Genomic DNA, 70,236 nt, shown 5'->3' with positions numbered 1-70,236 from the left:
TAAAAAAAAAAACCCAATAAAGTTATCTAAATAGCAGCCTCCATTCCAGCAAGGTGATCCTCCATAGCAGAGAGAGAATTGGGGCTCCTCGAGTTACATCCATTAGTCACCATTCAAGGTTACCATGGCACTAAAAAAGTGACTATATGACCATTTTTCACACTTATGACCGTTGCAGCATCGCCATGGCCACGTGATCAGAATTCAGATGCTTGGCAACTGATTTGTTGTTTTTAATGTTTTCATTGGCTGAGTCTTAGCAGATTAATCTGATTATCTTTTATTTTTTGATTGGGTAACACCCAGAGTTCATTGAAAGATGAGGCAGGTTATATAAATATTTTAAATAAATAAAATGAGACAAAGCAGCCTGAAGGTTAAGACTCCCCAAATACAGGTAGCCCTTGATTTACAATAATTCATTTAGGGACCATTTGAAGTTACAACAGTAGTGAAAAAAGGAACTTATGACCGTTTTTCACACTTACGACCATTGCAGCATCCCCATGGTCTTGTAATCCAAATTCAGGCGCTTGGCAACTGACTCATTCTTACGACAGTTGCTGTGTCCGTGATCTCCTTTTGCGACCTTCTGACAAGCAAAGTCAACGGGGAAGCCAGATTCGCTTAACAACCGTGTGACTCACTTAACAACTGCAATGATTTGCTTAATGACCGTGGCAAGAAAGGTTGTAAAATCAGGCACGACTGACTTAACAACTGTCTCGCTTAGCAACAGAAATTCTGGGCTCCACTGTTCTCGTAATTTGAGGACTATCTATAGTTAGATTAAATGATGTGGAGATACATAGCTGGTCCTCACTAAACGACCACAATTAGGGGCTGTAACGTGAGGACTACCTGTATTGAGAAAGTTTGGTACAGTTTTCCTTGATTGTGGACTTAATTTTTGATGATCACCTGCCAAGGATCTAATAAAATTCAACTCTTCTAAGATTTGGACGATCACCAAGGTCCTCGCCAAGTTATAGGTGCTCCATCACGCGAGGATTTTAAGAAGAGATGGGACAGCCATTTGTCCGGAATGATCTGGGACTCCTGCATGAGCAGGGGGTTGGACTAGAAGACCTCCAAGGTCCCTCCCAGCTCTGTCATTGCATGATTCTGTAAACGTGTCCTGCTCGAGCAGAGGGCTGGACTAGATGACCTCCAGGTTCCCTTCCAATTCTGTTAGACTAAATTCCTCATTTGTCCTTCCACAGACAGCGAAAACTTAGCCCTTCTTTTTTAATCATGGTGTCCCACCCACCAAAAAGCTTGAGGATCAATCAAGGTGAAGAGACCTCCGTGGACCCATCTCAAAACAATGTCCGAGTTTCTCTAAATGGGGAATGCAAAATGTTTCCCAGAAGTTTGGAACTGTAGTATCTTCCCTGCCCTTCGGAAAGGGCACTGGGTCATCCTGATATCGATCAGAGTAAAGTGGCCACCTATTTGTAAAGGCTAAGTAAGGATAATCTCTGTTCCCAGGAGGCTCCACAGTGGTGAAGTCATTAATTTCTATAGGCAAGGACCTTCCTTCCTTCCTTCCTTCCTTCCTTCCTTCCTTCCTTCCTTCCTTCTCTCTCCTTCCTTTCACTCTTCTTTTCCTCCTTCCTTTTTCCTCCTTTTTCTTCCTTCCTTCCCTTTTTCTTCCTTCCTTTTCTTTCCTTCCTTCCTTTTCTCCTTTTTCTCTTTCCTTGTTTTTTCTTTTCTTTCTCCTCCCTCCCTCCCTCCTTCCCTCCCCTCCCTTCTTTCTCTTCTTCCTTGCTTCTTTTTCTCCTTCCTTCCCTCCTGTCCTCCCTCCTCCCTTCTGCTCGTTCCTTCCTTCTTTTTCTTTTGCTCCTTCCCACCTTCCTTCCCTTTTCTCTCCTTTCTCCTTCCCTCCTTCCTTCCCTCCTTCCCACTTTCTCTTCCTCCTTGCTTTTTTTCCTCTTAGCTCCCTCTTTTTCTTCTTCCCTTGTTCCCTGCCCTCCCCTCTCCTTCCTTCCCTCCTTTCCTCCCTTCCTTTCTCCTTTATTTAGAATTTACCCCCGTTTTCAAACAGACTTCTTTGGCCAGACAATTCGATAATATTATTCCTCTTCGTTATTCCTAGGTCACGCAACAGTATTATTACTCATACGCAAGTGAGCGGTGCAAAGAGTCCCAGGGCACGGCTGCCCAATTTAAGTATTAAAGAAATAAGATAAAAGGAATAAAGTAAATCAGCCCCATAGCTGCCTCCCACACAAGCCCACACAGACCCAGCCAAAACAACCGAAGCGTTTGGCACTTCTTTCCTCTCCCCCACTTCAGTTTGAAGCTTCAATTTCAACACATTCCTTGGCCTTATCTCTGGCCACCTCCCTTGCCTTGGCAACCTTGAGGTCCCTCGGACTACAACCCCCATGGGCCACAACCTCAGTAGAGCAACAGTGCCAGGAAGGCCGGCCGAGGCGAACGCACTGCCCCAAACAGACGACAAGTGAAGATGAAAGGATGGGTCTCCTTGCAGAGATCCTGCTCAATTAAAAAAACAACATTTTTTTCCCCTTAATAAACCTGCACTTTGCAAGATTTCCAACCCAAATTCCCCTGAAAGCTGCGGTTCTTTATTTTTTGGGATGCGGGGGGGTAAGGTTGTCTCCTCCGTTGTACCCTCCAACCTGGTATGATTTTGGAAAAGGTTCTTGCAAACACTGCTCAACCTCTGTTTCTTTTTGCAACCTTTGGCAAACAAGAACTGGGAGGGGGGATTGGAGAGGCTGACACACAGGCGGAGAGGTGGGGGGGGGAAGGAGCTAGGGAATTCATTGGCGGAGGCATCAAACCCCCCCCCCCAGCTTTCAAAGGATTTTGCAGGAAGGAGGAAAAAGGGAAAAAAGAGAATTGACCCAGCTCTTTATCTCTGGAGAGAGAGAGAGAAAGAAAGAGAGAGAGGGAGGGAGGGAGAGAAACAGAAAGAAATGAGAGAAGGAGAAGGAAGGAAGGAAAATAAAAGGAGAGAAAGACAAGAGAGGAAAAGAGAAAAAGAAAGAAAGAAGGAAGGCAAGAAAAGATTCAGAGAAAGAAAGAAAAAAATAAAAGGAGAAAGAAAGAAAGAGGAGAGAGGAAAAGAAAAAGAGAAAAAGAAAGAAGGAAGAAAGGAAAGAAAAGATTCAGAGAAAGAAAGGAAAAAGGAAATAAAAGGAGAAAGAAAGAAAGAGGAGACAGGAAAAGAGAAAGAGAAAAAGAAAGAAAGGAGGAAGAAAGGAAAGAAAAGATTCAGAGAAAGAAAGGAAAAAGGAAAAAGAAAATAAAAGGAGAAAGAAAGATAGAGGAGAGAGGAAAAGAGAGGCAGAGTGACAGAGATAGGAATAAAAAAGTGAAAGTGAGAGAAAGAGAGGGAAGAAAGATAGCTGGGGAGAGAGGGAGAAAGGAATGGCAGAGGTAGGAAAAGAAAAGGAGTGAAAAGATAAAGAGTAAAAGAGAGACAGAAAGAAAAAAGTGAGAGAGGAGAGACAGAGAGAGAGGAAGGGAGGAAGGAAGGAAGGGACAGTGAGAAAGGGAGAGAGAGAGAGAGAGAGAGAGAGAGAAGGAGAAGAAAGGCACCCAGCTCTCTTTCATTTGCAAAACAAACTGTAAATATCCTGAAATCACGGAAGTGAGCTGAAGGTCATAAAAAAAAAAAATACCCGCCCTCATTTCCTTCACAATCAGCACACATTCAGGATCAAAAATTCAGTATATTATATACAGGTTTTCTGGGTATATTCTCCTGCCCTTTTGCTCTGGAGGGGAAAAAAAAAAGAAAACACATACAATGCTCATTTTTACCACTTCCCCTCTCCCACCCCCCCAAAAAAACCCCACAGCACCAGGTAGACACAGGTGGGGGAGAGGATGAGGCTCCCAAAAATCATACATTATTTTCCCCCTCCGTCCCCCCAGCTTTTTAGCTTTTGGTCTCAGCCTCCTGCAGAAAGTAGTTTCTAGCCCCCCCTCCCCCAAGAAACTAACAAACTCGCATGAAAAGACAAGGTGGGAAGTGCGAAGACACAATAATAGTGCGATTGTCAACACAATAAACGATTCCTCCCTCTGCTTTGCTCATTTTTTTTTTTATTTTTTTGCCAGGAAAGAAAGCAGATAGGAGGGAAATAAAGAAAGGATTTTTAAGAAGGTGGTGGTGAGGGGGGGGGGAACAGGCCCAAGATGTAGCCAGGGAATTTCCCCTCCCCCAACCCATTTGACTCCCTTTAATAGAATAGCATAGCATCAAAGGGCCGGAAGGAACCCTAGAGGTCCTCTAGTCCAACCCTGTGCCCTTCCCTTGATATGTTGCGGAGTGCTATACCCTACTCCTTCCACTTTCTGAACCAACCCTGGTGGGGGGGGGGCAGGCGAGAGATCTTGCAAAAAGGAGAGGGAAGGACGAGATGACAACAGACCCCATCGTCCCCAGCCATCCTGGGGAAGAATGGGAATTGGAGTCCAGGCCCCAAAGCAAGGGGAAGGTTTTGATCAGCTCAAGTGTGGAGGCTTGCAAGCGATTGTGAGGATGGAGGGAGGGAGGGAGGGACAATCTGTGTTTATTATTTATTAGATATTTATCAGGGTTTACAGCTGCCTGCGGTCTCTAATAAATGCCTGAGGAAGGGAATTAGAGAAAGGAGGAGAAGATTAAAGAAGGCAGAGAAGATAGGGAAGAATATCAAAGGGGTTTTTTAGGGGGGGAAGCAAGGAGGGGAGGAGATGGGGGGGGGAGTCCCAGGACCCCAGAAGGGAAGAGGGGGGAGAGCAGAGAGGCACAGGGGTGTCACAGAAATCCTGGTTTCAATTCAAGCTCTCTTTTGGGAATGGGAAAGGGTGATTCAGGGCAGGCCAAGCCTACGTTACAGGGTTGGTGTATGGGGGGGGAAGGGGTCACGTTAAGAGAGACCCCCCCCAATGTCACGTGAGTGGAGGAAAGACAGGCAGCCTCTTGTGAAGGAGAGAAAGGGGGAGAGAGGGAGGGAGGGAGGGAGAGGAAGAAAAGGGGCAAGTTTGGAAAGGACTACAAAGCTCCTCAGCCTCAGCCTGATAGGAAGGGGAGGCTCTGGGCCACCTGGTGAGGGAGGGAAGGATGCAGGCAGGCTGGGAGGGAGGCAAGAGGGACCCCAGGGAGCAGGGCTGGGGGCAGGAAGAGGTGGAGCAGGTGGAAGAGGATGTGGAGCTCACCTGACAGGTGTGCCGGCTAAGTTATAAGAAATACCTGGTCCCCCCCTCCCAGAATAGACAGGTAACTGATATTCCCAGGTGGGGGGAGATAAGGAGGAGGGGGAGGAGGATGGAAGAAGGAGAGAAAGAAGAAGTAAAGAGGAAAGAAGGTGGGGGAGAAGGTGAGGAGGTGACAGAGAAGAAGGAAAAGAAGAGGAGGCAGAGGAGGATGGGGAAGTAGAAAGGAAGAGGAGAAGGAGGAAACAAAGGAGGAAGTGGAAGCAGAGGAGAAAGAAGAGGGAAGGAGAAAGAGGAAGAAGAGGAGGAAGGGGAAGAGGAGAAGAAGGAGGAAGAAAAAAAGGATGAAGAGGAGGCAGAGGAGAAGAAATGGGAAGTGAAGGAAGGAGGAAGAGGAAAGGGAAGAGGGGAGGAGGAAGAAAAGGAGGAAGGGGAAGAGGAAGGAAAAGGAAACAAAGGAGGAAGAGGAAGCAGAGGAGAAAGAAGAAGAAAGGGGAAGGAGAAAGAAGAGGGAAGGAGAAAGAGGAAGAAGAGAAGGGGAAGAAGGAAAAGGAGGAAAATAAGGAGGAAGTGGAGGCAGAGGAGAAGGAACGGGAAGAGTTGGAAGGAGGAAGAAAAGGAGGAAGAGGAAGGAGAAGGAAACGGAGGAGAAAGAGGAAGAAGAGGAGAAGAGGAAGGAGGAAAAGGAGGAAAATAAGGAGGAAGAGGAGGCAGAGGAGAAGGAACGGGAAGAGTAGGAAGGAGGAAGAAAAGGAGGAAGGGGAAGAGAAAGGAGGAAGAGAACCCAGCACCAAGTAAGGCAACCTCCACCACTCCCGATCCAAGCAACCGCAGAGGCGCGCCCTCCTCCCGTCTCCCCCACCGGACTCCCTTCCTTCCCACGATCCCTTTCCAACCCCGCGTGTCAGACCAACTCCCTCCCTCCCTCCCTCCCTCCCCCCCACGACCCCCTCCCCAATCCCAGCCCCTCCGCAGGTGAGGCTGCAGCAGGTGAGGCGAGGCCGAGAGCCGAGAGCTCACCTTGGCGAAGTAGAGCATCCACAGCTCGTAGAGCCGCTCCTTGGAAGCCATCGCGGACCGCGCTCTCCACGCAAGGCTCGGTCGCGCTCGGTCGCTCTAACCCCGGCCAGGCAGCGCTGCCGGCCGCCCTTCCTTCGCCATGCCACCGACGGCTCCACGATTCGGGCTGCGCTGCGCTGAGCTCCGGAGCTGCTGCTGCTGCCCAGCCTCGCTCGCTCGCTCCTCCTCCGACGCCGCCTGATTCGCAGCCCGGCCGGGCTCCGGGGAGGCGCAGCGGGCGGAGCGCAGGTGCGCCCCTCGGCCGACCCGCTGCTCCGCCCGCGTTCGCACGACCCTCCTCCGCCGGGGAGGCTGCCTCGCGCGCAGGTGCCTTTGTTTCCCCGGGAGGACGCGTGACGAGAAGCCGCGGCGCGTTGTGTGCGAAGGGAGGCGCCTTCCGGGTTCCACCTGTTTGTGGGAATGCAATGATCCGGGGTGCGGGTTTGGGTGGGGTGAGGGGGGAGACTTGGGAAGAAAAGTATCCGCATTATGGAAATATTGCAATGTGATTTTGGTTTTTTTTATTAGGTTTTTTTTTTAGAGTTAGAGGTGCATAAGGTGTTGTGTGAAAGGATGAATCTCCCGGGTTCGGCTTGTTGTGTGAATGCAGCTCTCCAGGGTTAGGGGCGGCTATGAGGAGAGGGACTCCCATTATCCACACACTGTAACGTTCCAAGCTTGCAAAATTGTTTGAGAGGCATTGTGTGAAAGGATGAATCTCCTGGGTTCCACTCCTTGTGTGAATGCAACTCCCTGGATGGGTAGGTTTGGACTAGGAGGACAAAGAGACCCCCATTATGGAAATACTGTAAAGTTTCAGGCTTGCAAATGCAACCTTTTAACCATTTAAGGGCTAGATGAATCTTCTGAGTTCTGCTTGCTGTGTGAATGCAGCTCTCCAAGGCTGCAGGTTTGGGCTAAGAGGAGACCCATTCCCCATTATCAAAATACTGTCATGTTTTAGGCTTGCAAACACAAAGTGATTTATTGTTTAAGGGTTAGGGACGTGGGGTTTTGTGTAAAAAAAAAAAAAAGCCTCTTCCAGGTTCCACCTGTTGTGTGAATGCAACTCTCTCTGGGTGTGCAAGTTTGGGCTGGGTGAAGAGGGACCCCCTTTATTGAAATAATGTTAAGATTTCAGGCTTGCATTTTTTTTTTCAGATTAACAGAGTTGGAAGGGACCTTGTAGGTCATCTAGTCTAACCCCCCCCATCCTGCTGCTTAGCTTTCTCCGTGCGAGATGGTCTCAGATTGACCTGGTTTCTCCCACTGAGATACGAGCCATAAAACGAACCTTTGTCTTCACCAATTTGTGTCTGCGGTCATTTGTCATTTAAGGGTTAAGGGCGCAGGGCATTGTGGGAAAGGATGCATTTTTCTGGGTTCCATTTGTTGTGTGAATGCAACTAGGAAGGGATGCAGGTAGGAAGGACCCTGAATTCTCAGCAGCGCCTGGCAGGGTTTCAGGCTTGGAAATGCAGCCATTAATCTTTGAAGGGTTGGGGGGGTTACACCTGTTGGATCCCACTTTGTTCACACAACTTTCCTCTCCGAGGGAACTTCACAAGATTCTTTGTGAGTCCATTGTCCATTCCACAAGACCCTCTAGGTGAGAAATGCCCCTCTCTGGCTCAGGTGTCTTTGTTGTCCCTCTCTGGCCGGGAGACCCCAGTACCGAAAGACATAGAGCGTTGTGCGAAGGGACCCATCTTCCAGGTTCCTCCTGTTGGGTGAATGCGACTTACCTGGGGGTGCAGGTTTGGGCTAGGAAGACAGGTGCTCCCATTATGGAAATAATATAAAGTTTCAAAGTTTGCAAACATAACCTTTAATCTTTTAAGGTTAGGGTTAGGGTGCACCAGCCGGATCCCACTTTGTCCGTTCATACGATCCAAAAGATGGGTGTTTCTGCTGAGGTGCCTTTGTTTTCCTGGCTAAGTGAATGCACAACATAGGTCATTGTGTGAATCGTGGAATCATAGGTCTGGAAGGGGCCTCGGAGGTCCTCTAGTCCAGCCCCCTGCTTGAGCAGGAGACCTTATAACCGTGATGGCACACGGAACCATATCTCTGGGCACGCGAGTGTTGCCCTAGCTCAGCTCCAACGCACATGTGCACACCAACCAGCTGATTTTCAGGCCTCCCAGGCCCACCGGAAGTCAGGAAATGGGCTGTTTTCGTCCTCCCCAGGCTCCAAGAAAGCATCTGGTGCCTGGGGAGGGCCACAGGTGGCACACGGAACCATATCTCTGGGCACGCGAGTGTTGCCCTAGCTCAGCTCCAACGCACATGTGCACACCAACCAGCTGATTTTCAGGCCTCCCAGGCCCACCGGAAGTCAGGAAATGGGCTGTTTTCGTCCTCCACAGGCTCCAAGAAAGCATCTGGCGCCTGGGGAGGGCAAAAAACAAGCCTACTGGGCTCACCAGTAACTTTTTTGCTGTTGCGTGCCAAAAGCGGGGGAGCGCAGGGGAGTCATGCACACATGCGTGCAGGGCATTGAATTATGGGTGTGGCCACGCACGCACGCGACCCCCCTGCACTTCCCCCGCTTTGGGTACGTGACGGCAAAAAGGTTAGCCATCACTGCCTTATAACATCCTGGTCAATTAGTTGTCCAATTTTTTCTTGAAAACCTTCAGCGATGGATCACCCACAATTCCATGGATTAATTGCATCTTCTGGGTGCCGTCTGTTGTGTGAATGCAACTATTCGAGGGTTCAGGGTTGGGCTAGGAGGAGAGGGACCCCAATATTTCAGCACCCGGAAGGGTTGGGGTGGAAGCCGGGGTGTCCTCCAAGCTTTCCTGAGATGGGAATTGAAACATCAAGAAAGATATGTAGAAATACAGATGTTTTCAACTTACGGCCGCAATGGAGCCCAAAATTTCCATCGCTAAGGCCAAGACACTTGTTAACTGAGTTTTGCCCCATTTTATGACCTTCCTTACCACAGTTGTTAAGTGAATCACAACTGTTGTAAAGTTAATAACACAGTTGTGGCACGAATCTGGCTTCTTCGAACTAAATGCAGTTTGCATCATGAGGTGGGTTCAAGATTTAGCATGAATTTCACTTAGGACCACAATTGAAAGAGGAATTTCTGTTGCTAAGCGAGGCAGTTGCTAAATGAGTCACACCCAATATTTGGCCTTTTTTTTCCTTTTTTTGCCATGGTTGTTAAGCGGATAAGTCGGTTGTTAAGTGAATCTGGCTTTTCCATTGATTTTTGTTAGTCAGGTCACCAAAGGGGATTGCATGACCCCAGGACCTTGCAGGCATCATAAATATGAGCCAATTGCCAAGCCTCTCATTTTAATAATGTGGGGTTGCTGCAACGGTTGTGTGAAAAATGATCATAAGTCACTTTTTTCAGTGCCGATATAACTTTGAATGGTCACTAAACGAACTGTTGTAAGTCAAGGACTACCTGTACATGACATGGGAGTAGGGACAATCCTAATGTGTTCCTGTTAAAACAATTAGAGCAGGGTCTTTCAAATGGGTGGACTTCAACTCCCAGAATTCCCCAGCCAACAAGTTTGAAGATGGATGGACTTCAAGTCCCAGAATTCCCCAGCCAACAAGTTTGAAAATAGATGGACTTCAACTCCCAGAATTCCCTAGCCAACAAGTTTGAAGATGGATGGACTTCAACTCCCAGAATTCCCCCGCCAACAAGTTTGAAGATGGATGGACTTCAACTCCCAGAATTCCCCAGCCAACAAGTTTGAAGATGGATGGACTTCAACTCCCAGAATTCCCTAGCCAACAAGTTTGAAGATGGATGGACTTCAAGTCCCAGAATTCCCCAGCCAACAAGTTTGAAGATGGATGGACTTCAACTCCCAGAATTCCCCAGCCAACAAGTTTGAAGATGGATGGACTTCAAGTCCCAGAATTCCCTAGCCAACAAGTTTGAAGATGGATGGACTTCAAGTCCCAGAATTCCCCAGCCAACAAGTTTGAAGATGGATGGACTTCAACTCCCAGAATTCCCCAGCCAGCATGGCTGGCTGGGGAATTCTGGGAGTTGAAGTCCACCCATCTTAAACTGGCCAAGCTGGGGGAAAAAAAAACATAGGCTGAAGTCTCTGTTCCACAGCCATCACCCATTATACAGCCTTCCCGCACTCTGCCTATGCTCAGAGGACTCTGCCTCAGACCCATTCTGAACGTTTCCCTCCTCCCTGCAAACTTCCACGCCTCGAGCGATGCGCTCGGCGCTCGGCTGGCCGCCCCTGGCGTCATCGATCGGCGACTCTGATCTCGTTCGGCGCGGCCGGCACGCGCGTTACATCAACCCCTCCCGGCGCGCGTGCGCAGTAGGCCCGAAGATGGCGTCCGAAGGCGGCGGTTTGCAGGAAGAGGCGCTGCGGCGAAGGGAGCGGCTGAAGGCGCTGAGGGAACGCACCGGGGCGAGCAAGAAGGTAAGACGGGCCGGGAGCCGCCTCGAAGGGCCGGATGGCGGCTTTGGAGGCTCAGCCGGCCTGAGGGGGTGGGAGGGGGGAAAGTCCTGTGGCGGGAACATGCTCGGAGGTGACGTCACAGCGACGTCACTCGCGCATGCGTGTTACCAAACGGGGACTACAAAGCCCATCCCCGTGGCAGGCCCTCCGCCCCGTCTTCCTTGTGCTGTATCCGCCGTTTGCATCCTCTTCTTTGGGCCGGGAAAGCGATACCCGCCACCCCCCCCCGGGGTTAGGGACTACAAAGCCCATCGTCCCCTGGCCTACATGGCAGCGAGGTCTCCCTTTAGGTTGTGGTTTAGGTTTTTTAAAATAATCATTATTAGGTGTTTTTCACTTAACGGCTGCAGTGATTCGCTTAACAACCACGGCGGCGTGATTCGCTTAGCAACCGCCTTGCTTAGCGACAGGAACCCTGGTCCTAAGTGGAGGAATCCCTACAGCTGAGCTAAGCCAACAGCTTTTTTTTTAAACTTCGTCACCTTCAGATAGGTGGGGTTCAACTCCCAGAGTCCCCCAGCCACTTATTTTTGCAGTGATCTTCACGTTAAGCGAACACTGCCGTCGTTAAACAGATCCATGGTCTGCAATGATGTGGTCTTTTTGCCAGAAAATGGAAGTACAGATAGTCCTCGGCTTAACAACGGTTCATTCAGTGACCATTCAAAGCTACGACGCTGAAAGAAGTGACTTACGACCATTGCGGCCCGCCCCCCCGGGTCACATGATCAAAATTCAGATACTTGGCAATCGACTCGAATTTATGACGGCCTCACAGTGTCCCAAGGTCACGTGATCCCCTTTTGCAACCTTCTAACAAGCAAAGTATGTGGGGAAGCCAGATTAACAACCATGTTACTTCACAACTGCCATGATTTGCTTACCAAATGGGGTAAAAAAGATCGTAAAACAGGGCAAAATCTATTTAACAACTGTCTTAATTAGCACCAGAAAATTTTGGACTCAATTGTGATTTTAAAATCAAGGATTACCTTATTATTTCAACTCTGATATACTTTGTCTATTTTACAGGTAGTCCTCAGTTTACAATCCTTTGTTTAGTGACTGTTCGAAGTTACAGTGGCACTGAAAAAACCGACTTATGATTGTTCTTCACACTTACGACCGTTGCAGCATCCCCATGGTCACGGGATCAAAATTCACATGCTTGGCAACTGACTCATAGTTATGACGGTTGCAGAGTCCCGGGGTCATGAGTTCGACTTTTGCAACCTTCCGACAACAAAGTCAATGGAGAAACCGGATTAACAACCATGTTACTTAAACAACTGCAGTGATTCGCTTAACAGCTGTGGCAAGAACGGTCATAAAATGGAGCAAAATTCACTGTCTCACTTGGCAGTGGAAATTTTTGGGTTCATTTGTGGTTGTGACTTCGAATGATCATTAAGTGAGGACTACTAAATGATGCAAGCCCCTGTCTGTCTTTCTTTTTGTGACCGAATATCAGACCTAAAGGAATGTGGTTTGCTTTGGGTCGTTGCAAAACAATTTGTCAGTTGTCAAACCCTGACATCCGTGCCCTGAACAATCTACCTTCCCCGCTCTGTTTGTGTTTCCTGAAATCGATCCAAAACTTTACTAGGCAAACTGTTAAATAAACCATGAACGGGGGGGAAGGTGGTTTATCTCAACAGGTCAGCCCAACGGATCTGTTTACGCTTAACATGGATAATTCATAGCATCCCGGCTTCTGATGCGCACGGGAGTAAGGAACATGTTGGCTAATCCTTGAATCTTACCAACTTTCCTGAAGAGACAAACTAGATCGGTGCAGACAACAAACAACACCTGGGACATCTGAATTAGGCACGAATAAATTTTGAATTGTGTGGAATTTCCTTCCACATCTTTGAACAGAATGCAGTTTGGATCTTCAAGTGGGTTGAAGATTCGGCATGGATTTTAATTCAGGAAGTCCTTATCTTACGACCACAATTGAGACAAGAATTCCAGTTAAGTGAGGCAGTTGTTCAATGAGTCACATCCATTTTTTTTACTCCTTTTTTTTTTGCCATGGTGGTTAACCAAATGGCTGCGGTTAATAAATTGGTTGTTAAGTGAATCTGACTTCCCCCTTGACTTTGTTTGTCAGAAGGTCGCAAAAGAGGATCACGTGACCCCAGGACACTAAATATCAATCAGTTGCCAAATGTCTGGATTTTGATCACGTGACTACGGGAATGAAGCGATGGTTGTAAGTGTGAGGACTGATCATAAGTCACTTTTCTCAGTTCTGCTGTAACTTCAAATGGTCGCTAAGCAAATAGTTGTAGGTTGAGGACTACCTATAAAGACCCTCTCGAGGCAACTTGGATTCCTGATGATTAAACAGACATATCCGTTTTTCTTATTTTATTTATTTGTTTGTAACCAGCCTTCTTTATTTTTACAAATAATTCAAGGCAGGGAACATATCCAATATATTTTCCCCACAACAATCCTATGGGGTGGGGTGGGCTGAGAGAGAGGGAGTGACCCAAAGTCACCTAGCCAGGTTTCAGGTCTGAGCTGGGACTAGAACTCACCGTCTCCTGGTGATTGGCCTGGAGTCACCCAGCTAGCTTTGATGCATAAGACAGGACTAGAACTCACCATCTCCTCGTGATTGGCCTGGAGTCAGCCACCTATCTCATGCATAAAGCAGGACTAGAACTCACCGTCTCCTGGTGATTGGCCCAAAGTCACCCAGCTAGCTTTCATGCATAAGCTGGGACTAGAACTCACCGTCTCCTGGTGATTGGCCTGGAGTCGCCCAGCAGGTGTAAGACAGGACTAGAACTCACCGTCTCCTGGTGATTGGCCTGGAGTCGCCCAGCAGGTGTAAGTCGGGACCAGAACTCACCGTCTCCCACTTTCTAGCCTGCTGCCTTGCCTTAACCACTAGACCAGACTGCCTCCCTCTTTTTCTTCAACCACAGTTTGGAAGTCATTATTATCCTACTTAGGAAGTAGAATAATCTCCTTAATATTTTCCCGATCAGCAACGTCGTATTTTCCCTTTGCTGTGAAACGAAAGGGCCGCCTTTGTTTTAAACGGCCAGTTCTGGAGATCTTGTGATCTTGTGGAAGTGAGCTAAACTCGCGACAATCCCCAGCGTGGGTGCCTGAAGGTTTCTTCTTTTCACAGGAAGAGGCACGCAAGCAATCCCATGAAAGAGTGCGTGATTTTAGTTTTGTCTCAAGGCCGCACACGCCCCTTCCCACTCACCCCGGCACATGAAATCTGGTGTTGGTGTTTCAAGCAACGTTTTCAACCAATCTGAGCCACAAGAGGAATGTGTTTTACCCAGTTTTAAAGCCTTCCTTGCCTCAGGTTGCTAAGCGAATCCCTGAAGTCGTTAAATTAGTCACACGGTTGTGAAGCGAATCTGGCTTCCCCATTGACTTGGCTTGTCAGAAGGTCGCTAAAGGGGGTCATGGGGCCTCCCCTCCCCCCCCAGGGACACTGCAACTGTCATAAGTATGAGTCAGTTGCCAAGTGCCTGAATTTTGGCCATGCTGTAAGTGGGGAAAAAGCACTTTTCTGCATGCTGTTGTATGTCTGAACGGTCGCTAAATGAACTTGTTGCAAGTCAAGGACTGTCTGTAACCTCATTTTTCTCTGTTCCTTGATATTCTGCTTTGACCCTTGCTCTTTTAGCACCTTCTTCTTGCGGCTCAGATTGGCTGAAAACGTTGCTTGAAAGGAGGAATTGGAGCTTCTGGACTTTTTCGAAAAATATTAATACGTCTCTTAAAATAGCCCAGGCTATAAATATAACTAGACTGAAGTTGACATATTTTGGTGACCGGTTCCACAATCCAGGGCATTTCCTAGTCAAGTTTCGGTTCTGTCATTTTCAGAAAAGTGTATGCAGATGTTTGGATTTTACCTAGCAGAAAAAGCCGGTGGATAAACGTTTGCCAACCCATGAAAATAAACGTTTTCAAGATGGTATCCTCTGAATTCAGTGGCTGCTTCTGCTGAGTAAAACTCAGCCAGTTTGGTCTAGTGGTTAAGGCAGCAGGCTTAAATAGGAGAGGGTGAGTTCTAGTCCCATCTTCGGCATGAAAGCCAGCTGGGTGACTTTGAGCCAGTCACCAGGAGACTGGGAGTTGTAGTCCGCCAGGCTTACAGTGGCCAAAGTTGGGGACCCCTGAACTAAACAATTTCCAGAGGGGTGGGCCTGAGTTTCCCACACGGCTGAGGATTCTGGGAGTCAAGAGTCCCACATCTGGAATTGGTCCACGTTGGCAACTTTGGCTGCGAGATAACGATAAAAACTCTTTTGAAATCCGATTTTGTCTCATTGGATTAGATTAGATTAAAGCTAGGCTTTTATCCTCTTTTCAGCCATGTGACACAAACACAAACACTTTTTTTTTTTTTAATTTGATTTATATGCCGCCCTTCTCCGGAGACTCAGGGCGGCTTACAATGCGTTAAGCAATAGCCTTCATACTTTTGTATATTTATACAAAGTCAGCTTATTGCCCCCACAAACTGGGTCCTCATTTCACCTACCTTAGAAAGGATGGAAGTCTGAGTTGACCTTGAGCCTGGCGAGATTCGAACCTGCAGTAATTGCAGGCAGCTGGTGTTAATCACAATGCTATCAGTCTGCAGAGCCAACCAGGCCCCTGGTGACACACTGACACACCCACACACAGACGCTACATCACTTTTCCGCAGCCTGATACCTTCCATAGGTAGTCCTTGACTTACCAGGAGAATTGAGTGATTAAGTGAGCCGGTTGTTAAGTCACATTTGATAACCTTCATTGCCGTGATGGTTAAGTGACTCCCTGCAGTTCTTGAGTTAGTCACACAGTTGTGAAGTGAAGCTGGCTTCCCCATTGACTTGGCTTGTCAGAAGGTCGCAAAAGGGGATTGTGTGACGCACACAAACACAAACACACACACATGGGACACTGAAACCGTTGTAAATACGAGCCAGTTGCCAAGCGTCTGAATTTTGATCACCTGACCATGGGCGAGATGCTACAACGGTCGTGAGAAAAACGGTCCTAAGCCCCCTTTCCCCCCCCCGTGCTGTTGTAACTTCGAACGGTCACTAAACGAACCGTTGTAAGTCAAGGACTAATTGTACACGTTGTAAGGCCGCAGCCCCTACCGTTTCTCCTCCAGCGTGCTCTCGAATTTCTGGGAATTGTAGTTCTGCCGCCTTTAACCCATTTCCTCTGAGGAGGGCCAGCCAAAGAAATTTGCACGATTTTCACACTGGTGGGAAACTCCCATCGCAGTGGACTAAGCTTGTGTCCAAGTGTGCTTGTGGTTCATTTGTGCAGAGTCACAAAAAGCCCCTAGAAGCCCTCGTTTAGCCTAGCAAGTGACGCCCAGATATATTTGTCCCCAAAAATAACACCGAAGAGAGAAATCTAAACTTGATTTCAAATCTCATTTCAATCTATCCTTTTTCCCCCCCTGGTAGTTAACTGCCCGTGGCGGTCACTGTTTCCTACAATCAAAGGGTTGGAAGAGACCTTGGAGGTCATCTAGTCCAGCCCACTGCTGAAGCAGGAGACTTTATACCATTCCGGACAGATTCCAAACTCTTCTTGAAAACCTCCAGCAATGGTTTATCCCACCTTAATGTTTTTTTTTAGAAATAGCTCAAGGTGGAAAATACATCTAATATTCCTTCTTCCTCCAGTTTTCCCCATAACAAAAACCCTGTGAGTTGAGTTGGGCTGGGCTGAGAAGGGAGGAAAACCCAGTGATTTTCCTGCCTAAGGTGGGATTAGAACTCACTGTCTCCTGATGATTGGCCCAAAGTCACCCAGCCGCCTCTCATGCCGAAGGCAGGACTAGAACTCACAGTCCCCTAGTTTCTAGCCTAATGTCTTGCAGAAGCTAGGTTTCTGCTACGTATTTTGCAATCCATCAACCAGGACTCCTGTCTCCTCCTGATTCAAAAACTTCGAAGTTCTTAAGTCTGCTAAAGAAAAACAAAAATGCAGCTTGGGGAAAAATAAATCCAGCAACGAAATGATTTATTTACAAAATATACCTCTGCACGGCCGAAGTGAGCCCAGAGGCACCTTAATTTCCATTCCTGGTTACTTGTGACAACAAAATATAACACACACACACACCCCAATGGATCTGCACACACTTTTCTTTCCAAGGTGACTTTCTAATTTTTCCACCTCCGGTCATCTAAGCGATCCAGCTTGGCCAGGATTAAGCCACCTCTGGTTTAACCGTTCCACTTCTTTCTTTTTCACTGCTCCGTTTCGCTCTCCAGCAAAAGGTGGGGAAAGGTTTTGGGTTTGGCCCAGGAGATCTGACAGGTCTTGAAAACTTGCAGTTGTATTTTTAAAACCAGTTGGCGCCAGCCGGGGCCTCGGTATAAATAACCAAGTGAAGGGAGGATTAATTGTGCATAAACCGGAGAGCAAAAAAAAAAAACCCCGGTAGCTTTAAACACGACAGTTTACAAGGGCTTGGAAAATTAATGGCACGCAGAACCACATTTCACCAGCCTAACAGTCGGTCTATTTCTGCCCCCTTAAAATTCAACCTCTTGGTTTTGTAAGTGGCCCCAGGTAGCAAATACAGGGGGGGAAAAAAACATTTTGTCCGAGAGAGAGGCGGGCAGGTAGTCCTTGGCTTACGACAGTTCATTTAGTGACCGTTCAAAGTTACAAAGAGCGACTCATGACCGTTTTCCACGCTTAGCAACTGTTGCAGCCTTCCCGTGGTCACTTGATCAAAATTCGGTCGCTTGGCAACTGACTCGTATTTACGACGGTTGCCATGTCCCGGGACTCCCATGATCCACTTTTGCGACCTTCCGACAAGCAAAATCAATGGGGGAAGCCCAGATTCACTTAACAACCGTGCGACGGACTGAACAGCTGCAGTGATTTGGTTAACAACGGTGGCAAGAATGATTGTAAAAAGGGTGCCAAACTCACCTCTAACACCTGTCTCGCTTAGCGACAGCGATTTTTGGCCTCCATTGCAATCGTAAGTCGAGCACTCCTTTGTATTGGAGATGTTTAAGTATAATTTTTTTAAAAGTTTGGAGCTGAGCAAGCAAACTCACCCCCCCTTGAAGAAAGTGGGTTAATGATCAACTGCAGGGGGAAAAAATAATCCATTTACGGGTCTGTCTTTGCACCCAAGCTGTAACATTTTAATTAATGCGTGCAAAAGCATGCCACATCGGCATGATGCGCCACGAAACAGACGTGTTCCATGCATGCCCCTGAGGTCTAGGCAGCTTTTGACGGTTAACACAACAGATCTGCAGGTGAATTTTGCCAGTCAAAAGTAGAATTTTGCCACTTTCCCTCCCCCCCCCCCCTGCCGTCTGCACAAAGTTGGTTGCTGTTAGGAATGGTTATTTATTTATTTATTTTTATTTTACGGACGGTGGAAGAGCCTAACAATTTGCACCATTCTGAGCTGAGTGAATGAGGCTTTTTTATGCTGGCAACAGGGGTGAAAATGCAGGAAATGGACGCTCAGCAAGAGGTTGTGCTTTTTAACACAAAAGTGATAGGAAGCCCTCGAATTTCCTCCGCGGTGAGCTGCGTCTTGGCCCGCGTAGGGGGAATTGTTCCTTTTGATATCCGTTTAGGTTGCCCTCGGAAAGTTTATATATATATATATATATATATATATATATATATTATATGTGCAAAATGAAGTGTAATTCAAAAGGTCCTTCCGACTTTTCGCAATGCTTGAAAATCAAGGAGTCTTGCGAAAAACCCTTGTTTTCCCTATCCGTACAGATGTCGTAAGCAGTCCTCGCCTTAACGACCACAGTTGAGCTCCAAATTTCCATGGCTAACCGAGACAGTTGTTAAATGAGTTCTGCCCCCATTTTGTCAAGTTTCGAGCCAGAGTCATTAAGTGAATCGCTGCAGTGGTTCAATTAGTCACCCAGTCGTTAAGTGAATCCGGCTTCTCCGTGGACTTTGCTCCTCAGAAGGTCGCAAAAGGGGACACTGCGACCGTCATAAGTAGGAGTCAGCCGCCAAGCCCCTGAATTTTTTGATCACAGGGATGCTGCAACGGCCGTAAGTGTGAAACCTGGGCATGCCAGTTTTGCCACGATAACATCTGTCACTAAACGAAACGGTTGCAAATCAAGGACTCCAGGCGCAATTGCTTGGACGGTGGGGACTGGTGGGGGTGGATGGAACAAGTGGCTTTTCTCAACCTCCCTCTTCTCTTCAGCCCTGCTTACCCCCCACCCCCAATCCCTCAAAGTGAGGGGCGACCCTCCCAGTGACCTGTCCAGGCGGGCGTTTTCCCCGTCCTTATCTCTGACCCTGAAAGTGGCAGCCTGGCTTTCATCTCGGGAAGAAAGGATGGGATGGCAGGGGGTTTTATGGGTGTGCAGAAGAGGCCCCTCTTATGGGGGTGGAGGGGGGCCTTTTGGTGGAGAGGCCTGGTCAGGGGAGGGGAGCGGTGGATGGGAGGAAGTAAGAGAAGATGAAGGGAGGAGGGAGCAAGGAAAGGGAGGGAGGGAGGGAGAGGAAGGAAGGAAGGAAGGACAGGATGGAAGGAAGGAAGGAAAAGGAAGGGAGATAGGGAGGAAGAGAAAAAGGAAGGAAAGATAGGATGGAAAGGGAAGGAAGGAAGGAAGAAGGGGCAGAAAGAAAAGGAAGGAATGATAGGAATGAAAGAGGATGGAAAGACAGGAAGGAAGGAAAAAGAAGTGAAGGTGGAAGGCGTGGAAGAGAAAGAAGGAAAGACAAAAAAGGGGATAGATAGATGATCAGGGGGTTGGATTAGATGATCTCCAAGATTCATTCTAACTCTGTCACAGGTATTTATGAGAGTTGCAGTGTCCCGGGGGTCACAGGATCCGCTTTTGCGCCCTTCTGGGAAGGATAGCCAACGGGGAAGCCAGCTTCACTTAATGACCATGTTACCAACTTAATGACTGCAGGGGTTCGCTTAACATCTGCAGCGAGAAAGGTCATCCAACGGGCCAAACATCCCTTACCCGCCATCTCCTCACTCCAGTGTGGTCGTAAATTGAGGACTACCCGTATCCTGTTAAATTCTCTTCCCTCTCTCTTTCTCTCTCTCCTTCCTTCCTTCCTTCCTTCCCTCCCCAGCAAAACGAGAGCGAGGCGCCGCAGGTGAAGCTGCTGAAAGGCAACAGACGGGAGGAGGAAGAGGAGGAGGAGGAAGACGCCCCCAAGCACAAGTGGGTCTCTGGTTATTCTCCCCGTCACCCGAAGGTGGGGGGGGTGGGGGGGGGCTTGGGGGAGGAAAAACAGATCAGGAAAGTTCAACTCCAGCAGGACATAGTTTTTAGAGATAAGCAACCTGGCAACCACCGTATCTTGGCCAAGTCTCTCTTTGCCTTTGAAAACACCCGGTTGAAATTTTTTTAAAAAAATGTTTTAAAGTCCTTTCCTACTCATGGATCCCCGTCCTGTATTTGGCAAGTCTCAGTTATGTTTAAAAAAACAGATTAAAAATTGTTTTTTTTAAAAAAATTTTTAAAAAATTGTCTTTAAAAAGTCCCTTCCTTCTTATTGAGTCAGGAGCACATTCCCTCCCTCCCTTTCTCCCTTCTTTCCTTACTCCCTCCTTTTTTTTTTCTTCTCCTATCCCTCCCTTCCCTTCCCTCCCTTCCCTTTCTCTCTTTCTTACTCTTCTTCCCATTCTCCATCCTTCTCCTTCCTTCCTTCCTTCCTTCCTTCCTGCCTTTCTTTCCTCCCTTCTTCCTTTCCTTCCTTCCTTCTTCCCTTTCTCCCTTCCATCCTTCCTTCTTTCCTTACTCCCTCCTTTTTTCCCTTCTCCTATCCCTCCTTCCACTTCCCTCCCTTCCCTCCCTCCCTCCCTTTCTCTCTTTCTTATTCTTCTTCCCATTCTCCATCCCTCTCCTTCCTTCCTTCCCTTCCTCCTTTCCTTCTTCCCTTTCTCCCTTCCATCCTTCCTTCTTTCCTTACTCCCTCCTTTTTTTCCTTCTCCTATCCCTCCCTCCCTCCCTTCCTTCCCTTCTCTCCCTCCCCTTTCTCTCTCTCTTTCTTACTCTTCCCATTCTCCATCCCTTTCTCTCCCTCCCTCCTTCCTTCCTTCCTTCCTTCCTTTCCTCCCTTCCTTCTTCCTTTCCTTCCTTCCTTCTTCTCTTTCTCCCTTCCTTCTTTCCTTACTCCCTCCTTTTTTCCCTTCTCCTATCCCTCCCTCCCCTCCCCTCCCTTCCCTTCTCTCCCTCCCTTTCTCTCTCTTTCTTACTCTTCTTCTGTTTCTTCTTCACATTCTCCAACCCTCTCCTTCCTTCCTTCCTTCCTTCCTTCCTTCCTTCCTTCCTTCCTTCCTTCCCCTGACCAACCTCTCCACCAAAGGCACCCCTCATCCGTGCCATTCCTGCCTACCTTCCTGGGAAATTTATGTATTTTATTTATTTTATTTGTAATATTGATTAGGCTCCTGCCATTTGTCTCCTTAAACCTGGGGTGGGCTATTAATTTAGGAGGGGAACCTTTGAGGACGGCTGAACCAAGAGGGCTGCGGAGATGCAAAGAGACACAGACACACACACATATATATATACACAAACGTACAGAGTGTACGTTGGAGAATAAAAAGATAGCAGTCCCCTTCAAAACAAAAGCTACACAGTCTTGGCTAACAAAAGGCTTTGAAGTTTAACACGGCTGTTGGCTTTGCCTGCTAACTCTATCGGCGTTTTCTTCTTCTTCTTCATATAGTAGATAGACGTCTGGTGGGTTCGGTAAACAGAGTTGCAGACAATCATAATCTGTGGGTCTGTTTTGCAAGGACAGGGAAACATTTTTTCTTCAAATATATTTATCGGAATAGAACAGACTAACAGAGTTGGAAGGGACCTCGGAGGTCTTCTAGTCCAACCCCCTGCTTCCTCATGAAGGAAACCCCACCCCATTTCAGACAAGGGGTTGTCCAATCTCTTCTTAAAAAGCCTCCAGTGTTGGAGCATTTACAAGTTCAGTATTGCGTGTGTGTCTTGTGTGTTGGTTTTTATTTTCTTGTTTTCTTTTTCCGTGCACAGTTGCTTACGTGTATTCCTCAACTTGCATTGTTCATTTAGTAACCGTTCAACATTACAGCGGTTGTTAAGTGAGCCGCGGCCCAATTTTGCAACCTTTTTGCCAGGGTCTCTAGCCAAAGACTACAGTGGCAGAGCGAATCCGGCTTCCCACGTCGCTGGTTGGAGACGGTGGCAGAAGGTGATCAGATACAGGTGGTCCTCAACATACGGTCCCAAATGGAGAGCAGAATTTCTGTTGCTAGACAGGGCGGTTGTTAAGTGAGCCGCACAGTCGTTAAACGAATCTGACTTTCCCCCCCATTGGCTTTGCCCGCTAGAAAGCTTGTCGGAAGCCTGGAGGTCACGTGACAATGGGAAGCTTCAATGCGTTCCACTGCCCCATTGATCACAGGACCAGGTCAGAATAAGAGCTGGAAGGGACCTTGGAGGTCATCTAGTCCGGCCCCCCTGCTCGAGCAGGAGACCCTTTACATGCTTCTTCATGAAGGAAACCCCACCCCATTTCAGACAAGTGGCTTCTCCAGTCTCTTCTTAAAAAGCCTCCAGTGTTGGAGCATTCACAGCTTCTGGTGGCGAGCTGTTCCACTGGTTAATTTTCCTCACTGTTAGGAAGTTTCTCCTTGGTTCTAAATTGCTTCTCTCCTTGATTATTTTCCATCTGTTGCGTCTTGTCCTGCCCTCAGGTGCTTTGGAGAATAGCTTGACTCCCTCTTCTTTGGGGCAGCCCCTCAAATTTTGGAAGACTTCTATCATGTCACCCCTAGTCCTTCTCTTCATTAAATTAGGCATACCCAAATCCTGCAACTGTTCTTCATATGTTTTAGTCTCTAGGCCTTTAATCATTTTAAAAGCTTCCTCCCTCACTCCCTCCCTTCCTTCCCTTCCCTCCCTCCCTCCTTCCTTCTCTCTTTCCTTCCCTCCCTCCTTCCTTCTTTTTCTCCCTCCCTCCTTCCTTCCTTCTTTCCGTCCTTCCCTCCCTCCCTCCTTCTTTTTCTCCTTCCCTTCCTTCCCTCCCTCCTTCCTTCTCTCTTTCCTTCCCTCCCTCCTTCCTTCCTTCCCTCCCTCCCTCCCCTTCCTTCCCTCCCTCCTTTCTTTCCTTCCTTCCTTCCTTCTTTCCTTCCTTCCTTCCTTCCTTCTCTCCCTTCTTTCCTTCCTTCCTTCCCTCCCTCCCTCCCTCCTTCTTTCTCTCCTCCCTCCCTCCTTCCTTCCTTCTCTCCCTTCTTTCCTTCCCTCCCTCCCTCCCTCCCTCCCTCCATCTTTTTTTATAATGTTGGTCACCAAAACTGGAGGCAGCATTCCAGGTGCGCCCTGACTAAGGCTTTATAAAGCGGTACTACTAATACTTCACCTGATGGTCATAAGTGTGGAAAGTGGTCACAAGTCCAGTTTTTCCCCCAGTGCCATTGTTAACTTTGAACGGTGGCTAAATGAACGATCGTAGGTCGAGGACTACCTCTGTCTGAGTCCTCCTCCATGGCTCTTTAGACATTTAATCCCATATTGACTTCTCTTTTTTTCCCCTGGAGCCGGGTGCTCCGTGAATAGATGGGCCCAGGGTGCCAGAAGAACCCCACGCGCCAGGTGAATTTAATGAGAGTGCCCTCTAGACACAGCTGGTCCTCGACTTAACAACCATTCACTTAGTGACCAAAGTTACAACAGCCCTGAAAAAGGGGATTTAGATCTCTTTTTCACACTTAACGACTGTTACAGCATCCCTGTGGTCACATGATCAAAATTCAGACACTTGGCAACTGGCTCATACTTATGACGGTTGTAGTGTCCCGGGGTCATGTCATCCCCCTTTGCGGCTTTCTGACAAAGTCAATGGGGGAAGCTGGATTCACTTAACGACCGTCTTACTAGCAAGTGCTGTGATTCACTTAACCACAGTGGCAAGAAAAGTTGGTAAAACACGGCAAAACTCACTTAACAACCATCTCACTTAGCAACAGAAAGTTGGGTCTCCCTGGTGGCCATAAATCAAGGATTAAGCTGTATCTGGTAGGCAGCTGTACTAAACTAAACCCTGGTTTAATCGCTGTTTGCATATCAGTTGAAGGAACTCTTCCCCAATCTGCTGCCCTCGATAGGTTTAAATTTACGGCATACAGTAAATTTAGAATTTGCGCATCCAAATTGTGGGTCTGTTGCAAGCTGCACGTGTGATTTTTGGCTGGGAATGATGCCCCCGTTTTTTTTTCCCCAGTCGCAAACAATAAATGTTTATAAATCTGCTTCTCGGATTGATTCCTACAGGTGGAGCAGCCTGTTTCCTTTTGATAATAATCTCTCGGATTTTGTCCCCAGTCTAGAGGTCATTGAGAGCCTTTGGAGAGGAAAATAAAATAAGTTTTTAAGGGTGGGTTCCATGACCGAATCTGTTTTAGGAATTACTCAAGTCTTTTAAATCCTCAATCTTTTCTCTTAAAATATACTCCACCCCCAGCTGAGAAAGACTACAGAAAATCCTCAGGTTACGACCAAAACGTGGTTTGTGTGAAGTAAGTTGTGTTCAGGGTTATGGCCTTTTTTGCCACAATTGTTAAGCAAATCATTGCAGTTTTTAAATTAAACAGCCTGACATCTTTTAATGTGTTCAGTAGTGGAGTTCCTATTTTTAAGGGATATAACGTTAAAATGTTAAGTTGAAATAAGAGAGCCAGTTTGGCATAGGGGTTAAGGTGCTGGCCTAGAAACCAGGAGACGTGAATTCTAGTCCCATTTTAGGCATGAAAGCTGGGTGACTTTGGGCCAATCACCAGGAGATGGGGAGTTCTAGTCCTGCTTTAGGCATGAAAACTGTCTGGGTGACTTTAGGCCAGTCCCTACCCAGCCCACCTCACAGGGTTATTTTTTGGGGGGAAATAGGATGAAGGAATATTAGCAAGAGCAATAGCGCTTAGACTTATATACCGCTTCACGGTGCTTTTACAGCCCTCTCTAAGCAGTTTATAGAATCAGCCTCTTGCCCCCAACAATCTGGGTCCTCATTTTACCCACCTCGGAAGGACGGAAGGACGAGTCAACCTTGAGCCGGATCAGGATTGAACTGCTGGCACTTGGCAGAGTCAGCCTGCAATACTGCATTCTAACCACTGCGCCACCATGGCTCTTAGCTCTTATTACCTACCTTCACTGCCTTGAGTTCCTTATAAAGTAATAAAGATGAGTTAAAAGTCTTACAAATAATAAGACTTATTATAATAATAAGCCTTGGTGGCGCAGCAGACTAAAGCACTGTTAAGTAGCACCAGCTGCCTGCAATTACTGCGAGTTCGAATCTCACCAGGTTCAAGGTTGACTCGTCCTTCCGTCCTTCCGAGGTAGGTAAAATGAGGACCCGGATTGTGGGGGCAATAAGCTGACTTTGTATAAAAAAAAGAACACCGCTTAGGGGGGCCCCCAAAAGCCCTACTAAGCAGGTATATACAAAAGTATGAAGGCTTTTGCTTAATGCATTGTAAGCCGCCCTGAGTCTCCGGAGAAGGGCGGCATATCAATCGAACCAATAAATAAATAAATAATAAATAATAAATAAATAAATAAATAAATAAATAAATAAATAAATAAATAAATAAATAAATAAATAAATAAATAAATAAATAATATGGTGACATGTCCTGTTGCTGGCTATTATTTTTTTGTTAAGCAGTGTTAACTAATACAGCCAACCACAGTTTAAACGTTTCAAAGACAGGAAAACCCCAACTTTTACCGTTTCTTCTAAGCCTTTCGGCATCGGCCGACTTTGAAAAAAATTGATTTTTATCCTATCTGAACTGTTCCTAGCTGAGTCTTCTTTCTCCTGGCCTGGGCTTGGGCCTCTTCAAATCCCGATTCCAAACGGAGATAATTTTATTTTTAGTTCTGTTTCTGTTTGTTGCTATTGGCTGCTTCACGTTCTCCTTAATGGGGGAAGGAAAAAAAAAAAAAGGTGAATAACCATTTTGCAAGAATAACATTCGCTCCAGACTCTGTTCTGCATTCCTCATCTTTGAAGGGCTGTTCCATGCTCTTTAAATTTAAAAAAAAAAAAATTAGTCCCAGAACAGGAAGCATTTGCAATCTGGAGAACATTCCAGTCCTTACCTCTCTTGGTCTCCAGATAAGGAAAAAAAATGAAGGACCAGAATTGTTCTAATTTTTCTAATTTCCTCGGCAAACGGGCTGCGTGCACAGGACGTCCCATTGCCTTGCCTTAAATGCTGTAAGTCTTGATGCAGAGACATTGGGAGAAGTGCAGAGAAGAGCAACTAAGAGGATTAAAGGCCTGGAGATTAAAACATACAAAGAACAGTTGCTGGAATTGGGTTTGGCTAGTCTAGAGAAAAGAAGGACTAGGGGGGACACGATAGCCGTCTTCCAGTATCTGAGGGGCCGCCACCAAGAGGAGGGAAGGGGTCAGTTTATTTTCCAAAGCACCAGAAGGCAGGAGAAGAAGCAATGGGTGGAAACCCATCAAAGAGAGAAGCAACCTGGAATTGAGGAGAAATTTCCTGACAGTGAAAACAATTAATCAGTGGAACAACTTGCCACCAGAAGTTGTGGGTGGCTCCATCACTGGAGATCGTCCCAAAGAAGCTTTTTTTTTTTTTCAAGAGGCAACTGGACTTTCTCATTTTCCTTTGAAGACGTTTCGCTTCCCATCCCAGAAGCTTCTTCAGCTCTGACTGGATGATGGGGAATGGAAGGATTTATAATACTCCTTGCAGACAAAGCTGGTCCTTTGCATCCTTTCAGAGGGCCGCTTGAAGGTGTGTCCGTGTCCTCGGTGTCACCTGAGTGGTGCAAACGGGTGTGGAGCCTTCTTGGAACTGCTGAAAGGACTGTATTGCCAGGGGTATAAATTCTTCCATTCTCCACCACTCAAGTCAGAGCTGAAGAAGCTTCTTGGATGAGAAGCGAAACGTCTTCATAGAAAAACCAGAAAGTCCAGTGGCCTCTTGGGCAAAAACGGCCTTCCCCGCTGCCCCGGAGGTCCTCTGGAGGCCGGAAACAGCCCCATTTCCCGACTTCCAGTGGGCCTGAAAGCCCGAAAATCAGCTGGCGCACCGGAGCTGAGCTAGGCCCACTGGAAGTCGGGAAATGGGGCTGTTTCCGGCCTCCAGAGGACCTCCGGGGCAGTGGGGAAGGCTGTTTTTGCCCTCCCCAGGCTCCAAGAACGCCTCTGGAGCCTGGGGAGGATGAAAAACGGGCCTACTGGGCCTACCATGCCATCGCGTGCCAAAAGTGGTGGGGGCTCGGGCACAGGGTGTGGGCTCATGCGCGTGTGACCCCCCCCATGCCTCCCCCCCACACTTTTGGCCCGCAATGTCAAAAGGTTAGCCATCACTGGTATAGGGGCTCCTGCCAGAGCAGGGGGTTGGACTGGATGACCTCCAAGGTCCCTCCCAGCTCTATTCCTAGTGAGAATTCTCCCCTAGTGGGTTGCAAGTCCCTCCGGGCAAAAGAGGGGCTGCTGGAAGCTGCAGAGGAGGTCAAGAAAAGGGCAACGTCTCCACCTAGTGTACAGCTTGAGGATTGCAACCTTTTGCAGATTTAACTCAGCCGGTTCTCCTCCTCCTCCTACAAGGATTCCTTCTGTGCATGGACCGAGCCGGTTTTTGCTCCCCTAGGAGTAAACTGTCTGGAGTTTCCATTTTTTTTAATCAGTTTTTTTTTTTTAAATTCAGAAGCTTGAAATGCAAAATTCCCAGAAAAAGTAAACAGAGACAAAACAGAACAGAGGACGATAAAACAACAAAAAAAAAGTGAATTAAAAAGAACAAAAGTCAAAAACTCATTTTATCCCCTCTAGTTGAACACTGACAAATCTATTGCAACGGTAATATAGATGGTTCTCGACTTTCAACCGATCGTTTAGGGACCATTCAAAGTTACAACGGTATAGAAAAAAAGGGATTTAGGACCGTTTGCAGAATCTCCACGGTCAAAATTTGGATGCTTGTCAACTGACTTGTATTTATGACAGTTTCAGTGTGCCAGTGTCGTGTAATCCCCTTTTACGACCTTCCGATAAGCAGTCAATGAAACCAGATTCATTTAACAACCATGTGACTAGCGTAACAGCTACAGGGATTCGCTTAAGATTAGGGGGGGGAGGGTTGTAAAATAGGGTAAAATTCACTTAACAAATATCTCACTTAGCAACTGAAATTTTGGACTCAATTGTCGTAAGTCGAGGACTACCACCTGTAGAGTTGGTGGCAAAGCAAGGACGGGGAGTCCTCGACTTACGGTGGCAATTGGGACCAGAACATCCATCACAAAGTGATGCGGTTGTAAAGCGCGACTGCGTTGTTTCGTGACTGAAATCCCTACAGCCTCAGTTGCCGTCACTAATTGAATCCCACAACCGAGTCATTGGGGAAGCCAGTGGGAAGCCGCAAGTCCTACTCCAACTGGGCACAATTGCTTCAAATACAGCAGTGCAGCTTCATTGGTGGAGGGAGCCTGCACTCTTTCATGATCGCCTTTCTTTTCTTCCTTCTCTTTTTAGGGAGCTGAAGTTGCGGAATTACAGCCCGGAAGACGTGGAGCTGAAGGAAAGAGTGGTGCCCAATGCCAAGCCAGCTTCAGGTAGCTCACCAGGAGGGGACCCAGGTGGTCAGTCTGCCTTGTCCAGGCCTGTCCGGAAATAGCCAAACCAGGAAGCTAGCAAGGAGGACGTTGTGTCATCTCCTGGTCCTTCACTTTCTTTTTCTCCTCCTCCTTTTCTCCTTGTCCATCTTCTCCTTCGAATAGAATAGAATAGAATAGAATAGAATAGAATAGAATAGAATAGAATAGAATAGAATAGAATAGAATAGAATAGAATAGAATGGACAGGACAGGACAGGACAGGACAGGACAGGACAGGAATTTTTTATTGGCCAATTGTGATTGGACACACAAGGAATTTGTCTTGGTGCATATGCTCTCAATGTACATAAAAGAAAAGATACGTTCATCAAGAATCATAAGGTGCAACACTTAATGATAGTCATAAAGTACAAAGAAGCAATCAGGAAACAATAGCAATATAAATCGTAAGGATACAAGCGACAAGGTTACAGTCATGCAGTCATGTGGGAGGAGATGGGTGGTGGGAACGATGAGAAGACTAATAGTACTAGTAATGCAGCCTCCTCCTCCTGTCCTCCTCCTTAACCTCCTCCTCCTGTATCTTATTCTCTTCTTTCTCCTCCTCCTTTTGCATCTTTATTTCTCCTTCTCCATCTCCTCCTTTTTCATCTCCTCTGCTTCTCCTTTCCCTCCTTTCCTCTCCTTCTCCATCTTCTTCATTTTCTCATCCATCTCCTCCCTTTCTCCTTCCTCCCCATCCCTCTCCTCCTCCTCCTCCTCCTCTTCCATCTTCCCCCTTCCTGTACCAGAAAAAAACAGACACCCTCTTTTCAGTCTTAAAGCCAAGACAGTTGACACCTGCGAGGCCAGGACCGTGAAGGGGCCCCTCAGACCCATTTTTCCTTCTGGGGGACAGGGGAGGCCTGTCTGATGTCCTACCTCCAACCTCGGTTGCTGTGCTTTTCCTTCCTGGCATCTGTTCTTCTGACGTTCTGTCTTCCCTTCCAATCTGGCGCCCCTCCCTCATGCTGAGCCCTCCGATTCCCAGGTCTGGAGGGCGCCCATTTGCAGATGGCTGCCTCGATACAGGCAGGTCTCTAGAGGAACAAGCCTTCTGCTGGGGACGTCCTCTTGGCACCCCAATGGACAGGGGGCGTCTAGCACTTTCACCCTCTTCCTTCCCCGTCCCTCATGACAGTTTCTTCCTCTCTCTAGTGGAAGACAAAGTGAAGGAACAACTGGAGGCAGCTAAGCCAGAGCTGATCATCGAAGAAGTGGTAAGGCCTTCTCGCATTAAGACCAGTAATGCCCTTTTACTGAAAAGCGGCTCTTAAGAAGGAGGAGCTTCCTCATTAACCCCTTGTCAGCACTTCAGGCTGCATTTACTCTAGTGCTGACATAAGAAGGAGAAGCGGAGGCGTCTGGAAAGGGACATTTGACTTTTCACCTACTTATTTTCCCTGGAGATAATATCCCCTAGGAGATGGGATGGGAGGGGGGAAATTCCTTTGAGCTGGAGCAGTAGATTAGGGGTAGAGTGACTTGGAAGATGGCCAATGAGTTCAGGGGAGTGGGGAACGGAAAGGGAGGGTTTGGGGCCTGGATGTCAGTGTTGGCTACGATGGAGTCGGAATTAGAATGTCGTGCTTAATAAATGGGAGTTTTTTTCATCAAAGACTTTGTTTGAAATGCAATTTATTTGAGATGACCTCGAAACCTGACACCTGACACCCCTCCTCTTTGTTTTCGTCCCATGTAGGACCTAGCAAATCTCGCCCCCAGGAAGCCTGACTGGTGAGTAGGAACATTTATCTCCACATTCTGCCAAAATTTGCTTTTTAAAGGCATTCCCAATTTCCTGAGTTCGCTGTGTGGCAGTTGTGCTCTTTGTGTGCATTTGAAGATTCAACTACATTGATTTATTGCTGAAAGACTATGCACAGGAATCTTCCAACTAAACGGATTTCATTGCTGAAGGCCTGTGCTCAGGAATTCTCTCAATTCCTCTATTCAGCACCTGCTAGGACAGAGATAAGAGCGGGGGCCTCCAAACTTGGCAACTTTAAGACTTGTGGACTTCAACTCCCAGAATTCCTCAGCCAGCTTTGCCCCCACCGGTTCTTCCCACTCTTCAATTAGAGGAGGAGAGCTGTGCTTAGGATGTAGCTCTGAGCTAAATTGTCATTTAAAGATTGGATAGCTGATAGGGAATACCAGAGTGGAAGGGAAACTTGGAGGTCTTCTAGTCCAACCCCCATTCCCACCCCCGGAGTTTTGATTTACTTCATTTCTTTCCTTCTCTCATTCCCCAGGGACCTGAAGCGGGATGTTGCCAAAAAACTGGAAAAATTGGAAAAACGGACCCAGAGGGCCATCGCCGAGCTGATCCGTGAGTCTGGTCTGTGGGGTAGAAACGTAGCAGTGCCCAAATCATTTGTCATTCCCCCCCCCCCAAAAAAAAAATCCTAAAGGCAACTGGACTTTCTGGTTTTTCTTTTGAAGACATTTCGCTTCTCATCCAAGAAGCTTCTTCAGCTCTGACTGGATGGTGGGGAATGGAAGGATTGAGACTCCTTGCAGGCAGCTGGTCATTCGCATCCTTTTAGAGGGTCGTTGAGGCCACCTGGAGGTCTATCTGTGTCCTCAGGATCACCTGAGCGGTGAAAAGTAGTGCAAATCTGTACATCGGGGAAACAAAACAACCACTTCACAAATGTGTGATGCAACATAGGAGAACAAACCCATCAAGCCGATCTTTTGAAGATAGCAAAGTCTACATTTTGGACAGATCCCGCTTCTGGGACGGGAAGCGAAATGTCTTCAAAGAAAAATGAGGAAGTCCAGTTGCCTCCTGAAAAAAGCACCTTTGGGACAACTATGACCTGAATGATTGAGAATCTTCACAAACATTTCCTTCCTCCCCCAAAAAAAGAGCCATTATGCAAATGCTCTTGAGTCCATTTGTTCAGGGACACACCCATGGCTCAAACTCTACGCCCAACAACCCCTCCTTCCCATCCAGCATTGGCACTCCTTCCTCCTTTACCCTTTTCCGAGCCTTTTCCGATATTTCTACCCTGTGATGCAGATAGTCCTCGACTTACGACTGTCATGGAGCCTGCCCATTACGGTGGTAAAGCAGGACACCAAGTCACCAGACCTGTTTTTTATGACCTTCTGTTGCAGCAAAGACTACTGTCATAACTCAAAACACCGCAGTATATTAACACGTGTTTTTGCCAAAATGCTGGTTTTTGGCGAAATCGTCATAAACCGAGATCACGTGACTCCAGGATGCTGCAAACAGCCACAAAGGCGGTTTCACTAACTGACGAAATTCACACGGGTAGGATGGGGAGGTGTAGCTATCAGAACTTCGGAACAGGATTGTAAATTCAGGAGGTCCTTGACTTATGACCACAATCGAACCCCAAATTTCCGTTGCTGAGCAAGACAGTTGTTAAGTGAGTTCCCCCCCTCCTCATTTTACGAACTTTCCACCATTTTTAAATGATTCAACTTAACTTGCTGCAGTTGGAGTCACCCGAGTCGTTAAGTGAATCATTCTTGACTTTGTTCGTCAGAAGGTCGCAAAAGGAGATCACGTGATCCCAGGACCGTCGTAAATACGAGCCATCTTGCCAAGCGTTTGAATTTTGACCCCGTGGACGCTGCAGTGGTCACAAGTATGAAAAAAACAGTCATAAGTCACTGTTTCCAGTGCCGTTGTAGCTTCAAACGGTCACTAAAATGAGCTGTTGTAAGTCAAGGACTGACTCTTTCAGGAAATTTGTGGCTGGTTGTCCGGTTCTTTTAATGGGGATGACCAGCAGTCACCAACTGATAGTCCATGGACCACGAGAAAATTTTGGTGGTCCGCAGAAAAATTATTTGCATTTTTTATATTACACTAAATCAGGGGTCCTCAAACTTCGGCCCCTGGGACTGATACGTGCAATGAACGTTTTCTGTTGCTGCAGTGAGTCTCCCCCTTCGGGGTCTTCTTGTGTGGGTCGGAGGGGGGCAGAAATTCCGATTTGGGGTCTGCTTCAGCCTCCTGGTGGGGGGCTTTGGGCGAAGGCTGGAGGGAAGCTCCGCTGGTGGCCAAGAGCCGGAGGACCTCGTTCCAGTGGGACAGCATCATGGCCTGGAACTGGCTGACCATCTCAGCCCACTGAGCCTCCAGGCACAGGTACCTGGCTTTGCACTCCTGCAGGTCTTCCCTCTGCTTGGAAAGCCTATGCTCCTAGTCCTCAGTGAGGTGCTTCTGCTGAGCCTCCTTCTCGGTCAGATCCAATTTGATCTGGGCTGTTTTGCCAACTCTTTCTCATGGTGGCTGCTTAGCTCCAACAAGTGCCTCCTGTTGGAGCCCAGGCGGGGAGGCGAGGAGTGGCTGGCAGGGGAGGGACGAGTAGAGGCTGTCGAGGCACACCCACCCAGTCACATGACCACCTAGCCATGCCCACCCAGCTGGTCACTAGGCAGATCATATTAGTGGTCCGTGGGATTTAAAATTATGAATTTAGTGGTCCCTGAGGTCCAAAAGGTTGGTGACTTCTGCTCTAGATGGAAAATCGGGGTTTCCTGGGTGCATTGAAGCCTCTCTCAAGGATGCTTCGGCTGCATCTCCAAGGTGGTCCCCAAGGCTTTGGCCGCCCTTTGACCTTCCATGTCCCCAGGAGGTCCATCCGCTTCTTTTTCTCTTCTTGCAGGAGAGCGGCTGAAAGGCCAGGAGGAAGAGTTGGCCTTGGCCGTCGATTCGGCCAAGCAGCAGGACAGTGACTCTGATTGAGGCGCTTTCCAGGAAGAGGTTCATCAAAAGAAGGATCTTCCCCCGGGGAATCCTGGAGACCTTCACGAGAACATCGCCTCGTGGCGGATCCGAGCTCCCCGAACCAACAGGGAGGCCCTTCATCCCCACAAAAATCACGTTCGTTCGTTGCAAAGAAAACCCCCAGGCTTCCTGCAGACACGCATCTCGCTCCCCAAAACTGGTGCCTTTCACACGGGGAGAAGAGACGAGATTCTCGAGTCTCTTGGCTACTACCTCTCCTTCCTCTTGGGACCTGAAGTGACTTTTCAAATGCCACAGGTCAGCTACAAACCCCTGGAAAACGTCCGCTTGGCAAGATGGGAATGATTTGCTCTGGACCGTGCATTGATTGCTCTTCGGTGTAACTTGCTAAGCGGGGTTTTCTTTTTTTTTTAGTTTTATTTTTTCAAATGTTTCGGGTTTTTTAATTATTTCCAAAGTTCAAATATAGATTAAAAGGGAGGAGAGGGGGAGCAACAAGCTAAGCACCACCAGGCAGAGAATAAAAAAAATAAATATTAAAAATAGAGGTACAACGAAAGAAAAATGTCAAATATATCAGTCACATGTTGAGGGGACCGACAGTTGTGTTGAATTTCTCTCTCTTTTTTTAAGTAGTATTTTTCAATCAAGGCCACTTTGAAGAGGTGAGGACTTCAACTTGAGTTGAAGTCCTCACCTCTTCAAAGTGAGTGAGGTTGAGAAACACTTTTTAAAAGAACAAGCGGCCAGATTTTTTTTGGCTTCGCCTCCAAAACCCCAACCTGCAATGTGTGATATGTGTGTGTGTGTGTCTCTGAAAAAGCCATGTTGTGTTTCAACCACATTTGTGATGGGATGATTGTTTTGAGAAACGATCCTACTTTTTATACTTTAAATAACTCCTACCTGCCATTCAGTTTTCCCACATATCAAATACAGAAGAAATCTTATTAAAAGTTGCGTGTGTCGTTCCCAGTTTACAGGAAAGAGATTATTTTACAAATTTCTAGGTTTTTCCTAGAGGTAGTTTGGTCTCTTTTTTTTTTTAATATTAAAATGTTCTCCAAGCTATTTGCAATGGTCTCATCTGAGCTGTCCAGTCTTGTCCCTTGAGTTTGGCTGAATCAGAAAATACAGAATTTGGGGTCTTTTTTCTAGTTTTTTTTTCTTCTTTCTTCTTGGCTGCATGAATGGTTCACAATTGACCTGTGAAGTCATCCGTCTTTTACAGATCGTCCTTGACTTTCAACCACAACCGAACCCCAAGTTCCTGTTGCTAAGCGAGACAGTCGTTAAATGGGTTTGCCTCATTTGATGACTCTTCTTGCCACAGTTGCTAAGCTAGTCACGCAGTCGTTAAGTGAATTGGGCTTCCCCCATTGACTCTGCTTGTCAGAAGGAGATCGTATGCACCACCGTCATAAATACGAGCCATTTGCCAAGCGTCCAAATTTTGATCACGTGACCATTGGGGATGCGGCAACAGTTGGTCGTAAGTGTGAAAAATGGTCGTAAGTCCCTTTTTTCCAGTGCTGTTTGGTCACTAAACAGATGGTTGTAAATCAAAGATTACATCGTATTTACTTCTTCTTTTTCTTCTCTTCTTCCTCTTTTCCTTCCTCTTTTTTTAAAAAAATTTTAATTTCATTTTTTGCTATTTCTTGTTTCTCCTACGGATTTTTTTTTTCTTTTTCACAGAATTTTATCCTTATTTAACTAATAGTTAAAATGTGAGATAAACACAATCTGGTCTCAGGTGCCTACAAAACCCTCCTGCGACTGTTACTGTGGCCGGATCCAGATTATCGGGGGGAAAAAGACCCTGGCATAGCTGCATTTTCCTCTGGTTTAAATTGAGTTCAGGTAGTCCTCGACTTACAACAGTTTGTTTAATGACCACAGTTACAACGCCACTGAAAAAAGGGACTTAACGACCATTTTTCATAGTTATGTCCATTGTATCATCCCCATTATCACATGATAAGAATTCAGACGCTCGCCAACCAACTCGTATTTATGACGGTTGCAGTGTCCTGGAGTCACACGATCCCCTTTGCGACCTCCTGACAAGCAAAATCAATGAGAGAAGGCCGATTCACTTAAGGGGCCATGTGACTAACAGCTGCAGTGATTCGCTTAACGACTGGCAGGAAAGGTGGTAAAATGGGGCAAAATTCACTTAACGTCTCGCTTAAGCACATCAATTTTGGCCTCACTATGTGGCCGTAAATCGAGGACTACCTGTGTTATATTTCAAAACAAAGCTTGGCATATCTTCAAAACTCCTGGTAATTCGGATATTGGCCAACCTGGGGGACTGATTTAATTTTCTGAATGGGAGTTGTTTTGGTTTTGCCTCTGGGATTTTGAGGGTTGAGAAACAACAATCTTGCTCACACCCTCGGGGTAATCCCCTTACTCCCAGACCATTTTTTTTTTCCAGTGCAACTAAACGAACGGTCATAAGTCAAGGACTGCCTATAATGCTTTGGACAGACAGTTGGACCCCGGTTAAAATTACACGATGCCTCGCTTTCAAACGAGAGAGAGAGAGTAAGAATGGAAACATCCCTCCATCTAAACAGGATTGCATCATCTGAGAGAAGAAGGTGTGTCTCTCATTTCAGGTATTTAAATTGGCAGGAAGGTCTAAGGTTTAGAAAACCTGGGTTTTTTACAATGAGTTGGGTTAACAATTCGGGGTACAACAACATCTGTTGTACACCACACAATGCACTGGAGTTAAAATGTGGTATTCTCGTTTTCTCAACAACCCTCGAGACAATAAATGCTTCAACCAGAAAGGAAACCTTGCCTGGAGGGTTGTCTCAGTTTACACACACAAACACACACACACACTCCAAGAGGCAGGAAGACGTGTCCTATACAGGTAGTCCTTGATTTATGGCCACAATTGAGCCCAATTTTTTCTGCTGCCAAGTGAGACATTTTAGTTACCTAGCTAATGGTGGTTTGCCTTCCAAGGAACCAAGGCAGAATCAACTTTCAGCTGCAGTTGGGACTTTCTATTGCTGAGCGAGGCGGTCGTTAAGTGAGTCGCACCTGATTTTAAGACCCTGTTCCCCACTTCGTTAAGTGAGTCACCGCACTTGTTAATTGAGTCACACGGTTGCTAAATGAATCCAGCTTTCTCCCATCAATTTCACTTTGCCGGAAGCCAGCTGGGACGGGCACAAATGGCAATCACGTCACCCTGCAACCGTCATAAAGGCGAGCCAGTTGCCAAGCATCCGAATTCTGACCGTGTGGCCCCTGGATGTCGCCACCGTCATAAATACATGCTAGTTGCCAAGCTAGTCCCACAGTTTTGAATTCGTGACCGCCGGGATGCAGAGACGGTTGTAAGCGCGAGGATCGGTCGCCAGTCACATTTTCAGCGCTGTTGTGCCTTCAAGCGGTCACCAAAAGAATGGTTGTAAGTCGAGGACTACCCGTGAGGCCAGCAAAAGCATTCAGATGAGCATTACATCATAAGATGTTTACTAAGAAAGCCACAAGGGTCCCTTCTAATGTCAGCCGGGTTCAACTACGACACGTCAGATGTTAGCTTAGTTCTGCTTACTCACAAACCCTGATTCACCAGGGAACTTCTCGCCCACGTTTCCGTCGTGAACGTTGACCTACTTCCTACTTCCTCTTCTCTAACCTAATGATGGTTAGAGAAGATGGAGACCTTCTCCTTATCTTCTCACTGAGATGTCACGGTCTAATGTTCTCCTCCATCTCCCTTTCTCAAGTTCTCCGAGGTCCCGAAGAACGAGACCCAGATTGGGGTGGAGATGGTTTAGGACAGTGTTTCTCAACCTTGGAAGCTTGAAGATGGGTGGACTTCAACTCCCAGAATCCCCCAGCCAGCGCTGCTGGCTGGGGGATTCTGGGAGTTGAAGTCCACCCATCTTCAAGCTTCCAAAGTTGAGAAACACAGGTTTAGGACAACGACGGCTAACCTTTTCCGGATCAAGTACCCAAAGCGTGCATGTGAATGCATGAATACGTGCCCATGTGCCTGGGCCTCCAAAATGCATGCATGGGCCCCTACATGCGCCCTGCCCCCCATGCATGCACATGCACCTCCTGCATGCCCCCCACCCCATGAATGCACATGCCCCCCCTCCCTGCACGTGTCCCACCTCCTGCGCATACACGGCAGAGACCCGGAGACCAGGTGTCCGGCGGGAGGTGCGCGCACATGCGCAGTGGAGCTGAACTGAGGCGACGGCTCAGGTGCCATCAGAGAGGGTGCTGCATGCCACCTCTTGGCACGCGTGCCATGGGTTTGCCATCACGGCCTCAGGAGCCCTCGAACAAGTTTCGGTGCAGTCATGTTTCGTAAACAAAAGCTCGGATGTCGTAACACTCCAGGGTGGAGTTCTTCCGAAGACAATCTTGAGTCACAGGCCAGAAAGTTAGCTGGCGACATCTGGAGATGTAGATTGCGACACTTTGCACGCAACGTTTCTTTCCGGTCGACCAAGCCAGGGAGGTCCATAAATGTGCGAGAAACGCCGAGAAGGCACTCAACAACTGCGATCCGGGAGAGTTGTGGGTTTCGTTCAGGATTAGGAGAAACCATGAAGGCTTCTTGGCTCGGTTTGGTGTCGTTGGCCAGCTTCTTGCTTCTCCTGACGGCCCGCTCTGAAGGGGCCCCACCTGTTTCTGCGGCCCCTGAGGTGGTCACAGCCCATCCTGAACACCTGCCTGTAAGTATGGACCACTTTTTGTGTGTGTGTGTGTGTGTGATTTTATTTAGAAGTTCAACAAAAGTTTTGTGTTAGGGAAAAAAAAAAAAGAGGGGAAAAAATAAATAACATTGTAGGCGTGGAACAACTGCTTTCCTACCAGGAAAGGTCTCACTTACTAGAGATCTACTTTTTGGGGGGGAAAAAAGACTGAAAATAGAGGCAGTTCTCAATTTACGACCAAAATTGAGCCCTGTTGTTAAGTGGTTAAGTGAGTTTTGCCCCATGTTACGACCTCCTTGCCACAGTTGTTCAATAAGCTGACTTTGTATAAATATACAAAAGGATGAAGGCTATTGCTGAGCACATTGTAAGCCGCCCTGAGTCTTCGGAGAAGGGCGGCATATAAATCAAATTAAATATATATATATATATTTCAACCATTTGCCTGAAATGGTATAGGGTTTCCTGCCTAAGCAGTGGGTTCTGTTCTGTTCTGTTCTGTGCTATGCTATTCTACGCTACGCTACCCTACGCTGTTCTGTTCTGTTCTGTTCTGCGCTGTGCTGTGCTGAGCTGTGCTATGCTATGCTACTCTACTCTACTCTACTCTACTCTACTCTACTCTACTCTACTCTTTTCTATTCTATTCTATTCTATTCTATTCTATTCTATTCTATTCTATTCTATGCTACTCTACTCTACTCTACTCTACTCTACTCTACTCTACTCTACTCTATTCTAAATTCAGGTAGCCCCTACTTACAGCAGTTCGTTTAGTGACCGTTCAAAGTTATAACGGCACTGAAAAAAGCGACTTATGACCGTTTTTCACAGTTACGAACTTTGCAGCATCCCCGTGATCGTGTGATCAAAATTCGGACGCTTGGCAACTGATTCATACTTACGACCTTTGCTGTGTCGCAGGGTCATGTGATCCCCTTTTGTGACCTTCTGATGAGCAACGGGGAAGCCAGATTCACTTAACAGCTGGGTTACTAATTTACCAACCGCAGTGATTCATTTAACAACGGAGGCAAGAAAGGTCATAAAATGAGGCAAGACTCACTTAACAAATGTCTCGCTTAACAACCACAAATTTTGGGCTCAATTGTGGTCTAACCCTGAATTTATGATCACAATGGAGCATTTATGATGCTTACAGCACCTCGGGGTCCCATGATCCTGTTTTGCGACCGTCTTGAGAAGCAGAGTCAATGGGGAAGCCAGATTCACTTAACAACCGGGTAACCAGAATTTCCATGGTTAAGCAAGGGAGTTGTTAAGTGAGTCGCATCCGATTTTACAACCTCATTGCCACTGTTTTTAGAAAACCACTGCAGTTGTTAAGTGAATCACTGTCGTTAAGCGAGTCCAGCTCCCTCCATTGGTTCTCTCTTGTCAGAAGCTAGCTGGGAAGATCAGGCGCCCTCAGGAAACTGCAACCTTCATAAATACACTGTGGTTGCCAAGCACCCGAATTTCAATCATGTCGTTATATACAACGGTCGTAAGTGTGAAAAATGGCCCTAAGTCACTTTTGTCAGTGCTGCTGTAACTTCGAACAATTGCTAAACGAATGTTTATAAGTCACGGACTGCCTGAGCTTGTAAATTATGCAGAAAAATCATTTGTTTTCCGAGGGCTGGCAAACTCCGTGCCTGCTTGTCGCAGAGCAAAACATTGGGGGTGGAAATTTAATTTAACCTGCCCCCCCACTCTTTTTTTTTCTTTTTTTTCTTTTTTCTTAAGAAGGAAACCAGCCTCTTTTTTTTCTTTTTTAACCTCCTCACCCTAATTTGGTAAATAATAATAATAATAATAATAATAATAATAATAATAATAATAATAATTTCCTCTCTTTTGACTTCTCTCTCGTTTTCTCCAATGCAGATCGAACCGTCCGCAATTTCCAAAGCCTGGTGGAAGAAATTTATCCAGGAAAGTCGGAGCCAGAAGCCGCCGAGGACCCCCAGACCTGGAGTCTACAGCCCCTTAAGCGGCAACGATCCAAAATAATTGATGCCGGGGATACTCCCACAATGCATTGCCATCCGGCCCGTGTATTACTGGGATGGACTCGATCTTTTTACGTCACGCCTCTGATCAGCCTTCGATTTTTGCAAGTGCAAAAGGATTTCTAACGTGCATTGTGCTACTCTCCCACAACCTTAACTTGTGTGTATATGTGTGTGTGTGTGTGTGTGTTAGGATGGACCAATCCAATTGCTCCTTTCTTCACACTGGCCGGATACCATGATGAACTTCACCTTCCATCTCCTTGGCTATTATTTCAACATCTTGATTCGTCTTTTTCAACAGCAATAAATTCTGTTTCTCTCTGGTTTGGTAGTATACTGGTAGTCCTCTACTTACAACCGTCCGTTTACTGACCACTAAACTACAATGAAAAAAAGTGACCTACGACACGTCCTCACACTTACGATCATTGCAGTAACCCACGTACACAGGATCAAAATTTGGATGCTCGGCAACTGGTATATATTTTCGATGGGATCAATTTTGCTACCTTCCCCGTAGTCTTCCGGGAAGCCAAGTCAATGAGGGAAGCCAGATTCGGTTAATGGCCACGTGATTCACTTAACAACTGCACTGATTCCCTTAACAACCAGGGCAAAAAACTTGTAAAAATTGGGCATGACTCACTTAAATCTTGCTCAACCAGAGAAATTCCCAGTTATGGTCATAGGTCGAGGACTACCTGGATGGGAGTGACCCCAAAGTGGGGTAGAAAAAGGCATTCTTTTCAGTGCCGAACAGTCACTAAACGAATGGTTGTAACTTGAGGACCAGATTTGGATATTATGAGATCAGGTTTCTCAAATTTGGCTGCTGTAAGAAATGTGGACTTCAAACGGAGATGGTGGTTTCTCAATGTGATATGTAAATAAATAAAATTTATGAAGGTTATTTGTTCCATGTTACACCCTCAGTTGTCTTTAGTTTTCTTCTTTTCACCTTGGACGTAAAGATAATAATTCTGTTTAACTGTTGACTGCCCCAGCCGCCATGCTTTAAGAGGGGAGGACTTCCCCTCCCAGAATCCCCCAGCCAGCACATTAGATGGAGAAATCTGGACTCCATCCATTCATGGCTCCTGGGGAATTCTGGGAGTTGAAGTCCACACACCTTAAATGTCCCAATTTCTTGAAACTCTCCTCCAACATTTGCATTTTCCTGGCTGTGCAATCTTGCTGCCAATCGTTCTTGCTGGATGCCTCTGAAAAGGTGAGCCAGGTGGGAGCTGGCTCTTCCTCCGCGGTTCAACAGGTGCAGCGGACTCCACATGCTGGGAAGGTTGAGAAACTCCTTTCAAAAGTCAGTTAAAAAAGGGGGAAAGACCCCATTTGATGCCCCCAACCAAAACTGCCGGGTGTTGTGCGAATCCTCCCACCCCAACATCATCGGTTAAACCACCAGGTTCCTCAATTCCCATGGGGGGAACCGAGCCCATTTCCTCCTGCCTGGAGTCCCATGTTCCCCTCCCTGCCCCCCAGCTCGGAGGACAGCCGGTGGAAACTTCCTTCCCCCTTTTTAAGGAGGCCTCCGGATCGTCTCTTGAACCTTCCTTCATTCCTTCTCCTCCACCTTCCCGGGAAGACGCCTCTCCTTCCGTCCTTGAGGAGCTGCATTTCTGACTGCGGGGATTATGTGGGGCGTGTGGGTGCTGCTGGCGATTCTGCTGGTGCTGAGCCGGGCTGGGACCCTGCCGGGGACATCGCAACCTGGGGTCTCCCGAGGAGGAGAGGGCGACCCAGAGCTTTCTACCGGAGGACCTATGCCGGTGAGCATACCTGGCAGGATTCGATCTCGCAGCCCTGACCTGCTTTGCCCATTTTGGGGCCCCGTTCAGAAGTGATTTCCGTGACCCAGGTTGAGTTTTGCACATTCCGCCTGGAAGGATGGGGGTCCCTCTCCCGGCCCCCAAAACAGGGACGGTGGGTTGGAGATGGGAAGTTGGCGTGAGAATAAGCAGAGAATGGTGGTTTGCTCGTGTGATGCATTTAGCCTGGTTTGCAGAAGCCCAGCATCTGAGCTTGCACAACCGTTGGGCTGAATCCTAGCTAGAGGGTTTATTGGTCTGGTCTACAAAGGTGACAGAGGTTCCCGATTTACGACCACAATTTGAGGCCAAAATTTCCGTGGCTAAGCGAGACAACGGTGGAGTGAGATTTCATGTCCCAGTTGTTCAGTTAATCCCTGCGGTTGTTAAGGAAATAGCACTGTTGTTAAGTGAATCAGACTTTCCCATTATGTTTGCTGGTCAGAGAATTACAAAAAGGGGATCATGAAATCCTGGGACATTGAAACCGTCATAAGTATGAGTCAGTTCCAAGCGCCTGAATTTTGATGATGCTGCAATGGTAGTAAGTGAGAAAAATGGTCGTAAGTCACTTTTTTCAGTGCCGTTATAACTTGAAACGGTCACTAAATGTTGTAAATCAGGAACTGCCTGTAATTGGTTGGCCAAGAGGCCTCTAATGGGATTTCTTCTTTTTTTTACAAATTGAGTAATTTATCTCCAAATTGAGGAGGGGTCTTTAAGAAAGGGAGCTTGGCTCTTCCCAATCTATCACGGCAGGGGGCTGGACTAGATGACCTCCAAGGTCCCTTCCAACTCTTTATTATTCTGTGATTCTTCTTTTCCAGGTGACAATTCAGATTTTCCCCAGACAGAGACCGAGGAATCCTTGCCGTTATTACCGATGGGTGAACGGCAAAAAAATTTATTTCACCCGTCCGGGATGTTTCTCAACCTTGAGCTTTCAAGGGATTGGCTAAGAGGGCCCCTACTACGCTTGTGGGGTCTTGTGGCAGTCATCACATGCTCTGGGGACCCCGTGACACAAGGACTGCGGTCGGCCCCCGACTCCTGCCATGGTGTGTCATTGTGTGCCTTGCATTTTGCGAAGAAAATAAATCTTTTGCATATTATATACATGTATATATTCGTGTGTGGGTTGTCATTTGCCATCCTGGTTAGTCAAGTGGCCTCTGAGTTCTGTGTTCGAGTCCTGGCACTAACGGCAGTCCTCGACATACGACCACAATTGAGCCCCGAATTTCTTTTGTTAACCGAGACAGTTAGAGGGTAGAGCCGAGGATTTTGTACAGTATCTGTATGACAAAATCACTCAGATTCGGGAAGATTTGGACTCTGACTGGGTAGTCTCAGGGGGCAGGTCTTGAGAATGTTATCTGGGATGAGTTTGAGCCTGTGACCCCTGAGGACGTGGACAGGATTCTGGGTAGACTGAACGCGACCACTTGTTTATTGGACCCGTGTCCTTCCTGGTTAGTGCTGGCTTCCCGGGAAGTGACACGAGGCTGGCTCCAGGGGATTATAAACGCTTCGCTGGGTGAGGGTGACTTTCCCGCCGCCTTGAAAGAGGCGGTGGTGAGACCTCTCCTCAAGAAGCCTTCCCTGGACCCGGCAATGTTGGTAAATTATCGTCCGGTCTCCAACCTTTGCTTTGTGGCGAAGGTTGTTGAGAGTGTGGTTGCACGACAGCTTCCCCAGTACCTGGATGAAACGACGTATCTGGATCCGTTCCAGTCGGGTTTCAGGCCCGGGTACAGCACGGAAACGGCATTGGTCGCGTTGGTGGATGATCTCTGGAGGGCTCGGGACAGGGGTTTTTCCTCTGTCCTGGTCCTGTTAGATCTCTCAGCGGCTTTTGATACCATCGACCATGGTATCATGCTGCACCGGTTGGAAGAGTTGGGGGTGGGAGGCAGCGTATTACGGTGGTTCTCCTCCTTTCTCTCCGGCCGGTCGCAGTCTGTGTTGACAGGGGGGCAGAGGTCGACTCCGAGGCCCCTTATATGTGGGGTGCCACAAGGATCGGTCCTCTCGCCCTTTTTGTTCAACATTTATGTGAAGCCGCTGGGTGAGATCATCCGTGGTTTCGGGGTGGAGTACCATCAGTACGCTGATGACACCCAGCTGTACATCTCCACCCCGGATCACCCCAACGATGCCCTTGAAGTGATGTCCCGGTGCCTGGAGGCCGTACGGATCTGGATGGGGAGGAACAGGCTCAGACTCAACCCATCCAAGACCGAGTGGCTGTGGTTTCCGACGTCCCGATATAGTCAGTTGGTGCCATCGCTGGCTATTGGGGGCGAAGCATTGGCCCCCACGGAGAGGGCTCGCAACTTGGGTGTCCTCCTGGATTCACAGCTGTCTTTAGAAGAGCGTATGACGGCCGTGACCGGGAGGATTTTTCATCAGGTCCGCCTGATTCGCCAGTTGCGTCCCTTTCTGGATCGGGACTCGTTACGCATGGTCACTCATGCCCTCGTTACCTCCCGTCTGGACTATTGTAACGCTCTCTACATGGGGCTCCCCTTGAGGAGCACTCGGAGGCTCCAACTGGCGCAGAGTGCGGCCGCGTGGGTGGTGATGGGAGCGACGTGGCGCTCCCATGTAACGCCTCTCCTGCGCGAGCTGCACTGGCCCCCGGTGGTCTTCCGAGTGCGCTTCAAGGTTTTGGTTATCACCTTCAGAGCGCTCCATGGCTTAGGACCTGGGTACTTGCGGGACCGCCTACTACCACCAATAGCCTCCCACCGACCGGTACGCTCCCATAGGGAGGGGCTCCTCCGGGTGCCGTCGGCCAAACAGTGTCGACTGGCGGCCCCCAGGGGGAGAGCTTTCTCTGTGGGGGCACCTACGATTTGGAACGAGCTCCCCCCGGAGATACGGAGGATCCCGGATTTACGTACCTTCCGTCGCGCGCTTAAGACGTTCCTATTTCATCAAGCCGGCCTGACCTAAATTTTTCCTCTTTTTAAATGGAAATTTTAAATTTGTTTTTAATTTATTGGGGTTTTAAAATTGGTTCAGCCAAATTTATTTAATTAGTTTTATCTCTATTTTAAATTTTGTATCTATCTGTTTTATTTTATGGCTGTTCACCGCCCTGAGTCCTTCGGGAGTAGGGCGGTATACAAATTTAATAAAATGAAAATGAAAAATGAAAATTGTTCCGTGAGCTTTGCCCCTATTTTATGAACTTTCTTGCACCAGTTGTTATATGAACAACAGTAGGGATTCACTTAACAATTGTGGCAAAAAAGGTAAAATGCGGCATGACTCATTTTAAAACTGTCTTGCTTTGTGACAGAAATTTTGGGCTGAATTATGGTCGTAAATTGAGGTCTACCTGTAATTGTCTCTCTTTTTTTTAATCAAACAGAAAGGCAGGGAGATATAACTTTACAATGAAGGTATAAACATTCCCTGTTTATATTTTAATTATAAGATATAATCAATGCTGTTTATGAGAAAATGTGGGGTGCCTACCAGTATGTGCTAAATTCCCAATTTTCTTCTTCTTTGGCCAGTTTTGGGGTCCAAAGCAAAGCAAAATCTTTGCTCAGTTGGTATTAAATTTTCCGAGGAAGAGAAGAGAATCCGCCGTCTCTTTCTAGGAAAATAAAAGAGAGTTTCAAGACTCCTTTGGCCACTCGAGGGCACCAGGCGCCCAGCGTGAGATGAATTCTCCTGTTCCCTGGGGCGACCATGGCTGCTGACCTCTACAAGTGGCTGCACTACAAAACCCATCCTCCTCCACCCTTGGTGTTAGTGGGAGGGGTAGCTAGAGATTAGGATTCTGCCACATCTGGAGAATGACGGAAGCTACGTTTCTTTCTGCTCCCTTTTAAGATAAATGGAGGGGCTGCTCTAAGCCACAATTGGCAGACTTCACATAGGGGAGGTTAAAGACAGAGTTTCTTTCTTTCTTTTCTTTTCTTTTCTTTCTTTCTTTCTTTCCTTCTTTCTTTCTTTCTTTCTTTCTTTCTTTCTTTCTTTCTTTCCTTCTTTCCTTCCTTCCTTCCATCCTTCCTTCCTTCTTCCTTCCTTCCTTTCCTTTTGCTTCCTTTTCTTTCTCTCTCTCCCTTTCTCCTTCCTTCCTTCCTTCCTTCCTTCCTTCCTTCCTTCCTTCCTTCCTTCCTTCCTTCCTTCCTTCCTCTGTTTTCTTCCCTTCCCTTCCGAAGTGACTGACGACCAGTCCTCACAGTTATGACCATCACAGCATCCCCAGGGTTACATGATCAAAATTTGTAGATTTGGCAACTGGCAAATATTAGTGATGGTCGCAGCGTCCTGCCGTCACACAATCCCCTTTTGCGACCTTACCTGCCACTTTCCCACAAGCCAAGTCAATGGGGGGGGGGAGGGAACCTGCATTTGTTTAACGGCCACGTGATTCACTTAACAACTGCACTGATTCCCTTAACAACCAGGGCAAAAGAGGCATAAAAATTGGGCGCGACTCACTTAAATCTTGCTTAACAAGAGAAATTCCCAGTTGTGGTCGTAAGTCGAGGACTACCTGGACTTCCCGTCCCAGAATCCCCCAGCCAGCACATTAGATGGAGAAATCTGGATGTGAAACTCCACATATCCTATTCTAGGAATTCATCCATTTTCATGCCTCCTGGGGAATTCTGGGAGTTGAAGTCCACACACCTTAAATGTCCCAATTTCTTGAAACTCTCCTCCAACATTTGCATTTTCCTGGCTGTGCAATCTTGCTGCCAATCGTTCTTGCTGGATGCCTCTGAAAAGGTGAGCCAGGTGGGAGCTGGCTCTTCCTCCGCTGTTCAACAGGTGCAGCGGGCTCCACATGCTGGGAAGGTTGAGAAACTCCTTTCAAAAGTCAGTTAAAAAAGGGGGAAGACCCCGTTTGATGCCCCCAACCAAAACTGCCGGGTGTTGTGCGAATCCTCCCACCCCAACATCATCGGTTAAACCACCAGGTTCCTCAATTCCCATGGGGGGAACCGAGCCCATTTCCTCCTGCCTGGAGTCCCATGTTCCCCTCCCTGCCCCCCAGCTCGGAGGACAGCCGGGGGAAACTTCCTTCCCCCTTTTTAAGGAGGCCTCCGGATCGTCTCTTGAACCTTCCTTCATTCCTTCTCCTCCACCTTCCCGGGAAGACGCCTCTCCTTCCGTCCCTGAGGAGCTGCATTTCTGACTGCGGGGATTATGTGGGGCGTGTGGGTGCTGCTGGCAATTCTGCTGGTGCTGAGCCGGGCTGGGACCCTGCCGGGGACGTCGCAACCTGGGGTCTCACGAGGAGGAGAGGGGGACCCAGAGCTTTCTACCGGAGGACCTATGCCGGTGAGCATACCTGGCAGGATTCGATCTCGCAGCCCTGACCTGCTTTGCCCATTTTGGGGCCCCGTTCAGAAGTGATTTCCCTGACCCAGGTTGAGTTTTGCACATTCCGCCTGGAAGGACGAGAGTCCCTCTCCCGGCCCCCAAAACAGGGACGGTGGGTTGGAGATGGGAAGTTGGCGTGAGAATAAGCAGAGAATGGTGGTTTGCTCGTGTGATGCATTTAACCTGGTTTGCAGAAGCCCAGCATCTGAGCTTGCACAACCGTTGGGCTGAATCCTAGCTAGAGGGTTTATTGGTCTGGTCTACAAAGGTGACAGAGGTTCCCGACTTACGACCACAATTTGAGGCCAAAATTTCCGTGGCTAAGCGAGACAACGGTGGAGTGAGATTTGCTCCATTTTATGACTTTTCATGTCCCGGTTGTTCAGTGAATCCCTGTGGTTGTTAAGCAAATAGCACCGTTGTTAAGTGAATCAGGCTTCACCATCGACCTTGTGGTCAGAGAATCACAAAAAAGGGATCACGTCATCCTGGGACGTTGCAACCGTCATAAGTATGAGTCAGTTCCAAGCGCCTGAATTTTGATCACATGATCTTGGTGATGCTGTAATGGTCGTAAGTGAGAAAAATGGTCGTAAGTCTCTTTTTTCAGTGCCGTTGTAACTTGAAACGGTCACTAAATGTTATTAGTCAGGAACTGCCTGTAATTGGTTGGCCAAGAAGCCTCTAATGGGATTTCTTTTTTTTTTACAAATTGAGTAATTTATCTCCAAATTGAGGAGGGGTCTTTAAGAACGGGAGCTTGGGTCTTCCCAACCTATCACGGCAGGGGGCTGGACTAGATGACCTCCAAGGTCCCTTCCAACTCTTTATTATTCTGTGATTCTTCTTTTCCAGGTGACAATTCAGATTTTCCCCAGAGAGAGACCGAAGAAGCCTTGCCGTTATTTCCAATGGGTGAACGGCAAAAAAATTTATTTCACCCGTCCGGGATGTTTGTCAACCTTGAGCTTTCAAGGGATCGGCTAAGAGGGCCCCTACTACGCTTGTGGGGTCTTGTGGCAGTCATCACATGCTCTGGGGACCCCGTGACACAAGGACTGCGGTCGGCCCCCGACTCCTGCCATGGGGTGTCATTGTGTGCCTTGCATTTTGCAAAGAAAATAAATCTTTTGCATATTATATACATGTATATATTCGTGTGTGGGTTGTCATTTGCCATCCTGGTTAGTCAGGTGGCCTCCGAGTTCTGTGTTCGAGTCCTGGCACTAACGCCAGTCCTCGACGGACGACCACAATTGAGCCCTGAATTTCTCTTGTTAACCGAGACAGTTGTTCCGTGAGCTTTGCCCCTATTTTATGAACTTTCTTGCACCAGTTGTTAAATGAACAACGGTAGGGATTCACTTAACAATTGTGGCAAAAAACGTAAAATGCGGCATGACTCATTTTAAAACTGCCTTGCTTTGTGACAGAAATTTTGGGCTGAATTATGGTCGTAAATTGAGGTCTACTTGTAATTGTCTCTCTTTTTTTTAATCAAACAGAAAGGCAGGGAGATATAACTTTACAATGAAGGTATAAACATTCCCTGTTTATATTTTAATTATAAGATATAATCAATGCTGTTTATGAGAAAATGTGGGGTGCCTACCAGTATGTGCTAAATTCCCAATTTTCTTCTTCTGTGGCCAGTTTTGGGGTCCAAAGCAAAGCAAAATCTTTGCTCAGTTGGTATTAAATTTTCCGAGGAAGAGAAGAGAATCCGCCGTCTCTTTCTAGGAAAATAAAAGAGAGTTTCAAGAGTCCTTTGGCCACTCGAGGGCACCAGGCGCCCAGCGTAAGATGAATTCTCCTGTTCCCTGTGGCGACCATGGCTGCTGACCTCTACAAGTGGCTGCACTACAAAACCCATCCTCCTCCACCCTTGGTGTTAGTGGGAGGGGTAGCTACAGATTAGGATTCTGCCACATCTGGAGAATGACGGAAGCTACGTTTCTTTCTGCTCCCTTTTAAGATAAATGGAGGAGCTGCTCTAAGCCACAATTGGCAGACTTCACATAGGGGAGGTTAAAGATAGAATTTCCTTCTTTCTTTTCTTTTCTTTCTTTCTTTCTTTCTTTCTTTCTTTCTTTCTTTCTTTCCTTTCTTTCTTCCTTCCTTCCTTCCATCCTTCCTTCCTTCTTCCTTCCTTCCTTTCCTTTTGCTTCCTTTTCTTTCTCTCTCTCCCTTTCTCCTTCCTTCCTTCCTTCCTTCCTTCCTTCCTTCCTTCCTTCCTTCCTTCCTCTGTTTTCTTCCCTTCCCTTCCGAAGTGACTGACGACCAGTCCTCACACTTATGACCATCACAGCATCCCCAGGGTCACATGATCAAAATTTGTAGATTTGGCAACTGGCAAGTATTTGTGATGGTCGCAGCATCCTGCCGTCCCACAATCCCCTTTTGCGACCTTACCTGCCACTTTCCCACAAGCCAAGTCAATTGGGGGGGGCGGGGACCTGCATTTGTTTAGCGGCCATCTGATTCACTTAACAACTGCACTGATTCCCTTAACAACCAGGACGATCTGGATGGGGAGGAACAGGCTCAAGCTCAACCCTTCCAAGACTCAGTGGCTGTGATTCCCGGCATCCCGATATAGTCAGTTGACTCCATCACTGACTATTGGGGGCGAGTCTTTGGCCCCCACTGAAAGGGCTCGCAATCTGGGAGTCCTCCTGGATAGGCAGCTGTCCTTGGAGGAACATCTGATGGCTGTAACCAGGGGGACCTTTTGTCAGGTTCGCCTGATTCGCCAGTTGCGACCCTTTCTTGATCGGGATTCCCTGTGCGCAGTCACTCACGCCCTTGTCACCTCTCGCCTTGACTACTGCAACGCTCTCTACATGGGGCTCCCCTTGAGGAGCACCCAGAGGCTCCAACTGGTGCAGAATGCGGCTGCACGGGGGATTATGGGAGCGAGAGGGCGCTCCCATATGACACCTCTCCTGCGCGAGCTGCATTGGCTCCCGGTGGACTTCCGGGTGCGCTTCAAGGTACTGGTTACCATCTTTAAAGGGCTCCATGGCATAGGACCTGGGTATTTGCGGGACCGCCTTCTGCCGCCAATAGCCTCCCACCGACCAGTACGCTCCCACAGAGAGGGACTCCTCAGGGTGCCGTCGGCCAGGCAGTGTCGGCTGGCGACCCCCAGGGGAAGGGGCTTCTCTGTGGCAGCACCTGCCCTCTGGAACGATTTGCCCCCGGAGATAAGAAGGATATCAGATCTCCGGGCTTTTCGCCGTGCCCTAAAAACTTTTTTCTTCCATCAAGCAGGGCTGGCGTGAACCTCCCCCACCCCCGTTTTTGAGATATTAGATTTTTTAATTGTTTAATGGGTTTTAGTCGTAAGTTTCTTAATTTTTGGCCAAAGGGTATAATTCTTTTAAATTTTTAAATTTTGTATTGGATGTTTTTTACTTGGCTGTGCACCGCCCTGAGTCCACTAGGAGAAGGGCGGTATACAAATTTAAATAAAATAAATAAATAAATAAAAAGGTCAGTTAAAAAAGGGGAAAGACCCCTTTGATGCCCCCAACCAAAACTGCCAGGTGTTGTGCGAATCCTCCCACCCCAACATCATCGGTTAAACCACCAGGTTCCTCAATTCCCATGGAACCGAGATGGGAACTGAGCCCATTTCCCCTCCCTGCCCCCCAGCTCGGAGGACAGCCGGGGGAAACTTCCTTCCCCCTTTTTAAGGAGGCCTCCGGATCGTCTCTTCAACCTTCCTTCATTCCTTCTCCTCCACCTTCCCGGGAAGACGCCTCTCCTTCCGTCCCTGAGGAGCTGCATTTCTGACTGCGGGGATTATGTGGGGCGTGTGGGTGCTGCTGGCGATTCTGCTGGTGCTGAGCCGGGCTGGGACCCTGCCGGGGACGTCGCAACCTGGGGTCTCACGAGGAGGAGAGGGGGACCCAGAGCTTTCTACCGGAGGACCTAGGCCGGTGAGCATACCTGGCAGGATTCGATCTCGCAGCCCTGACCTGCTTTGCCCATTTTGGGGCCCCGTTCAGAAGTGATTTCCCTGACCCAGGTTGAGATTTGCACATTCCGCCTGGAAGGAAGGGGGTCCCTCTCCTGGCCCCCAAAACAGGGACGGTGGGTTGGAGATGGGAAGTTGGCGTGAGAATAAGCAGAGAATGGTGGTTTGCTCATGTGATGCATTTAACCTGGTTTGCAGAAGCCCAGCATCTGAGCTTGCACAACCGTTGGGCTGAATCCTAGCTAGAGGGTTTATTGGTCTGGTCTACAAAGGTGACAGAGGTTCCCGACTTACGACCACAATTTGAGGCCAAAATTTCTGTGGCTAAGCGAGACAACGGTGGAGTGAGATTTGCTCCATTTTATGACTTTTCATGTCCCGGTTGTTCAGTGAATCCCTGTGGTTGTTAAGCAAATAGCACCGTTGTTAAGTGAATCAGGCTTCACCATCGACCTTGTGGTCAGAGAATCACAAAAAAGGGATCACGTCATCCTGGGACGTTGCAACCGTCATAAGTATGAGTCAGTTCCAAGCGCCTGAATTTTGATCACATGATCTTGGTGATGCTGCAATGGTCGTAAGTGAGAAAAATGGTCGTAAGTCACTTTTTTCAGTGCCGTTGTAACTTGAAACGGTCACTAAATGTTATTAGTCAGGAACTGCCTGTAATTGGTTGGCCAAGAAGCCTCTAATGGGATTTCTTTTTTTTTTACAAATTGAGTAATTTATCTCCAAATTGAGGAGGGGTCTTTAAGAACGGGAGCTTGGGTCTTCCCAACCTATCACGGCAGGGGGCTGGACTAGATGACCTCCAAGGTCCCTTCCAACTCTTTATTATTCTGTGATTCTTCTTTTCCAGGTGACAATTCAGATTTTCCCCAGAGAGAGACCGAAGAAGCCTTGCCGTTATTTCCAATGGGTGAACGGCAAAAAAATTTATTTCACCCGTCCGGGATGTTTGTCAACCTTGAGCTTTCAAGGGATCGGCTAAGAGGGCCCCTACTACGCTTGTGGGGTCTTGTGGCAGTCATCACATGCTCTGGGGACCCCGTGACGCAAGGACTGCGGTCGGCCCCCGACTCCTGCCATGGGGTGTCATTGTGTGCCTTGCATTTTGCAAAGAAAATAAATCTTTTGCATATATACATATATATATTCGTGTGTGGGTTGTCATTTGCCATCCTGGTTAGTCAGGTGGCCTCCGAGTTCTGTGTTCGAGTCCTGGCACTATCGGCAGTCCTCGACGGACGACCACAATTGAGCCCTGAATTTCTCTTGTTAACCGAGACAGTTGTTCCGTGAGCTTTGCCCCTATTTTATGAACTTTCTTGCACCAGTTGTTAAATGAACAACGGTAGGGATTCACTTAACAATTGTGGCAAAAAACGTAAAATGCGGCATGACTCATTTTAAAACTGTCTTGCTTTGTGACAGAAATTTTGGGCTGAATTATGGTCGTAAATGGAGGTCTACCTGTAATTGTCTCTCTTTTTTTTAATCAAACAGAAAGGCAGGGAGATATAACTTTACAATGAAGGTATAAAGATTCCCTGTTTATATTTTAATTATAAGATATAATCAATGCTGTTTATGAGAAAATGTGGGGTGCCTACCAGTATGTGCTAAATTCCCAATTTTCTTCTTCTTTGGCCAGTTTTGGGGTCCAAAGCAAAGCAAAATCTTTGCTCAGTTGGTATTAAATTTTCCGAGGAAGAGAAGAGAATCCGCCGTCTCTTTCTAGGAAAATAAAAGAGGGTTTCAAGACTCCTTTGGCCACTTGAGGGCACCAGGCGCCCAGCGTGAGATGAATTCTCCTGTTCCCTGTGGCGACCATGGCTGCTGACCTCTACAAGTGGCTGCACTACAAAACCCATCCTCCTCCACCCTTGGTGTTAGTGGGAGGGGTAGCTAGAGATTAGGATTCTGCCACATCTGGAGAATGACGGAAGCTACGTTTCTTTCTGCTCCCTTTTAAGATAAATGGAGGAGCTGCTCTAAGCCACAATTGGCAGACTTCACATAGGGGAGGTTAAAGATAGAATTTCCTTCTTTCTTTTCTTTTCTTTCTTTCTTTCTTTCTTTCTTTCTTTCTTTCTTTCTTTCTTTCTTTCCTTCCTTCCTTCCTTTCTTTCTTCCTTCCTTCCATCCTTCCTTCCTTCTTCCTTCCTTCCTTTCCTTTTGCTTCCTTTTCTTTCTCTCTCTCCCTTTCTCCTTCCTTCCTTCCTTCCTTCCTTCCTTCCTTCCTTCCTTCCTTCCTTCCTTCCTTCCTTCCTCTGTTTTCTTCCCTTCCCTTCCGAAGTGACTGACGACCAGTCCTCACAGTTATGACCATCACAGCATCCCCAGGGTTACATGATCAAAATTTGTAGATTTGGCAACTGGCAAATATTAGTGATGGTCGCAGCGTCCTGCCGTCACACAATCCCCTTTTGCGACCTTACCTGCCACTTTCCCACAAGCCAAGTCAATGGGGGGGAGGGAACCTGCATTTGTTTAACGGCCACGTGATTCACTTAACAACTGCACTGATTCCCTTAACAACCAGGGCAAAAGAGGCATAAAAATTGGGCGCGACTCACTTAAATCTTGCTTAACAAGAGAAATTCCCAGTTGTGGTCGTAAGTCGAGGACTACATGGACTTCCCGTCCCAGAATCCCCCAGCCAGCACATTAGATGGAGAAATCTGGATGTGAAACTCCACATATCCTATTCTAGGAATTCATCCATTTTCATGGCTCCTGGGGAATTCTGGGAGTTGAAGTCCACACACCTTAAATGTCCCAATTTCTTGAAACTCTCCTCCAACATTTGCATTTTCCTGGCTGTGCAATCTTGCTGCCAATCGTTCTTGCTGGATGCCTCTGAAAAGGTGAGCCAGGTGGGAGCTGGCTCTTCCTCCGCTGTTCAACAGGTGCAGCGGGCTCCACATGCTGGGAAGGTTGAGAAACTCCTTTCAAAAGTCAGTTAAAAAAGGGGGAAGACCCCGTTTGATGCCCCCAACCAAAACTGCCGGGTGTTGTGCGAATCCTCCCACCCCAACATCATCGGTTAAACCACCAGGTTCCTCAATTCCCATGGGGGGAACCGAGCCCATTTCCTCCTGCCTGGAGTCCCATGTTCCCCTCCCTGCCCCCCAGCTCGGAGGACAGCCGGGGGAAACTTCCTTCCCCCTTTTTAAGGAGGCCTCCGGATCGTCTCTTGAACTTTCCTTCATTCCTTCTCCTCCACCTTCCCGGGAAGACGCCTCTCCTTCCGTCCTTGAGGAGCTGCATTTCTGACTGCGGGGATTATGTGGGGCGTGTGGGTGCTGCTGGCGATTCTGCTGGTGCTGAGCCGGGCTGGGACCCTGCCGGGGACGTCGCAACCTGGGGTCTCCCGAGGAGGAGAGGGCGACCCAGAGCTTTCTACCGGAGGACCTAGGCCGGTGAGCATACCTGGCAGGATTCGATCTCGCAGCCCTGACCTGCTTTGCCCATTTTGGGGCCCCGTTCAGAAGTGATTTCCCTGACCCAGGTTGAGTTTTGCACATTCCGCCTCGAAGGACGAGGGTCCCTCTCCCGGCCCCCAAAACAGGGACGGTGGGTTGGAGATGGGAAGTTGGCGTGAGAATAAGCAGAGAATGGTGGTTTGCTCGTGTGATGCATTTAACCTGGTTTGCAGAAGCCCAGCATCTGAGCTTGCACAACCGTTGGGCTGAATCCTAGCTAGAGGGTTTATTGGTCTGGTCTACAAAGGTGACAGAGGTTCCCGACTTACGACCACAATTTGAGGCCAAAATTTCCGTGGCTAAGCGAGACAACGGTGGAGTGAGATTTGCTCCATTTTATGACTTTTCATGTCCCGGTTGTTCAGTGAATCCCTGTGGTTGTTAAGCAAATAGCACCGTTGTTAAGTGAATCAGGCTTCACCATGGACCTTGTGGTCAGAGAATCACAAAAAAGGGATCACGTCATCCTGGGACGTTGCAACCGTCATAAGTATGAGTCAGTTCCAAGCGCCTGAATTTTGATCACATGATCTTGGTGATGCTGTAATGGTCGTAAGTGAGAAAAATGGTCGTAAGTCTCTTTTTTCAGTGCCGTTGTAACTTGAAACGGTCACTAAATGTTATTAGTCAGGAACTGCCTGTAATTGGTTGGCCAAGAAGCCTCTAATGGGATTTCTTTTTTTTTACAAATTGAGTAATTTATCTCCAAATTGAGGAGGGGTCTTTAAGAAAGGGAGCTTGGGTCTTCCCAACCTATCACGGCAGGGGGCTGGACTAGATGACCTCCAAGGTCCCTTCCAACTCTTTATTATTCTGTGATTCTTCTTTTCCAGGTGACAATTCAGATTTTCCCCAGAGAGAGACCGAAGAAGCCTTGCCGTTATTTCCAATGGGTGAACGGCAAAAAAATTTATTTCACCCGTCCGGGATGTTTGTCAACCTTGAGCTTTCAAGGGATTGGCTAAGAGGGCCCCTACTACGCTTGTGGGGTCTTGTGGCAGTCATCACATGCTCTGGGGACCCCGTGACACAAGGACTGCGGTCGGCCCCCGACTCCTGCCATGGGGTGTCATTGTGTGCCTTGCATTTTGCGAAGAAAATAAATCTTTTGCATATTATATACATGTATATATTCGTGTGTGGGTTGTCATTTGCCATCCTGGTTAGTCAAGTGGCCTCCGAGTTCTGTGTTCGAATCCTGGCACTATCGGCAGTCCTCGACGGACGACCACAATTGAGCCCTGAATTTCTCTTGTTAACCGAGACAGTTGTTCCGTGAGCTTTGCCCCTATTTTATGAACTTTCTTGCACCAGTTGTTAAATGAACAACGGTAGGGATTCACTTAACAATTGTGGCAAAAAAGGTAAAATGGGGCATGACTCATTTTAAAACTGTCTTGCTTTGTGACAGAAATTTTGGGCTGAATTATGGTCGTAAATGGAGGTCTACCTGTAATTGTCTCTCTTTTTTTTAATCAAACAGAAAGGCAGGGAGATATAACTTTTCAATGAAGGTATAAACATTCCCTGTTTATATTTTAATTATAAGATATAATCAATGCTGTTTATGAGAAAATGTGGGGTGCCCACCAGTATGTGCTAAATTCCCAATTTTCTTCTTCTGTGGCCAGTTTTGGGGTCCAAAGCAAAGCAAAATCTTTGCTCAGTTGGTATTAAATTTTCCGAGGAAGAGAAGAGAATCCGCCGTCTCTTTCTAGGAAAATAAAAGAGGGTTTCAAGACTCCTTTGGCCACTCGAGGGCACCAGGCGCCCAGCGTGAGATGAATTCTCCTGTTCCCTGGGGCGACCATGGCTGCTGACCTCTACAAGTGGCTGCACTACAAAACCCATCCTCCTCCACCCTTGGTGTTAGTGGGAGGGGTAGCTACAGATTAGGATTCTGCCACATCTGGAGAATGACGGAAGCTACGTTTCTTTCTGCTCCCTTTTAAGATAAATGGAGGAGCTGCTCTAAGCCACAATTGGCAGACTTCACATATGGGAGGTTAAAGACAGAGTTTCTTTCTTTCTTTCTTTCTTTCTTTCTTTCTTTCTTTCTTTCTTTCTTTCTTTCTTTCTTTCTTTCTTTCTTTCTTCCTTCCTTCCTTCCTTCCTTCCTTTCTTTCTTTCTTTTTCTTTCTTTCTTTCTTTCTTTCTTTTTTCCTTCCTTCCCTCCTTTCTTTCTTTCTTTCTTTCTTTCTTTCTTTCTTTCTTTCTTTCTCCTTCCTTCCTTCCTTCCTTCCTTCCTTCCTTCCTTCCTTCTTCCTTCCTCCCTTTCCTTTTGCTTCCTTTTCTTTCTCTCTCTCCCTTTCTCCTTCCTTCCTTCCTTCCTTCCTTCCTTCCTCTGTTTTCTTCCCTTCCCTTCCGAAGTGACTGACGACCAGTCCTCACAGTTATGACCATCACAGCATCCCCAGGGTTACATGATCAAAATTTGTAGATTTGGCAACTGGCAAATATTAGTGATGGTCGCAGCGTCCTGCCGTCACACAATCCCCTTTTGCGACCTTACCTGCCACTTTCCCACAAGCCAAGTCAATGGGGGGGAGGGAACCTGCATTTGTTTAGCGGCCATCTGATTCACTTAACAACTGCACTGATTCCCTTAACAACCAGGACAAAAAAGTTGTAAAAATTGGGCGCAACTCACTTAAATCTTGCTTAACAAAAAAAATTCCCAGTTGTGGTCGTAAATTGAGGACTACATGGACTTCCCCTCCCAGAATCCCCCAGCCAGCACATTAGATGGAGAAATCTGGACTCCATCCATTCATGGCTCCTGGGGAATTCTGGGAGTTGAAGTCCACACACCTTAAATGTCCCAATTTCTTGAAACTCTCCTCCAACATTTGCATTTTCCTGGCTGTGCAATCTTGCTGCCAATCGTTCTTGCTGGATGCCTCTGAAAAGGTGAGCCAGGTGGGAGCTGGCTCTTCCTCCGCTGTTCAACAGGTGCAGCGGGCTCCACATGCTGGGAAGGTTGAGAAACTCCTTTCAAAAGTCAGTTAAAAAAGGGGGAAAGACCCCGTTTGATGCCCCCAACCAAAACTGCCGGGTGTTGTGCGAATCCTCCCACCCCAACATCATCGGTTAAACCACCAGGTTCCTCAATTCCCATGGAACCGAGATGGGAACTGAGCCCATTTCCCCTCCCTGCCCCCCAGCTCGGAGGACAGGTGGGGGAAACTTCCTTCCCCCTTTTTAAGGAGGCCTCCGGATCGTCTCTTGAACCTTCCTTCATTCCTTCTCCTCCACCTTCCCGGGAAGACGCCTCTCCTTCCGTCCCTGAGGAGCTGCATTTCTGACTGCGGGGATTATGTGGGGCGTGTGGGTGCTGCTGGCGATTCTGCTGGTGCTGAGCCGGGCTGGGACCCTGCCGGGGACGTCGCAACCTGGGGTCTCACGAGGAGGAGAGGGGGACCCAGAGCTTTCTACCGGAGGACCTATGCCGGTGAGCATACCTGGCAGGATTCGATCTCGCAGCCCTGACCTGCTTTGCCCATTTTGGGGCCCCGTTCAGAAGTGATTTCCCTGACCCAGGTTGAGTTTTGCACATTCCGCCTGGAAGGACGAGAGTCCCTCTCCCGGCCCCCAAAACAGGGACGGTGGGTTGGAGATGGGAAGTTGGCGTGAGAATAAGCAGAGAATGGTGGTTTGCTCGTGTGATGCATTTAACCTGGTTTGCAGAAGCCCAGCATCTGAGCTTGCACAACCGTTGGGCTGAATCCTAGCTAGAGGGTTTATTGGTCTGGTCTACAAAGGTGACAGAGGTTCCCGACTTACGACCACAATTTGAGGCCAAAATTTCCGTGGCTAAGCGAGACAACGGTGGAGTGAGATTTGCTCCATTTTATGACTTTTCATGTCCCGGTTGTTCAGTGAATCCCTGTGGTTGTTAAGCAAATAGCACCGTTGTTAAGTGAATCAGGCTTCACCATCGACCTTGTGGTCAGAGAATCACAAAAAAGGGATCACGTCATCCTGGGACGTTGCAACCGTCATAAGTATGAGTCAGTTCCAAGCGCCTGAATTTTGATCACATGATCTTGGTGATGCTGTAATGGTCGTAAGTGAGAAAAATGGTCGTAAGTCTCTTTTTTCAGTGCCGTTGTAACTTGAAACGGTCACTAAATGTTATTAGTCAGGAACTGCCTGTAATTGGTTGGCCAAGAAGCCTCTAACGGGATTTCTTTTTTTTTACAAATTGAGTAATTTATCTCCAAATTGAGGAGGGGTCTTTAAGAACGGGAGCTTGGGTCTTCCCAACCTATCACGGCAGGGGGCTGGACTAGATGACCTCCAAGGTCCCTTCCAACTCTTTATTATTCTGTGATTCTTCTTTTCCAGGTGACAATTCAGATTTTCCCCAGAGAGAGACCGAAGAAGCCTTGCCGTTATTTCCAATGGGTGAACGGCAAAAAAATTTATTTCACCCGTCCGGGATGTTTGTCAACCTTGAGCTTTCAAGGGATTGGCTAAGAGGGCCCCTACTACGCTTGTGGGGTCTTGTGGCAGTCATCACATGCTCTGGGGACCCCGTGACACAAGGACTGCGGTCGGCCCCCGACTCCTGCCATGGGGTGTCATTGTGTGCCTTGCATTTTGCAAAGAAAATAAATCTTTTGCATATTATATACATGTATATATTCGTGTGTGGGTTGTCATTTGCCATCCTGGTTAGTCAGGTGGCCTCCGAGTTCTGTGTTCGAGTCCTGGCACTAACGCCAGTCCTCGACGGACGACCACAATTGAGCCCTGAATTTCTCTTGTTAACCGAGACAGTTGTTCCGTGAGCTTTGCCCCTATTTTATGAACTTTCTTGCACCAGTTGTTAAATGAACAACGGTAGGGATTCACTAAACAATTGTGGCAAAAAAGGTAAAATGGGGCATGACTCATTTTAAAACTGTCTTGCTTTGTGACAGAAAATTTGGGCTGAATTATGGTCGTAAATTGAGGTCTACCTGTAATTGTCTCTCTTTTTTTTAATCAAACAGAAAGGCAGGGAGATATAACTTTTCAATGAAGGTATAAACATTCCCTGTTTATATTTTAATTATAAGATATAATCAATGCTGTTTATGAGAAAATGTGGGGTGCCCACCAGTATGTGCTAAATTCCCAATTTTCTTCTTCTGTGGCCAGTTTTGGGGTCCAAAGCAAAGCAAAATCTTTGCTCAGTTGGTATTAAATTTTCCGAGGAAGAGAAGAGAATCCGCCGTCTCTTTCTAGGAAAATAAAAGAGAGTTTCAAGACTCCTTTGGCCACTCGAGGGCACCAGGCGCCCAGCGTAAGATGAATTCTCCTGTTCCCTGTGGCGACCATGGCTGCTGACCTCTACAAGTGGCTGCACTACAAAACCCATCCTCCTCCACCCTTGGTGTTAGTGGGAGGGGTAGCTACAGATTAGGATTCTGCCACATCTGGAGAATGACGGAAGCTACGTTTCTTTCTGCTCCCTTTTAAGATAAATGGAGGAGCTGCTCTAAGCCACAATTGGCAGACTTCACATAGGGGAGGTTAAAGATAGAATTTCCTTCTTTCTTTTCTTTTCTTTTCTTTCTTTCTTTCCTTTCTTTCTTTCCTTTCTTTCTTTCCTTTCTCTCTTTCTTTCTTTCTATCTTTCTTTCTTTCTTCCTTCCTTCCTTTCTTTCTTCTTCCTTCCTTCCTTTCCTTTTGCTTCCTTTTCTTTCTCTCTCTCCCTTTCTCCTTCCTTCCTTCCTTCCTTCCTTCCTTCCTCTGTTTTCTTCCCTTCCCTTCCGAAGTGACTGACGACCAGTCCTCACAGTTATGACCATCACAGCATCCCCAGGGTCACATGATCAAAATTTGTAGATTTGGCAACTGGCAAATATTAGTGATGGTCGCAGCGTCCTGCCGTCACACAATCCCCTTTTGCGACCTTACCTGCCACTTTCCCACAAGCCAAGTCAATGGGGGGGGGGAGGGAACCTGCATTTGTTTAACGGCCACGTGATTCACTTAACAACTGCACTGATTCCCTTAACAACCAGGGCAAAAGAGGCATAAAAATTGGGCGCGACTCACTTAAATCTTGCTTAACAAGAGAAATTCCCAGTTGTGGTCGTAAGTCGAGGACTACATGGACTTCCCGTCCCAGAATCCCCCAGCCAGCACATTAGATGGAGAAATCTGGATGTGAAACTCCACATATCCTATTCTAGGAATTCATCCATTTTCATGCCTCCTGGGGAATTCTGGGAGTTGAAGTCCACACACCTTAAATGTCCCAATTTCTTGAAACTCTCCTCCAACATTTGCATTTTCCTTGCTGTGCAATCTTGCTGCCAATCGTTCTTGCTGGATGCCTCTGAAAAGGTGAGCCAGGTGGGAGCTGGCTCTTCCTCCGCTGTTCAACAGGTGCAGCGGGCTCCACATGCTGGGAAGGTTGAGAAACTCCTTTCAAAAGTCAGTTAAAAAAGGGGGAAAGACCCCGTTTGATGCCCCCAACCAAAACTGCCGGGTGTTGTGCGAATCCTCCCACCCCAACATCATCGGTTAAACCACCAGGTTCCTCAATTCCCATGGGGGGAACCGAGCCCATTTCCTCCTGCCTGGAGTCCCATGTTCCCCTCCCTGCCCCCCAGCTCGGAGGACAGCCGGGGGAAACTTCCTTCCCCCTTTTTAAGGAGGCCTCCGGATCGTCTCTTGAACCTTCCTTCATTCCTTCTCCTCCACCTTCCCGGGAAGACGCCTCTCCTTCCGTCCCTGAGGAGCTGCATTTCTGACTGCGGGGATTATGTGGGGCGTGTGGGTGCTGCTGGCAATTCTGCTGGTGCTGACCCGGGCTGGGACCCTGCCGGGGACGTCGCAACCTGGGGTCTCCCGAGGAGGAGAGGGGGACCCAGAGCTTTCTACCGGAGGACCTATGCCGGTGAGCATACCTGGCAGAATTCGATCTCGCAGCCCTGACCTGCTTTGCCCATTTTGGGGCCCCGTTCAGAAGTGATTTCCCTGACCCAGGTTGAGTTTTGCACATTCCGCCTGGAAGGATGGGGGTCCCTCTCCCGGCCCCCAAACAGGGACGGTGGGTTGGAGATGGGAAGTTGGCGTGAGAATAAGCAGAGAATGGTGGTTTGCTCGTGTGATGCATTTAGCCTGGTTTGCAGAAGCCCAGCATCTGAGCTTGCACAACCGTTGGGCTGAATCCTAGCTAGAGGGTTTATTGGTCTGGTCTACAAAGGTGACAGAGGTTCCCGACTTACGACCACAATTTGAGGCCAAAATTTCCGTGGCTAAGCGAGACAACGGTGGAGTGAGATTTGCTCCATTTTATGACTTTTCATGTCCCGGTTGTTCAGTGAATCCCTATGGTTGTTAAGCAAATAGCACCGTTGTTAAGTGAATCAGGCTTCACCATCGACCTTGTGGTCAGAGAATCACAAAAAAGGGATCACGTCATCCTGGGACGTTGCAACCGTCATAAGTATGAGTCAGTTCCAAGCGCCTGAATTTTGATGATGCTGTAATGGTCGTAAGTGAGAAAAATGGTCGTAAGTCTCTTTTTTCAGTGCCGTTGTAACTTGAAACGGTCACTAAATGTTATTAGTCAGGAACTGCCTGTAATTGGTTGGCCAAGAAGCCTCTAATGGGATTTCTTTTTTTTTTCAAATTGAGTAATTTATCTCCAAATTGAGGAGGGGTCTTTAAGAACGGGAGCTTGGGTCTTCCCAACCTATCACGGCAGGGGGCTGGACTAGATGACCTCCAAGGTCCCTTCCAACTCTTTATTATTCTGTGATTCTTCTTTTCCAGGTGACAATTCAGATTTTCCCCAGAGAGAGACCGAAGAAGCCTTGCCGTTATTTCCAATGGGTGAACGGCAAAAAAATTTATTTCACCCGTCCGGGATGTTTGTCAACCTTGAGCTTTCAAGGGATTGGCTAAGAGGGCCCCTACTACGCTTGTGGGGTCTTGTGGCAGTCATCACATGCTCTGGGGACCCCGTGACGCAAGGACTGCGGTCGGCCCCCGACTCCTGCCATGGGGTGTCATTGTGTGCCTTGCATTTTGCAAAGAAAATAAATCTTTTGCATATTATATACATGTATATATTCGTGTGTGGGTTGTCATTTGCCATCCTGGTTAGTCAGGTGGCCTCCGAGTTCTGTGTTCGAGTCCTGGCACTAACGCCAGTCCTCGACGGACGACCACAATTGAGCCCTGAATTTCTCTTGTTAACCGAGACAGTTGTTCCGTGAGCTTTGCCCCTATTTTATGAACTTTCTTGCACCAGTTGTTAAATGAACAACGGTAGGGATTCACTAAACAATTGTGGCAAAAAAGGTAAAATGGGGCATGACTCATTTTAAAACTGTCTTGCTTTGTGACAGAAAATTTGGGCTGAATTATGGTCGTAAATTGAGGTCTACCTGTAATTGTCTCTCTTTTTTTTAATCAAACAGAAAGGCAGGGAGATATAACTTTTCAATGAAGGTATAAACATTCCCTGTTTATATTTTAATTATAAGATATAATCAATGCTGTTTATGAGAAAATGTGGGGTGCCCACCAGTATGTGCTAAATTCCCAATTTTCTTCTTCTGTGGCCAGTTTTGGGGTCCAAAGCAAAGCAAAATCTTTGCTCAGTTGGTATTAAATTTTCCGAGGAAGAGAAGAGAATCCGCCGTCTCTTTCTAGGAAAATAAAAGAGAGTTTCAAGACTCCTTTGGCCACTCGAGGGCACCAGGCGCCCAGCGTGAGATGAATTCTCCTGTTCCCTGGGGCGACCATGGCTGCTGACCTCTACAAGTGGCTGCACTACAAAACCCATCCTCCTCCACCCTTGGTGTTAGTGGGAGGGGTAGCTACAGATTAGGATTCTGCCACATCTGGAGAATGACGGAAGCTACGTTTCTTTCTGCTCCCTTTTAAGATAAATGGAGGAGCTGCTCTAAGCCACAATTGGCAGACTTCACATAGGGGAGGTTAAAGATAGAATTTCCTTCTTTCTTTTCTTTTCTTTTCTTTCTTTCTTTCCTTTCTTTCTTTCCTTTCTTTCTTTCCTTTCTCTCTTTCTTTCTTTCTATCTTTCTTTCTTTCTTCCTTCCTTCCTTTCTTTCTTCTTCCTTCCTTCCTTTCCTTTTGCTTCCTTTTCTTTCTCTCTCTCCCTTTCTCCTTCCTTCCTTCCTTCCTTCCTTCCTTCCTCTGTTTTCTTCCCTTCCCTTCCGAAGTGACTGACGACCAGTCCTCACAGTTATGACCATCACAGCATCCCCAGGGTCACATGATCAAAATTTGTAGATTTGGCAACTGGCAAATATTAGTGATGGTCGCAGCGTCCTGCCGTCACACAATCCCCTTTTGCGACCTTACCTGCCACTTTCCCACAAGCCAAGTCAATGGGGGGGGGGAGGGAACCTGCATTTGTTTAACGGCCACGTGATTCACTTAACAACTGCACTGATTCCCTTAACAACCAGGGCAAAAGAGGCATAAAAATTGGGCGCGACTCACTTAAATCTTGCTTAACAAGAGAAATTCCCAGTTGTGGTCGTAAGTCGAGGACTACATGGACTTCCCGTCCCAGAATCCCCCAGCCAGCACATTAGATGGAGAAATCTGGATGTGAAACTCCACATATCCTATTCTAGGAATTCATCCATTTTCATGCCTCCTGGGGAATTCTGGGAGTTGAAGTCCACACACCTTAAATGTCCCAATTTCTTGAAACTCTCCTCCAACATTTGCATTTTCCTTGCTGTGCAATCTTGCTGCCAATCGTTCTTGCTGGATGCCTCTGAAAAGGTGAGCCAGGTGGGAGCTGGCTCTTCCTCCGCTGTTCAACAGGTGCAGCGGGCTCCACATGCTGGGAAGGTTGAGAAACTCCTTTCAAAAGTCAGTTAAAAAAGGGGGAAAGACCCCGTTTGATGCCCCCAACCAAAACTGCCGGGTGTTGTGCGAATCCTCCCACCCCAACATCATCGGTTAAACCACCAGGTTCCTCAATTCCCATGGGGGGAACCGAGCCCATTTCCTCCTGCCTGGAGTCCCATGTTCCCCTCCCTGCCCCCCAGCTCGGAGGACAGCCGGGGGAAACTTCCTTCCCCCTTTTTAAGGAGGCCTCCGGATCGTCTCTTGAACCTTCCTTCATTCCTTCTCCTCCACCTTCCCGGGAAGACGCCTCTCCTTCCGTCCCTGAGGAGCTGCATTTCTGACTGCGGGGATTATGTGGGGCGTGTGGGTGCTGCTGGCAATTCTGCTGGTGCTGACCCGGGCTGGGACCCTGCCGGGGACGTCGCAACCTGGGGTCTCCCGAGGAGGAGAGGGGGACCCAGAGCTTTCTACCGGAGGACCTATGCCGGTGAGCATACCTGGCAGAATTCGATCTCGCAGCCCTGACCTGCTTTGCCCATTTTGGGGCCCCGTTCAGAAGTGATTTCCCTGACCCAGGTTGAGTTTTGCACATTCCGCCTGGAAGGATGGGGGTCCCTCTCCCGGCCCCCAAACAGGGACGGTGGGTTGGAGATGGGAAGTTGGCGTGAGAATAAGCAGAGAATGGTGGTTTGCTCGTGTGATGCATTTAGCCTGGTTTGCAGAAGCCCAGCATCTGAGCTTGCACAACCGTTGGGCTGAATCCTAGCTAGAGGGTTTATTGGTCTGGTCTACAAAGGTGACAGAGGTTCCCGACTTACGACCACAATTTGAGGCCAAAATTTCCGTGGCTAAGCGAGACAACGGTGGAGTGAGATTTGCTCCATTTTATGACTTTTCATGTCCCGGTTGTTCAGTGAATCCCTATGGTTGTTAAGCAAATAGCACCGTTGTTAAGTGAATCAGGCTTCACCATCGACCTTGTGGTCAGAGAATCACAAAAAAGGGATCACGTCATCCTGGGACGTTGCAACCGTCATAAGTATGAGTCAGTTCCAAGCGCCTGAATTTTGATGATGCTGTAATGGTCGTAAGTGAGAAAAATGGTCGTAAGTCTCTTTTTTCAGTGCCGTTGTAACTTGAAACGGTCACTAAATGTTATTAGTCAGGAACTGCCTGTAATTGGTTGGCCAAGAAGCCTCTAATGGGATTTCTTTTTTTTTTCAAATTGAGTAATTTATCTCCAAATTGAGGAGGGGTCTTTAAGAACGGGAGCTTGGGTCTTCCCAACCTATCACGGCAGGGGGCTGGACTAGATGACCTCCAAGGTCCCTTCCAACTCTTTATTATTCTGTGATTCTTCTTTTCCAGGTGACAATTCAGATTTTCCCCAGAGAGAGACCGAAGAAGCCTTGCCGTTATTTCCAATGGGTGAACGGCAAAAAAATTTATTTCACCCGTCCGGGATGTTTGTCAACCTTGAGCTTTCAAGGGATTGGCTAAGAGGGCCCCTACTACGCTTGTGTCAGGCATAAATGCTCTGCCCGTGCCAGGGATCAGCTATAGCGCAGTAGTGCAGGGGTTAACTCAGACCCCTACCTGGTCAGCTCCTCCCATAGACCCCTCCTTACCTGAATCCCCGCCCACAGGTATAAAAGGTGGGCACACTACTCCATGTTCCAGTTGTTCCTGATGCATTCCAGAGATGATGTGATGAACCTACAAATAAAAGGAGATATATTTTACCTGATGACTCAAGTCTCTTTATTGGGCCTGATCCACCATTCCTTGTAACAAAATGGTAGCAGAGGATGGTTGGTAAGGCCCAAAGATCCCAAGCCACAAGACAAGGACCCATACCTACCTGCAGAATGGCGACACCTCCGAAGCAACGGGAAAGCAACCCATCGGATTCGCCAGGAAAGGCAGGAACCTCGACCACCCCCAAAACCACCGCGACGGAAGAAAGGGGGGAGATCGAAAAAGGAAAAAGGGCCCACCACCACGATCAAGAGGAAGAGAAGCTGTGACTCGACGTCCTACAGCTGCTGAAAGAACGAGCCGGCGACAAGAACCTCCTTGCCGACCTGCGGAGCTTCATAATCGACCGCGAGGTGGCAAGGAGCGAAGAGGGCTCGGACTCCGAACTCGAGGAGCTGGACTCGGTGAGTGGATCGCCCAAAAGGGCACCCCCAACGGCCACCGAGCCCCGAAGCCCCGCTCCAAATTTGAAACGGCGGCCATCTTTGTCCACGTGGTCGGACAAGATGGCCGACCCCCAACCAATCAACATACAGAATTCAAAATGGCCGGCGCGCGAAAAATGCCGGACCATAAACAACGATGAAAGTGACCAGGGAGAGGGAACCGAATCCGACTCCGACCCCTGGTACACCCCCAGCGAGCGGCAAGTGGATAGGGCCATGAAGACCCTCGCCGCCGCCTTCGGCCCAGGCCTCAAAATCACCAAGGAGAGGCCGGAGAGGCCAAAACGGAAGGTAAGGCGAGGAGAGGGACAGCGGAGCACCCACCCGAGAGCCACCGACGCCCGCGATGATTCACCAGCCCACCTTCGCACCACAGGGACACTGCGCCCCCGATTGCCCAGGCCGCGCACCCCGGACCGCATGGATTGGGGCAGCTACTTACAACCGTCGCCGGATCCTCAGCACCGCCGAGATCTTCATTCCGGAGCTGCAGCTGCTGAACGACACCTTCCGGAACACACCTGGACCCCCAAGGCCGAGGCCGAGGCCTACCCGACCGGCAGAGGCCTCTACAGCAGAGCCGCGACGAACAGGTCCTTCCTCGGCGACGGCGGAGCCGAAATGGACTTCGCGCATGCGCTCTTCCGCCTAGAGGAAGAAAAAAGAAAAAAATTACAAAGCGGGACTTTTAAACTGCCGGCAAGCGTTCCCATGCCCTACTGCTGCTATAGAGACATAAGGAACCATGGACAGCAGCCAGCAGTAAGTAATTTTACTACTAGTGCTGGGAACTTACCTGTTGACTTTCCCAAGTTGAGGATGGATGGGGGCAATATCCTAGAGTGGTCACAGCAGCTCCAGGTGGTGTTTCTGAAAGAAAACATGTCACATTTTATTAATGACCCCCCAGAGAAACCATGGACTTTAGAGCTGGATTGCATGCACCATAAGGCATTCTACCTTTTAATTGCCAGTATTTCCCCCACAATTTACCACTGTATTGGCCATAACCTCACAGTGTCCGAAATTATAGGGAAAATGTTTGGATTGTTTTATAGTGAGAGTGTGTCCACCACCACACAAATTTCCAAGGACTTCTTTTCCGCCAGACTTAAGCCAGGGACCCCCATGAGTGAGCACCTAGTGTCCTTAAGCGGTACCAGGGCAGAGCTACACCTTAGGGGAGAAGTTATTTCCGACCAAATCATGAAGAGTGTGATAATCAACTCTTTAGACCACTCATGGAATAACTTCCTGACACAATTAGACACCGTTAGCCTAGGGATGCTGTCTGTGGAGAGGCTATCCAACAGGCTTATCGCAGAAGACAATCTGAGGAGGAGCCGCCCCGGCCCTCCCAGAGAACACAAGAGTGAGAAGAGGGTAGTCTTCCAAGAGAAGCAACACAACACACCCGAGTGCTACATCTGCAGGTCAAAGGGACACATCAAAAGGGACTGCCCCAAGAACTATAGGGAAAGAGGCAGGCCAGAACATAAGTACAGGCAAACAGAAAGGCACACATCCGATGAAAGGTATAGGCGTAGAGACTCACCCATCCCCAGGGATAGGAAGGGAAACAGGGACAGCTCACGCGACAGCAGGACAGGGTCCCTATATGGGATAGGGGAGCACACACACACCACACACCAAGACAAAGACACCAGCTCTTGGCTCCTAGACTCGGGGGCTTCCAACCACACCACATACAATCAGAAATTACTCTCATCATTCAAGAGAGAGGATTTTTCTATCAAAGTTGCTGATCAAAACCAGGTCAGAGTAACAGGCAAGGGGACAATCACGTTACCAGGCATAGGGAAAATAGAGGGGGTACTACTAGTCCCGGAAATACCCCACAACATCCTGGCCGCAGTAAAGCTCAGCAGGGAATCAGGGGTTGAGATGATATTCACAAAAGGCAATGTGAAGGTTAGCAAGAACAGGAAGGACATAGGGAGAGTAACCATTAACCAAGGGTTACCCTACATAAATTTCTATGAGGATTACGCCCACAGCATAAACACCAGTTCAGAGAACACAGAAGACACTGACCAAAGCAAGACTGAAGGTGAACAGATAGGTGGGGGAGAGGTAGATAACGACGATAACACGACACCAGAAACACAGCACAACAAACACACCCAAAAGAGACCCTCAATAGGCAAACCAATGCATGACAACTGTGCCCACCTGCTGCATCGCAAGCTTGGACACGCCAGTTTTCCCGTGATACAAAAAATGGCAAATTGTACCGAGGGTGCCATAATAAAAAACTGTGAAAACTACCTCGAGTGCTCGGTGTGCAAGTGTTCAAAACTAAAAGTAAAACCCAGACCCAAGAAGTCGTTACGCGCCGCCAAACAAATATTCGACTTAGTACACATGGACCTGGTAGGGCCCCTAAGGCCATCCATAAATTACAAAAAAAGGTACTTCCTCACCATAGTAGATGACCATAGTCGATATGGCTTCGTCTACACCTTAAGAAAAAAGGATGAAGCCTTCCAAAAATTCAAAGAGTTTTATAAAAGGGTAGAAACCCAAAACAACAAACAGATCAAACAGATCATGACCGACAGAGGGTCTGAGTTTTTATCTAAGGACTTCTCACATTGGCTCAGGTCCAAAGGCGTGATTCACTTTACGTCGTCCCCGTTTTCCGCCTTTCAGAACGGGGTCGTAGAACGACGGAACTCCACGCTGCAAACGATGGTCAGGTGCGCCCTAGAGGACGCGGGCATTGGCCAACACTTCTGGTCTGAAGCCCTGGTCTACTCTAACTATACATTAAATAGAACATGGTCCAGTGTGATAAACAAAACACCCTACGAGGTCATGTATAACAAGAAGCCACAGATAGCACACCTACATGTGTTCGGTGTAACGGCTGACGTCCACATACCCAAGCAGTTACGCAGGAAAGGGGATAAGGTGTCCAGAAGGCTCAGGTTTATGGGATACGAGCCAGGAACCAAAGGCTTCAGGTTTGTGGACAGTAATAATAGGTTTGTGGTCTCCAGAACAGCGGCATTCCATGAGCAAGCCAACTGGTCCAGGTTGCACCTAAACGAGGTACCCACCGAGCGGGAGGATAGTCCCATCGAGCAAACCCAAATCAAAAACGAGACAGCAAATAGACAGCAAGGGAGCAGGCCCAAGCCCGACCTCCAAGGCATCAAGGTTGAGGGATGGAAAGAGAATCATCCCAAGATAAGTGTCGAATCACTGACACAAAGAGAGGCCAGATATCTGCATGACACCGAGCAGGCAGCAACCAGGCCTGTCAGGTCAACCAGAAACCAGCTGCCAAAAAGGTTGAATGATTACGTGATGCACGTGCACACAAACCACATTACGCCAAACTCCTACGAAGAGGTACTGAGACTACCCCAGGGGGAGAGGGCAAAGTGGGAGTTAGCCATGGCCAAAGAACTGGACAGCCTGAGGAAGCTGGAGGTATACACCCCCACCAAAGTCCCAGAGGGCAAGAACACAATAGGCACCCGGTGGATATTCAAAGTCAAAAACTTAGAGGGGGGCCAAAGCCTATACAAGGCAAGATTAGTTGCCCAGGGGTTTGCTCAAAGGTTTCCGGAGGACTACACAGACACCTATTCGCCCACCGTAAGAACAGAGAGCGTCAAAAGTGCCTTGGTCATTGCATCCTTACTAGGGCTGGAGGTGCACCAGTTCGACGTGCAGACCGCCTACCTGCACGCCAAACT

General features: G+C 47.8%; 2 protein-coding genes and 2 long non-coding RNA genes across 5 annotated transcripts in view; 3 read left to right on the top strand and 1 right to left on the bottom strand.

Annotated features, from left to right (window-relative positions):
* The window catches only part of NBEAL2 (neurobeachin like 2), a 143,075-nt gene extending 136,645 nt beyond the window's left edge, over positions 1–6,430 (bottom strand). For both annotated transcript variants that reach the window (XM_060684485.2, XM_087893163.1), the window contains exon 1: positions 6,199–6,430. In XM_060684485.2, the coding sequence (XP_060540468.2) occupies positions 6,199–6,249 (51 nt within the window). In that variant the 5' untranslated portion in view covers positions 6,250–6,430. The remainder of the gene's footprint in view (positions 1–6,198) is intronic.
* Positions 6,431–10,539: 4,109 nt separating this feature from the next.
* On the top strand, positions 10,540–34,172 carry CCDC12 (coiled-coil domain containing 12). Its single transcript, XM_034405592.3, has 7 exons — positions 10,540–10,667; positions 19,815–19,906; positions 28,242–28,321; positions 29,522–29,583; positions 30,066–30,100; positions 30,619–30,695; positions 33,019–34,172. Exons 1-7 carry the CDS (start codon positions 10,575–10,577, stop codon positions 33,096–33,098), a joined length of 519 nt encoding a protein of 172 aa, XP_034261483.1. The 5' UTR covers positions 10,540–10,574; the 3' UTR covers positions 33,099–34,172.
* A 3,465-nt stretch (positions 34,173–37,637) lies between these two features.
* On the top strand, positions 37,638–40,746 carry LOC117657457 (uncharacterized). The gene is made up of 2 exons (XR_004589117.3): positions 37,638–37,822; positions 39,695–40,746. It is a non-coding gene; the product is annotated as an uncharacterized LOC117657457 (long non-coding RNA).
* Positions 40,747–50,812: 10,066 nt separating this feature from the next.
* On the top strand, positions 50,813–52,130 carry LOC148114397 (uncharacterized). The gene is made up of 2 exons (XR_015734356.1): positions 50,813–50,941; positions 51,839–52,130. It is a non-coding gene; the product is annotated as an uncharacterized LOC148114397 (long non-coding RNA).
* The last annotated feature ends 18,106 nt before the right edge of the window (positions 52,131–70,236 follow it).

The sequence above is a fragment of the Pantherophis guttatus genome, chromosome 4, assembly GCF_059756535.1.
Source record: "Pantherophis guttatus breed Tessera chromosome 4, ASM5975653v1, whole genome shotgun sequence".
Lineage (NCBI taxonomy): Eukaryota > Metazoa > Chordata > Lepidosauria > Squamata > Colubridae > Pantherophis > Pantherophis guttatus.
This window is presented reverse-complemented; position numbering and strand designations above follow the sequence as displayed.

What these genes read in the sequence shown, in the direction of transcription:
- CCDC12 (XM_034405592.3), top strand. Translation starts at nt 10,575, where the DNA reads ATGGCGTCCGAAGGCGGCGGTTTGCAGGAAGAGGCGCTGCGGCGAAGG. An exon ending in AGCTGATCATCGAAGAAGTG is followed by an intron (nt 29,584 to 30,065) that starts GTAAGGCCTTCT and finishes CGTCCCATGTAG; the next exon opens with GACCTAGCAAATCTCGCCCC. An exon ending in GCCCCCAGGAAGCCTGACTG is followed by an intron (nt 30,101 to 30,618) that starts GTGAGTAGGAAC and finishes CTCATTCCCCAG; the next exon opens with GGACCTGAAGCGGGATGTTG.